Source organism: Salvia miltiorrhiza, chromosome 6 (assembly GCF_028751815.1).
Source record: "Salvia miltiorrhiza cultivar Shanhuang (shh) chromosome 6, IMPLAD_Smil_shh, whole genome shotgun sequence".
Classification (NCBI taxonomy): domain Eukaryota; kingdom Viridiplantae; phylum Streptophyta; class Magnoliopsida; order Lamiales; family Lamiaceae; genus Salvia; species Salvia miltiorrhiza.
The window spans coordinates 18,079,363-18,151,451 of NC_080392.1; the positions used below are offsets into that span (position 1 = coordinate 18,079,363).

Genomic DNA, 72,089 nt, shown 5'->3' on the forward strand with positions numbered 1-72,089 from the left:
TATATCAATGTCGTGACTGCAAGTATTTGATTAATGTTCTTTAATTGAATTAAACAGTATATTCGCACCAATTTGTAGTAGAAATATAATTTTTCTTTACTTTGTGATTAGCATAATAAATTTTGAATATATAAATAATAATTTGTTATTTTGGGGCTATCACAAGTATTTGCAAACGTAAGTTCATTCAAAAACTTTAACATGTTCGTTAACAAATAAAATTTTTAAAGTAAAGATATAATGTTCAAATCAAGTTCAAAATAAATAATGTTCATAACAATTTTGTTCAGAACAAAGTCATGTTCATGTATATGTTCGTTAAAATTATGTTCATAACAGAATCATGTTCATAACAATTTTGTTCAGAACAGAGTCATGTTCATGTATATGTTTGTTAAAGTTAAGTTCATAACAGAATCATGGTCATAACAATTTTGTTCAGAAAAGAGTCATGTTCATGTATATGTTCGTTAAAATTATGTCCATAACAGAGTCATGTTCATAACTGAATGAGAATTGAGTGATATACGAAATTGAATGATTTACGGGGATTTACATATTTACCATTTTTGGATTAAATTAATAATAAATAAAATGATATTCTAGTGAAAACTGGTTCGTTGATTAGGGTGAGATGAATGGCCTTGATTTGATCTGTATTCTTTATCTAAGGGAGTTGTCTCCATTAAATGCGAGCGACCATGTTTGATTATATATAAACTAGATAGAATAAGATAAGATATCATATTTTATATAATTCATATTAGGTAGTTGTTAGTAGATATAAGTTATATAGCAAGCATGAAATGCAAAAATATAAGATGTTGAAAAAAACATCAAGATTGCATAACATATAAAATAAGTTGGTAACAATAAAATGTTCAATTTTGTTAACTAAAAAATAATAAAATATCCAACAATAGTTTGAATTCATAGAAGCAAAGCATCTAAAAAATATAGAAAAGTGAAATGCTGAGACTTTATAATATTTTTATATCTAAATAAGTATTTGGATTTCGGGCTAGCCCATCAGGTTAGTCGGGCCGGCCCTATCGAGTGCTGGGCTATTCGGTTACGGGCTAATCGGGTTGTAACTTTTATCGGGTTGAAAATATTCTGTCACAGCCCGCCCTAACTATGGATAGTTAGGCCGAGTGATCCACGACTAGGGATGGGGTTAAAGAAGAAGGGGAAGAAAAGGGGCGTCATTTATAGCCGTAAAACTTACTCATCTTAATAAAACTCGTCATTTTTATTCATTAATACTCAATTGAAAACAGTCTATGAAAGACAGCATAAAAGTTAATTAATATCATTAATCAAGTTATACATCATATGAAACCATTCTCTTAAGACTCAAAGTATGACATAACATACTATAACATCAACAACATCTTGCAGCGGAAAGTAGCTAGACATATGTATGAAGACATATTCTAGACAGGTTAACTATTTATTAACAACCCTTGAGACTCCGCTCATTGCAGCACCATCATCACATCAGCTCAACCTGCACATTTAGAAAACATATGCAGGGCTGAGTACAAAAGCACTCAGTGGGCACGTATGCCTAGGTATAAAAATACATGCTTCAAAACTGTAAATTGTCATGCCATCATAAACAGTACAGCAAGGGAGTTTTTCGCTAAAAAGGCCCAAGCTTACTAAGTTCATTTGTGATTCTTAAAGTTCGTCTGATCAGACTAAGTTCTTTTGTAATCTATCATATCTGAAACTGTGTGCCGGAGAGGTGGCCACCTCTCACGGTCACTTGACCGGCCAACCCGCTAGATGACTCACGGTCACTGGTGTACACTAGCCCTGGCAGGATAGCTATCAACTGCTCAGGACCCGAATTCGATTGCATCATTGGCAAAGCCAAAGCAGATAGATATCATACTAAAATTGAAACATTTTATGGCAAGACAATAGTTGAAATAACTTTAACTCAAAGATTTTGTCATGAAATAACTTGCTTGAACGTAACATTTAAACTCATTTGATATATATGAAACTGAAATTAACAGTTAGATCATCTCATGCATTCATTCGTATAAGAGGCCTACGACACGCAGGGGATCTCTATATACGTATAGTAAAAGTAATGCCCACCTCGTTGTGTCTCTGTATCAATGAGTAACGTCACTCTCTCCCTCAAGTCGTTACTTCCCAAAAGGACCTTCATCGTTATGAAGAATTGGTGAGAAGTTATAAAAGAAACCTCGATTAATAATCTAATATCTTTTATGAAACATTAGTATCTCTAATGTTCATCTCTCTTGATTGTTAATCAATATAACAATTATTATCTCTCGTCATTACTCATTAATTATAACATCCTTATGTTATAATTAGCAGCGCTTCAATTAAAAGAAATATTTAACACATCGAAAAGTCCACTTTCTTAGCAGATATATTCGCTCTCATCTCGTCTAATTAACCAATTAGAAAGTTAAACTTTCCATTAGGCATGTATTTGAGTCACGGGTCAACAAGAATTTACTATGCTCAAATTCTAATTTCACTAAAAATTTCGGCATGACCTATTCATATATAATGTCAGCCACGAGATTTCAACGCGTGAATCTCACTACGTGAACTCGTCTCTCGACTCAAAACTTAACATCTTGACATCTTTTCAACGCAAACCAAACAATTCAAAATCATCAAAACTCTTTATCAGTAAACTATCATTTATACTCGACACCAATTGTTCGAGTGTCAGATACCAACATTTATGTGCGTTAATCATAACTCTCACAACTCACACCATTTAGTCATATCGTATCATCCATCAAAACAAATATAATCAAGTTGTTTTCTAGAAAGTTTTGCTGTTTTTGTGTCATCTTTAAAAATTCATAACAACCAACTCAATCATCATAAACTCTCATACCAATTGATCTCAAAAACTCCATGAAGTGTAGTTCACTCTAAAAATGGTAGTTAACCAAAAAGGTTAAAGGTTTTTGGAGATATTGCTCTTTTAGTGCAGGCTGTCAAAGATTGACAGTTTCTGCCAATTTTGTTTAGGCCATTAGAAACCAAGGCAAACCTTAATAAAATTCCATCAAATTTAATCAGCCAAAACTAAAGGTATCCTTGAAGATTTGGTTAAAATTTCACAAGAGAAAACGTTCATATGATCTGCCAAATAAACAATGAAACTCATACACTTTTACTGTTGGAAAAATATGACAGCAGAACAGGGCATTTTTGAAATAATAAACTGCTCTGTTTCAGAGGTCATAAAAATCGAAATATTATGTTTTTAGAAAAGTATTGAAGTCTAGTTTCGTTTAAAAAAAACGGTGATGCAAAATCCTTCATGGATTAATAGATATAAACGTTTTTGTGAAGTCTACCAACAGTTGATAGATTCTGTCAAGGATTTTTTCAAAATATCTTTAAAATACCAAACATCATCCAAAAGACATGAAATTTTGCAGCGACGAAATACACATATCATAGATAAACATACTAAAATTTCAGAGCCATCAAGCAATGAAAACTCATCGAAACATAAGCTTGAAACTGCTGTAAAATTTTTACAGAATTCCAGTTTTAATTTCGTTCAACAATTATCATCCATAAATTGTAAATCAATTAGCATGCTCATGTGATATCGTAGAACACATATACGCAATAATATTCATTATGCAACGTCCCAAACTTCACGAATTTAAATAATCATACTCTAAAAACTTATACAATTTTCGTGCTTGGAAAAATACGAATTTAATATATATCGATTCTAGCATACCCTTAAGCACAAATATCAAGTCAAAACGATCAAACAAAAATCGAAAGACAAGCTAATATGTGAAAAACGGGGCTGCCCTCATGGGTTTCATAGCTACGGTTCGTTCCGTTCTTACTCCCTTCATTAAACATGCTCAACATCTACCCAAGAACAACATACTAAAATTTCACGACGATCCGACGTCGTTTCAAAATAAAGTCGAGAATCGACGTTTTTCGACGTCGACGAAAATCGAAAAGAAAACCATCAAAACGTAGGTAGAGATCTTACCTACTTAGATACGTGTTCGAAAAGATGATCGGGGCTCGTCTTCTCGCTCAAAACGGAGCTCAAAAGCTCCAACTCCTCAACAATGGAGATATGCGTGAGTTGTGTGTGTGTTTAGTGTGTGTGAGATAATTAAAAATTAAAAGTGAGGGGTGTTGGCTGCTAACAGCCATAAGTAAGTGAGGGGAAAGGGGTTTGGGCGGTTGGGGGGTGGTTAGGGGTAGGGTAGGTTAGATATTTAGTCGTTAAATATCTCGTTTCGTCTCGTCTCGTCTCGTCTTAACGACTAACTACCCATACTCTTCGTTACTCGCCCTCTCAACTCCTACTCACTTTCATTACACTCGTAATTCTATATAAATATAGAAAACGCATGCCCGTTCTCGAAATTCTGATAAACGAGCTCGGTTCGTTTATCGAGAAATCCCGATTTACTATTCACTCGTCGTCCAAAAATAAAAACTTTCATTATTGGACTCGTATCGAAAAACTAAGAATATTTCTCGACGACGTGCACGTAAGATTTTGAAAGTCGACAAACAGACGAAATAGCAGTATTTTTACTATTCATCGTCAAAAAGTCAAAAATTTCAAAAACGTCTTAACGGACTCAGATTTCACTTCCGAGTTCACCGTTCTCATTCAAATAATTATCTCGAATTATTCAAATACTCAAACTCAATTACGGATATAAAATCCCACATCATCCAAACATCATCAAAAGAACATCTCAACATCTTTTAAAAAAAAACAAGAAAACTTCATATAACTCCTCATCTCTGTACAAGTAATCAAACAAAGGATACCCTAATTACTCAAACTCAAGCAACTAAACACGTCATCAAAAGCCCGGGTATTACATACCCTCCCCCTTAAAATAAATTTCGTCCCGAAATTTGTACCTCCTGTAAATGTTTCCAGTAGTTCTCTCACATCTTATCCTCAAGCTCTCTTTCCACTTCTTTCTAACTGTCATATCTCCATTGGACCTTATCCAATGCAATCGACTTATTACTCAATTGCCGAATTTTATGATTTAGCATCATCTGAGGTCTCTCTTCATAACTCAAGTCTGGTTCTAAGATCATTTCTTCTTAGTAAACCACATGGTTTGGGTCGAAAATATATATCCTCTCAATTGTGACACGTGAAACGCGTTATGCACATTTCCAAAGCTAGGTGGCAAAGCCAACCTATACGCTATTGGACCTATCTTTTGCAATGTCTCGTAAGGACTTATAACTCTGGGTCTAAGCTGTCTTTTAACTCCAAATCTATTCATCCCCTTTGAGGGTGAAACCTTCAAGAAAACTTTGTCTCCTATCTCGAAACTTTGTCTCACATCTTATAGGCAAACTCAATTAGTGGCAACACATTCTCCCGATTTACTCCTCTATCAAGGATAGTAGTTCTTATCATATCTTCTATCGCCTGCTATGCTAAAATTCATCCTTGTACCCAACTCTTTCTGTAACTCATCCAAAAATGTGATGAAATTTATTTATTTTCTCTTTCTGAGGTGATCTACACCGGTACTCAATGCAATCTTATAATGTCACGAACATACAATTGTGCTAACTTATCTGGTCCATACGCGATTAGGATCGGTATGAAATGTGCAGATTTTGTTAGTCGATCTACAATCACCCAAATTGCTGTATTTGCTCTTTGACTTTTCGGTAAAGCTATCACAAAATCCATCGCTATGTGATCCCATTTCCACTCGGGAATCTCCAACGGTTTTAACTTCCCATAGGGTCGTTGGTGTAATGCTTTCACTTGCTGACAAGCTAAGCATCGCTCTACAAACGAAGCTATGTCTCATTTCATTCCGTCCCACAAAATTCTATTTTTCACAACCTGATACATCTTTGTGCCTCCTGGGTGGGCGGTGTAAGGCGTGTCATGAGTCCCACTCATGATCGTATTCTTAAGTTCATCATCGCGGGGAATGCATATTCTCCCCTCAAATAAGATAGCATTGTCTGATGCTTTTTGGTAACTCTTGAGATCTCATGCTCTTATCCTTTCTGGTAACTTGTTCATTGTCTCATCTTTCCTTGTGCTTCAATCACCATTTTCCTCAAACTAGGCATCGTCGCAACAATACTCGCTATCGTCCCTGGTGGTTTTATCATCTCTATCCTCATCTTGTCAAAGTCCTTTATAAGCTCATTCTCTCTCGTGAGAAGACATCCTAACTTTGACGAGACCTTCCAGCTCAATGTATCGACTACTACATTGGCCTTACCAGGGTGATAATTAATGTTGCAGTCAACATAATTTACTAATTCGAGCCATCTCCTTTGTCTCATGTTAATATCCTTCTGCTCGAAAAAGTATTTCAAACTTTTGTGGTCCGTGAAAATCTCACATCTAACTCCGTAGAGATGATGTCTCCAAATTTTCAGGGCATGCACAACGGCTGCAAGCTCTAAATCATGCGTTGGATAATTTATCTCGTGGGGTCTAAGTTATCGTTATGCATAGACTGTAACTCTTCCTTCTTGCATCAAAACACATCCTAGCCCATTCTCTAACGCATCTGTGTAGATGGTATACTCTTTATCTATTTCCGGGACTAGCGGCACTGGTGCTGTAGTCAATTTCCTTTAAGCTCTTAAAAACTCTCTTCACACTCCTTTTTCCAATTGTTCTTAGCTTCTTTTCTCGGTCTTGCTATCATGGAAAATCCTTCAATAAACCTCTGATAGTATCCTGCTAAGCCTAAAAAGTTGCGAATCTCGTTAGGCGTAGTTGGTGATCTCCACTCATGTACAGCTTGTACCTTGACGGGGTCAACTTTAATTCATTCGGATGATACAATATGTCCTAGAAAAGTTACTTCGTTCAACCAAAACTCGCACTTGGTGAATTTGGCAAAAAGCTTCTCAACTCTTAGCGTTTCCAACATCGTTCTCAAATGTTTTGGCGCTCCTGCTCATTCTTCGAATAGATGAGAATATCATCTATGAAAACTAGGATAAATTTATCCAGTTATTGATGGAACACTCGATTCATGTGATCCATGAAAACTACTGGTGCCTTCGTCAAACCGAATGGCATAACTATGAACTCATAGTGCTCATACCTCATTTGAAAAGCTGTCTTAGGTGTATCCTCCTGTCAAAATTTGAACTAGTGGTATTATGATCTCAAGTCAACTTTCAAGAAAAACTCGCTCCTCGTAATTGATCAAACAAGTCATCTATCCTCGGCAAAGGATATTTGTTCTTGAGTGTCAATTTATTCAGCTCTCGATAATCTATGCACATTCTCAACGTGTCATCCTTCTTTTGACAAAAAGACTGGTGCTCCCCACGGGGATACACTACGTCTAATAAAACCTAACTCGAGCAATTCTTGTAGCTGAATCTTCAGCTCTTGTAGCTCCTTAGGCGCCATTCTATAGGGTGCCTTCGACACTAGTGCTGATCCAGGTTCTAGGTCGATAGTGAACTCTAACTGTCTTGTTGGTGGCAATCCTGGTAAGACCTCGGGAAATACATCTCTATATTCCCTTACCACTGCTACATCCTCAAAGTTTTTTACTTGATTCTCCTTCATCATTCAAGTAAACTAGGTAAGCTTGTGCTCCTTTCTTCTTTACCAATTTCGACGCCTGAAGTGCCGAAATGATTGAAATTCTCTTCTTTCTATCAATGTCGTGAAAACATGTCTGTTCCTTCCCAGGTGGTTGGAAAGTTATCTGTCTCTTCTTACAATCAATCGGGGCAAAGTTCTCTGCTAACCAGTCCATCCTTAGAATAATGTCTACGTTCCACATAGGCATTAAGTGCAAGGTTCTTGTTTTCATCTTTAGTGATCCTAACTCAAACTCTAATTTAGAAATCATGTGAGAAACTGTAGTAGCTCTTCCTACAGGAGTGATTACTCTCAACTTGGGACTAGCTCGTTTTGGTTCGAGTTTGAAGGTAACATGCTTCAAACACTTAAAGAATGCGAGGCTCCTGTATTAAACAGGATTCTAACTGATGCATCCAATAACTTGCCCAATACTACCTTAAAGTCCTGCCTTAAACCGGCACATAAAACTCAGACATCTCATCATCAGTATCCATCTTCTGATGAGCAAATCGTGATAGCTCACAGAATTCTCGGTTATACTCTACAACCGATTTCTTTCCTTGCATCAAACTTCGATAGTCAGCCTCTTGCTGCTTACTGTACTCCTTGGTACATATTTCTCAAGAGTAGCCTTGAATTGTTCTCAGGTGTAGTTTACCAGTTGCTCGGGTGTTAAAGTCTTCTGACGTGCCTCTCACTAGTCTTATACATCAAAAGAATCTACTAGGATAACTCAAAAGTTGTAAGGGTTCAACACTAGAACGACATCAAAACAAATTGTTCAAGAGACTCAAATGAATGACCAGAGGGTAGAATGAAGTAACTACCAGGTCGAACAAAATGACCTACAGTAAGAACCCATCTGGCTTTTCAACCGAAAGTTGAAACACATGGGTTTATAAACCCAAAACACGTCTACTGAGATTTAGATCATGCGGACTGGCCAGGTCCAACATAATCACTCCCCAGTCACACGGGATATACTATCCCGAACTTGGAAATTCTGTGTCTTCTAAACCCTCAACATACTATACATAACAAAATTTAAGTTCACACCAGCAAGCTAAAAGCTTAAACTCAGGGTCCTATGTTCTAGACTCTTGTTTCGAAAGTTCAATATTTTTCGACTCTCCTCTCATGTTGCGGTGGTGGTGGCGGAGTATTATCCCGCCTATCCTTCACATCATACTCTTGATGACATCTTTGAGGCATTTTTTTGAAATCACAAAAGGAAACTCAACTCGACCAACGCTCTAAGCATCCTCGAAACTCAAGTTCAATTTACTAACTCAACTTTAAGGAAACCCTCACGGTCACCTTAACATTCATCTATAAGGCAATAAGCACTCACGAAATGCTAACAAAAAGACCACTCTGGTCAACCTAATATATCCATCAGTAGAATGCCTCTTTTTAGAGGACTTACATAAAGGGGTTATTTAAACCCTACAAAAACCATAGTATTTATCGTAATGTCCCTTCTAAATCGACACCATTAATAGTACTATGTCTCGGTCTGGACCTCCTACGGTAATTGCTACCAGTTAACTCATCTAGTTGCTACTTTAGCACACTAGGAACATCCATCTATTTAACATCAGTAGGGTACTAAATTCGCATGCTTATCTATCATCATGTCAAAATCTCAAGTACCAGTATCTCCTAAGTAAGTTATATACATCGCAATGTAATTGCAACTAATCAAAAACGAGGGTGTACCGCGCATACTCTCAAGATCATCCTTAGCTCTAGCCTACATCGACTTCTCTTCTCATCCTCATCAACTCTAGCCCTCCTCGGCTACTTCTCATCCTCATTATCGTTTATCATTTTATCATCTTTGGTAATTGATACTTAAGGATCGACTCGATATCTACTACACTCTTCTAGAGTCCCTGGTAGAAAACAAGCATCCGGTCAGTAGATCCGCATAGAAAATCTGGGTATCTGTAACAAATCCCATCTCCTGTGGGTCCAATGCTCAAGACGACATGTCCCATCATATTGAGTGGCTTTCTTCCTTGCTCAATCCTACCACTCGATTGGTAGCACGGGGACTAGGTGCACGATGCCATCCAGTCTAGTAACAACCATAAGGCTTTCATCCTTTCATAGTCTATGAACATGTGTTTGAAAATCTACTAGGGTATCTCTGTACCACATACTGTACGCCTCGTCCTCGTATCCGATCTTCCCTGAGTTCGATCTCACAACAGTCCACTTTCGTGCAGTGCCAACAGTCCTGGCCAATCTATAAGGAGAACTTAAAGGTGACTCTAGGAACTAACTCTACTTGGCTCCAGCAACAGAAATAAACAAAACATAACTTAGCAAAACTCCTACTAAGTAGTACTGTTCTCTTAAAACTCAAGCTCAAAACATCTAAATTCTCATCTCGTCCCATCTTTACATAGTAGGTAACCTCTCTAAACAATGATATTAGATCCCTTAATCTAAATCATCGTGACTCAGTAAGACAACTCAACAATTCTCTCTCAAAGCCATCTCCAAAGACTATGGCTCATGATACCTCTTCAAGTACCATTAAGGTTGCGTGAGCAAAACTCGCGTCACAAAACAACTCAACATATCGTACAATATCTCATTGCAGCATGCTAATAACTCATCATTAATCATGCTATTATACTCAAGCTCATACTCAAACTCATAACTCAAACCAACAAGTACTTAAAGCAATTGCTAATTCTCTCAAACTTTAGCTCTAAGTTCTCATTTCATCCTTCTACTTAGTAAAAAAAAAATATCTCTTAACAATGACATTAGATTCCTTCATCTAAATCATCGTGACTTATCACAACTGCTCAAACAATTCTCATCACAAAACATCTCAAATACATCACATCATAACTCATAATTATGCATCCTCAATCATATAACATCATATGATATAAACGCTCTCATGATTCATCATGTAACATCAACATATGCTCTTACAACATAATAACTCATTATTAATCATGTTGTCATCCTCAAACTCAAACTATGCACCTTCAAAGTGTAACATCATAACTCATCATATAACCTCAACATCATGCTCTTCAAAATTTAACGTCAAATAAACTTTGAAATTTTACATACCTCGTTGAGCCTGGTGTGATGGTGCGCTGAGCTCACGGTTGTTAATAACTATTAGTCTAGTGACTCATTCTAGACTAAACTCAAGACTTCTAATTCAGAGCTTTCCTTCGCTCTGATACCACTCTGTCACAGCCCGCCCTAACTATGGATAGTTAGGCCGAGTGATCCACGACTAGGGATGGGGTTAAAGAAGAAGGGGAAGAAAAGGGGAGTCATTTATAGCCGTAAAACTTACTCATCTTAATAAAACTCGTTATTTTTATTCATTAATACTCAATTGAAAACAGTCTATGAAAGACAGCATAAAAGTTAATTAATATCATTAATCAAGTTATACATCATATGAAACCATTCTCTTAAGACTCAAAGTATGACATAACATACTATAACATCAACAACATCTTGCAGCGGAAAGTAGCTAGACATATGTATGAAGACATATTCTAGACAGGTTAACTATTTATTAACAACCCTGGAGACTCCGCTCATTGCAGCACCATCATCACATCAGCTCAACCTGCACATTTAGAAAACATATGCAGGGCTGAGTACAAAAGCACTCAGTGGGCACGTATGCCTAGGTATAAAAATACATGCTTCAAAACTGTAAATTGTCATGCCATCATAAACAGTACAGCAAGGGAGTTTTTCGCTAAAAAGGCCCAAGCTTACTAAGTTCATTTGTGATTCTTAAAGTTCGTCTGATCAGACTAAGTTCTTTTGTAATCTATCATATCTGAAACTGTGTGCCGGAGAGGTGGCCACCTCTCACGGTCACTTGACCGGCCAACCCGCTAGATGACTCACGGTCACTGGTGTACACTAGCCCTGGCAGGATAGCTATCAACTGCTCAGGACCCGAATTCGATTGCATCATTGGCAAAGCCAAAGCAGATAGATATCATACTAAAATTGAAACATTTTATGGCAAGACAATAGTTGAAATAACTTTAACTCAAAGATTTTGTCATGAAATAACTTGCTTGAACGTAACATTTAAACTCATTTGATATATATGAAACTGAAATTAACAGTTAGATCATCTCATGCATTCATTCGTATAAGAGGCCTACGACACGCAGGGGATCTCTATATACGTATAGTAAAAGTAATGCCCACCTCGTTGTGTCTCTGTATCAATGAGTAACGTCACTCTCTCCCTCAAGTCGTTACTTCCCAAAAGGACCTTCATCGTTATGAAGAATTGGTGAGAAGTTATAAAAGAAACCTCGATTAATAATCTAATATCTTTTATGAAACATTAGTATCTCTAATGTTCATCTCTCTTGATTGTTAATCAATATAACAATTATTATCTCTCGTCATTACTCATTAATTATAACATCCTTATGTTATAATTAGCAGCGCTTCAATTAAAAGAAATATTTAACACATCGAAAAGTCCACTTTCTTAGCAGATATATTCGCTCTCATCTCGTCTAATTAACCAATTAGAAAGTTAAACTTTCCATTAGGCATGTATTTGAGTCACGGGTCAACAAGAATTTACTATGCTCAAATTCTAATTTCACTAAAAATTTCGGCATGACCTATTCATATATAATGTCAGCCACGAGATTTCAACGCGTGAATCTCACTACGTGAACTCGTCTCTCGACTCAAAACTTAACATCTTGACATCTTTTCAACGCAAACCAAACAATTCAAAATCATCAAAACTCTTTATCAGTAAACTATCATTTATACTCGACACCAATTGTTCGAGTGTCAGATACCAACATTTATGTGCGTTAATCATAACTCTCACAACTCACACCATTTAGTCATATCGTATCATCCATCAAAACAAATATAATCAAGTTGTTTTCTAGAAAGTTTTGCTGTTTTTGTGTCATCTTTAAAAATTCATAACAACCAACTCAATCATCATAAACTCTCATACCAATTGATCTCAAAAACTCCATGAAGTGTAGTTCACTCTAAAAATGGTAGTTAACCAAAAAGGTTAAAGGTTTTTGGAGATATTGCTCTTTTAGTGCAGGCTGTCAAAGATTGACAGTTTCTGCCAATTTTGTTTAGGCCATTAGAAACCAAGGCAAACCTTAATAAAATTCCATCAAATTTAATCAGCCAAAACTAAAGGTATCCTTGAAGATTTGGTTAAAATTTCACAAGAGAAAACGTTCATATGATCTGCCAAATAAACAATGAAACTCATACACTTTTACTGTTGGAAAAATATGACAGCAGAACAGGGCATTTTTGAAATAATAAACTGCTCTGTTTCAGAGGTCATAAAAATCGAAATATTATGTTTTTAGAAAAGTATTGAAGTCTAGTTTCGTTTAAAAAAAACGGTGATGCAAAATCCTTCATGGATTAATAGATATAAACGTTTTTGTGAAGTCTACCAACAGTTGATAGATTCTGTCAAGGATTTTTTCAAAATATCTTTAAAATACCAAACATCATCCAAAAGACATGAAATTTTGCAGCGACGAAATACACATATCATAGATAAACATACTAAAATTTCAGAGCCATCAAGCAATGAAAACTCATCGAAACATAAGCTTGAAACTGCTGTAAAATTTTTACAGAATTCCAGTTTTAATTTCGTTCAACAATTATCATCCATAAATTGTAAATCAATTAGCATGCTCATGTGATATCGTAGAACACATATACGCAATAATATTCATTATGCAACGTCCCAAACTTCACGAATTTAAATAATCATACTCTAAAAACTTATACAATTTTCGTGCTTGGAAAAATACGAATTTAATATATATCGATTCTAGCATACCCTTAAGCACAAATATCAAGTCAAAACGATCAAACAAAAATCGAAAGACAAGCTAATATGTGAAAAACGGGGCTGCCCTCATGGGTTTCATAGCTACGGTTCGTTCCGTTCTTACTCCCTTCATTAAACATGCTCAACATCTACCCAAGAACAACATACTAAAATTTTACGACGATCCGACGTCGTTTCAAAATAAAGTCGAGAATCGACGTTTTTCGACGTCGACGAAAATCGAAAAGAAAACCATCAAAACGTAGGTAGAGATCTTACCTACTTAGATACGTGTTCGAAAAGATGATCGGGGCTCGTCTTCTCGCTCAAAACGGAGCTCAAAAGCTCCAACTCCTCAACAATGGAGATATGCGTGAGTTGTGTGTGTGTTTAGTGTGTGTGAGATAATTAAAAATTAAAAGTGAGGGGTGTTGGCTGCTAACAGCCGTAAGTAAGTGAGGGGAAAGGGGTTTGGGCGGTTGGGGGGTGGTTAGGGGTAGGGTAGGTTAGATATTTAGTCGTTAAATATCTCGTTTCGTCTCGTCTCGTCTCGTCTTAACGACTAACTACCCATACTCTTCGTTACTCGCCCTCTCAACTCCTACTCACTTTCATTACACTCGTAATTCTATATAAATATAGAAAACGCATGCCCGTTCTCGAAATTCTGATAAACGAGCTCGGTTCGTTTATCGAGAAATCCCGATTTACTATTCACTCGTTGTCCAAAAATAAAAAACTTTCATTATTGGACTCGTATCGAAAAACTAAGAATATTTCTCGACGACGTGCACGTAAGATTTTGAAAGTCGACAAACAGATGAAATAGCAGTATTTTTACTATTCATCGTCAAAAAGTCAAAAATTTCAAAAACGTCTTAACGGACTCAGATTTCACTTCCGAGTTCACCGTTCTCATTCAAATAATTATCTCGAATTATTCAAATACTCAAACTCAATTACGGATATAAAATCCCACATCATCCAAACATCATCAAAAGAACATCTCAACATCTTTAAAAAAAAAACAAGAAAACTTCATATACTCATCTCTGTACAAGTAATCAAACAAAGGATACCCTAATTACTCAAACTCAAGCAACTAAACACGTCATCAAAAGCCCGGGTATTACATATTCAACCCTAACCCTCTTGGGTGGCGGGTTAATCAGGCCAGCCCACGGGTTTCGGGCTAGATTGACATCCCTACTTGTTAGTATTGTTGATTATTATATTTAATATTTTATATTATGGTTGACGCAATTAACTAACCAATATTATATAAAAAAAATCTTTTTATAGATAGATATGGCTTAATTTATTTTGTATGTGCATACAATATAGCGAAATAATACCTTCTGACGTACATATTTATGAACATGATACTTTATACAAACATATATATGAAAATAAGTTTTAGTGCGAACTATATATATGAACCATTTTTGTTCTGTGAACATTGTAATGAACATGATAAGTTTTCAAAATATTACGTGTAAAATTTTATATTATGTGTGACTCAATAAAATAAGTAATATTTAAAGTGAATTTTTTTTTGTAGTGAAACCACATATCTTAATTTATTTTGTATGGGCACTAAATGTACCGAAATGATACCTTCACACATACCTATTTGTGAACGTTATCCTTGAAACGAACATAAATATGAACATATGTTTTAAAACTAAAAAATACATAAATTCTGCAAATGAACATTAAATAAAAAAATTGAAGCAGCGCATCTTTTATGGGACCAACCTTACCTAAAACCAATATAAACTAATACCGAACTAAATTCATTATTATTAATATCATATTATTGCATTAGACAATAATTATATTAACCAGAACAACATCAGAATGAGCAAGAATATCAAAATCAATTTGAGGTTTCTGTTTTGTTTCTTCAAATACTTGATTTCTGCAGATGATACTTCATTCTCTCGAACACGATCATCGATTCTATTTTTAAAATTTCCGTTTTCTGCCTCCAATCCATCTCGCTCATTTCGTATCCGTTGGTAAAAACGGTCTGGATCTAGCCATTCAAAAAACTTGCAATTATCATCCTATCAAAACAACGAAATAATAGTTATAACTGGGCTGAGTTGATTTGCTAATGAATGAGTAAAAAGATTAGTACATACCGTTCTTGATCTACAACAGTAATATCTTCGATATGGATTGTCTAATGACTTAGAAGTCTTGATGTCAGCTCTACATTCATGGTAACAAAACGTATGATGAAGGCCTCTAGTCATATTTATTTTTTTGGGGATAGAGTATTTTGAGGACATAAATCTGAGAACAATATAAGTATTTTGTGCATTGCGTTGTATATCAACATTTTGCATTTATTTCGTCGTAATCGTATTAGTTTTAGCATGTTACTTAATGATAATTTGTATGAACTTACGAACTTATGTTTTAAACTGCAATATTTGTTCAAAATCATTTATTTGTTCAAATCATTTAAGTATTATATAAGTTCATTGAATAATTTCATTGTAATTTTTTTGAACATAACATGTCCATTGAATGTAATAAAAGAACATGTACATAATATATATTACAAAAAACATTTATTGCCAATATAGATCTAATCAGTTAATATATAAAGTTTGAATGTGTTATTAAATATGTTCATTGAGAATAATATGAACATTATTTGTTCATCCAACATGTTTTGTTCGATGAACTTACGTCTCGAACATGTATGTAATGTACAATTAAATCGATAGACCTCCATATTGTTCCAAAATATTAAATGAACATGTTTTATTCGATGACCTTAGTTTTCGAACTTAGTTTGAATGTGTTTATCAAATATGTTCATTGAAAATAATATGAACATTATATGTTCAACGAACATATTTTATTTGGTGAACTTACGGCTTGACCATGTATGTAATTCACAATTTTATATTTGACTAATTATAAAATATTTAGATGCATATCAAATTTTAGATCACGATAAAAAGCTTTGATTTAAAATATTTCAAGTAAATATTTGATTTAAAATGTAAAATTTATATTTATTTAAAGATTAAAATTTTAGTAAATGTTTTGAACTATATTATCTATGAAAATGTTGTTGTTGTTATTATTATTATTATTATTATTATTATTATTATTATTATTATTATTATTATTATTATTATTATTATTATTATTATTATTATTATTATTATTATTATTATTATTATTATTATTATTATTATTATTATATTTGTATTTTAGTAAAAAATGTCTAAAATGCATTGAATGCCCCCAAAAAATTTTTTAGTAAATGTTTTGAACTATATTATCTATGAAAATGTTGTTGTTGTTGTTATTATTATTATTATTATTATTATTATTATTATTATTATTATTATTATTATTATTATTATTATTATTATTATTATATTTGTATTTTAGTAAAAAATGTGAAACTCTCATTTATGTTTTACTACTATGAAGAATGGAGAGCGTTTTCCCCCTAACCCTAAAAAAACCCTAGTTTGACTTTTTTTGCGGCTTTGTTGATGGAGGCCGGCCGGCGTGATAGCGTTCAGCCTCAGCGTAGAGACGGTCTCAACCTCCCCCAGGTCTCGTCTAATTTTGCTTCGCACTCTAAGACTTCGATGGTTTCGTCTGGCTCTACTCTTTCTGTGAGGGACAATACTATGGTTTTACGCGATTCTTCACAACTTGGGCATGAAGGAGTGGAGATTTTAAACGAGGGTTTCGTAGATAAGGTGGATGTGTTGAACCCTAGGAACCCGCTGCATGGAAAAGGCATTGATTCTGGCAAGGGTTCCTTTGCGGATGTAACTGTTAATTGGGCTCCTCGTCGTCCGGATTTGCCTGCACATAAGTTTCATGCTTTTAAGCCTACGAAAGAAGGAGATCAATTCTCCTTTAAAATCCCTAAAGAGGAATATGCTAAAGCTATTCAGGAGTTTTCTCATGCAGTCATCGGTAGACTACTTCTGAGGAAAGGAGACAAGCCGAGACCGGCGCTTGTTGTGAAGTAGGAACTCCAGAAAGTTTGGAATCTGCGTGAGGATTGGCAGCTTATTCCCTTGGGCAAGGGATATTATACTATGGTTTTTAAGAATGCAGAAGACAAATCTCACGTCAAAGAAAAAGCTTTATGGGATATTTTTGGTGGGCACATTCGTCTTAGGGATTGGGTGAAGAATTTCGACCCGTTTAAAGAACACTCTTCCTTGGCCAACGTATGGGTGAGAATTCATTATCTTCCGATCGAATACTGGAGGCCGGAACTTTTAACTGGAATAGGGCGGTATGTCGGACACCCCCTGAAGATTGATGGGGCTTCAGTTACTCGTGATTTCGGGCAATATGCTAGGCTTTTGATTGAGATAGATATGGCTCAGGCTCTTCCACATTCTCTTCTTATTGATGGGGAGGACACTTCTTTTTATGTTGAATTCTCTTATGAGAATCTTCCGTTTTACTGTTCTAAGTGTAAAGTTACGGGGCATTCTTTGGATAAATGCTGTAAGAGAAAGGATAATGGGAAAGGCGAGCGTAATTCTGGTGAAATTGACAAACAGCCGCAGGTCCCTTCTTCACAATGGTATCCCGTGCAGAACAAAACTCAACATGTTGGAGATAAGGCAGCCTCGACAGGAGTGGATTTTGATGGATTTACACAGGTCAATTCTAAGAGTGGAAAATAGAAACTTTCCACTCCGGCACTGTCGCATGATAAGACTGCTGGTTTACAAGGGAAAAGCCCCAGGTACAAGTTCTTTCAGGAGGTCGGTTTGATGTTTTACAGCAGGAGAGCGAAGAGCAAGAGTTGCGGAGTACGGACTTGATACAATCTACCCTTAAGCCGGTAAACAAGTCGGTTCTCGATGAGTCTGTTCATGTTTTTGATTGTGAAGATAGTGATGACCAAGATGATTTCGAGGAAAGGCTGGATGTTGATGTTGGAGTTGACAGTGAGACCATCGAGGTGCCGAGTAACAATGTGGATGTTATCCAGAGGGACAACATAGAAAGGGTGGATACGGATGATTTGGCGTTGGAAAATGCGGTGAAAGCACAACGGCTGGAACAAATCTTAGCCATTGCTAAGGCTCCGATGCAGGTTCCCACTACCAAACGCCGGGGGAGGCCAACTAAACAAGAACAAGCGGCCAAGGCGGCAGGGCAAATAACTAAACACGCTGAGGACAGTATCAAGGCGAGGTTAAGGAAATCTGGTGAAACGAGGGTCAAATCCCGGGATTTTGTCATTGACAACAGCAACAGGGAGAGTATTCAAGCTATGGATAACGTCGCCAAGGAAAGTTGGGCTGATGAGGTGGAAAGAAGCAGAATTTCTTCCGCAACTTTGCAATGATTTTAATGAATATTGTTGCTTGGAATATCCGTGGTCTGACGGATGAATCCAAAAATTTGTTAAAAGAACACTGTCGTTCTTTCTCTCCTATTTTGGTGGGGTTAATTGAACCCAAGACGGCTTTTCGCAGAGTTCGCCCTGGGTTTTGGCACTCTTTGAATATGGTTCCGATTCATCATAATAATCGAGGTGCTAGGTGTTCTAATATCTGGGTGTTGGCTAATCCTACCTTGGTTGCTAATGTTGTTTTCACTTCGGATATGTGGGATTCTCTTGTTACCTCGGTGCTCCCCCGTCTCACTTCGGATCATTCTCCGTTGGTGTTGCAGTGTCGACAGAATGTCCCTACGAGTCGTAGTCAATTTCATTTTCTGAATATGTGGACTCTTCACCCACATTTTATGGACATGGTTTTGGCTTCTTGGATTCAGTCTGTTGATACTTTGTGCCCTATTCTACGGGTTATGCTTAAACTTAAGAGACTGAGAGCGGATATTAGAGTGTGGAATAAGGAGATTTTTGGGAATGTTGACTCTTCTATTGCTCGGGATCAAATGGATTTGATGGCTATTCAAAGTCGTATTTCTGAAGAGGGCTACTCGGACGAGCTTTTTGACTCTGAGGTTAGTTGCCAAGCTAAGCTCAATGTAGCGCTTACAAGGAAGAATAGTTTGCTGCAGCAAAAAAGTCGTGCTGCCTGGTTAAAAGATGGTGATAGGAACACGGCTTTCTTTCACAGAATTGCTAAATTCAAGAAAAGGAAAACGATGATTACCAGATTATCCATTGCTGGTGTTGATGTTTATGACTCTGATATTATTGAAAGGCATATTATTGATCATTTCTCTTCTCTCTTCAAAGATGATGGAAGCCCGCTGGAGGACCAACTGATTATCGATGCTTATGTTGACTCGACTATCTCGAAGGCGCAAAATAATATGTTAGTTCGCATTCTTGATGAAAGCGAAATTGTTGCGGCTGTGTTTAGCATGGATGCTAATAGTGCTCCAGGTCCAGATGGTTTTTCGGGTATGTTTTTTCAGAAGTGTTGGAGCGTTGTCAAAGAGGATGTGATTAGAGCCGTGCAGACTTTTTTCCGCCGATCTTATTTGTCGGCTGGATGTAATGCTAGCAATATGGTCCCCATTCCTAAGAAGGAGATGGTGACGACTGTGGCAGATCTGAGACCTATTGTGCTTTCTAACTTTTTCTTTAAGATTATTTCGAAGATTTTGGCTCTCCGTCTTAATGTGGTTGCTGCTACTCATGTTTCAGCTAATCAGTTTGGGTTTATCAGTGGACGTAGTATTCATGACTGTATTATGCTTAGCTCTGAGGGTTTTAATTGTATGCAGCGTACGGAACGGGGTATGAACATGGCCTGTAAAGTTGACATTCGGAAAGCGTTTGATACTATCCGTTGGGGTTTTATCATGCAGGTGCTTCGCGCTAATGGGTACCATGAAAGTTTTATTCGTTGGATTCAGATTATTTTCGAGTCGGCTAGGCTTTCCATTATTTATAATGGCCATCTCAGTGGTTACTTTGCGTGCTCTAGAAGTGTGAGACAAGGAGATCCGCTTTCTCCTATTTTGTTTGGGATTGCAGAGGACGTGTTAAGTCACATTTTCAATAGCTGCGTAAATTCCCATCATTTGGTTCCTATGGGATTCAGTCGCGCCTCCAATTTTCCTACTCATCTTTTCTATGCGGATGACATCATTATGTTCTGCAAAGCTACGGTTCGGAATGCCCGAAAAGTGCAGGAAATTCTGAGCTATTATGGTTCGATTTCGGGCCAATACTGCAGTCAAGAGAAGTTGAACTTTTTCTTTGTTACGCGTGTTCCAACGGATAGAAGGAGAGCTATCCGTCGTGAGCTGGGGTTTTCCCTTGGAAGTTTACCGATGAATTATTTGGGGGTTCCTATCTTTGTTGGGCGCCCACGGTCCTCGTACTTTATGCCGATCTTTGATAAGATTGTGAACAAGTTTGCTAGATGGAAAGGGCTCCAACTTTCTATGGCAGGAAGACTTTGTCTTGTGCAGTCGGTTATTCAAAGTTCGATTGTTCATTCTATGATGGTGTACAAATAGCCGAAGACTCTGCTTCATTCGCTTGACAGGAAATGCAGGAATTTTGTATGGACTGGGAGCACTGATTTAAAACCCAATTGTTCTGTCAGCTGGGGTCGAGTGTGTTCACCGAAGGAGGAAGGGGGTCTCGGTGTTCGTTCTTTCACTCTGATGAATCAGTCCTATCTTATGAAGTTAGCTTGGCGTATGATTATTGGTCAGGATTGGGCTCACAAGATTCTTCGGTCTAGGTATCTTAATAACTTCGGTTATGCTAAGCATTTTATTGCGAACTCTGCTATTTGGATTGGTGTTAAGAAGGAAGTGAACAGATTGGTGGATAATACCTATTCTTGCATTGATAGGGGCGAGAATACCTATTTTTGGAAGGATGACTAGCTTGGGTATAAGTTGGTTGATAAGCTTAAGATTCCGCATTACATGCATGATTTTCTTAATTTTTCAATTCAAGATTATTTCTATGACGAGGTGTGGCATTTCTCAGCTTCTTTTGTCAATCGCTTCCTGGAGGTTGTTGCAGATATTCTTTTGCTTCCTATGACGGGAGATACTGACCGTAGATTTTGGAAGCACTCGGTTAGGGGGGAGGTGTCTGCGGCTCTGGCTTTTTCGAGTATTTGTCATCGTTTTCCTCAGGTTACCTGGGGTAAATGGATTTGGGAGCCTTATATCCCGGTTTGGCGTTCTATTCTGTGTTGGAGAGTCATTCATGGACGTCTTCCCACTTTGGACACTTTGATTTGGCGTGGCATGATTGTTCCTAATGGATGCCCTATTTGTCTTATGGATGAAGAATCGATTGCTCATATTATGTGGAATTGTGAGAAGGTGAAATTTATCTGGAAAGAGTTTCTTTCCTGGTTCGACATGGGATCTCTTGGGGAGTGCATGGATATTCACGCTTTTCTTGTTGCGGCTTGGAACTCTTCTTTTAGCTCGCAACTTCAGGCTTTCTGGAAAGCTGGTATTATCACAATTATGTGGAAAATTTGGGATTGTCGGAATTCGGCGGTGTTTGACAGTTCTCGGTTTGAGCCTCGTGCGATTCTTGCCTTTGTGAAATCGTTCTTTAGAGAGATTGATGGCAATTTCAGTGCTCTGGGAAATAGCAGAAATACTTGGTCTGACTATGTTATCACTAGAAATATTGGAGTCTCTACGCGTCCGGCTCCTTCTCCTCGTATGGTTGAAGTTCACTGGTGGCCCCCAGTGAATCACTGGATTAAAGTCAACACCGACGGCTCTGCTCGGGGTGCTCCTGGCGCCATTGCGGCCGGTGGCGTTTTCAGGGATAAATGGTCTGTTGTGAGGGGTTGCTTTCACATTAAAGGTGGCGTTGGCTTTGCTTTTGAAGCTGAGCTTTTGGCGGTGATTACTGCTATTAATCTCGCGTATGATCGTAATTGGTTGCACTTGTGGATTGAGGCTGATTCAATGTATGTGGTGCATCTTTTGCAGTCGAAATCTTTAGATGTCCTGTGGCGTTTTATGACTTTATGGAAAGGTGTTATCGGTCGGCTTCAAGATTTCAATTTAATGGTCAGTCACATTTATAGAGAGGGCAACAGACCGGCGGATATTATGGCCAATGGTGATAGGAATGAGGGTTGGTGGCCCTTTGCGATTTCTGAGATTGAACATGCTGTGGCTACTGACATGCACACGCATAGCCACGTTCGAATGGTTTGATTGCCACTGGTGGGTTTACTTAAAAGGTTTTAACGAGGCTCGGCCCGTAGTGTATGCAGCGTACGGAACGGGGTATGAACATGGCCTGTAGAGTTGACATTCGGAAAGCGTTTGATACTATCCGTTGGGGTTTTATCATGCAGGTGCTTCGCGCTAATGGGTACCATGAAAGTTTTATTCGTTGGATTCAGATTATTTTCGAGTCGGCTAGGCTTTCCATTATTTATAATGGCCATCTCAGTGGTTACTTTGCGTGCTCTAGAAGTGTGAGACAAGGAGATCCGCTTTCTCCTATTTTGTTTGGGATTGCAGAGGACGTGTTAAGTCACATTTTCAATAGCTGCGTAAATTCCCATCATTTGGTTCCTATGGGATTCAGTCGCGCCTCCAATTTTCCTACTCATCTTTTCTATGCGGATGACATCATTATGTTCTGCAAAGCTACGGTTCGGAATGCCCGAAAAGTGCAGGAAATTCTGAGCTATTATGGTTCGATTTCGGGCCAATACTGCAGTCAAGAGAAGTTGAACTTTTTCTTTGTTACGCGTGTTCCAACGGATAGAAGAAGAGCTATCCGTCGTGAGCTGGGGTTTTCCCTTGGAAGTTTACCGATGAATTATTTGGGGGTTCCTATCTTTGTTGGGCGCCCACGGTCCTCGTACTTTATGCCGATCTTTGATAAGATTGTGAACAAGTTTGCTAGATGGAAAGGGCTCCAACTTTCTATGGCAGGAAGACTTTGTCTTGTGCAGTCGGTTATTCAAAGTTCGATTGTTCATTCTATGATGGTGTACAAATAGCCGAAGACTCTGCTTCATTCGCTTGACAGGAAATGCAGGAATTTTGTATGGACTGGGAGCACTGATTTAAAACCCAATTGTTCTGTCAGCTGGGGTCGAGTGTGTTCACCGAAGGAGGAAGGGGGTCTCGGTGTTCGTTCTTTCACTCTGATGAATCAGTCCTATCTTATGAAGTTAGCTTGGCGTATGATTATTGGTCAGGATTGGGCTCACAAGATTCTTCGGTCTAGGTATCTTAATAACTTCGGTTATGCTAAGCATTTTATTGCGAACTCTGCTATTTGGATTGGTGTTAAGAAGGAAGTGAACAGATTGGTGGATAATACCTATTCTTGCATTGATAGGGGCGAGAATACCTATTTTTGGAAGGATGACTAGCTTGGGTATAAGTTGGTTGATAAGCTTAAGATTCCGCATTACATGCATGATTTTCTTAATTTTTCAATTCAAGATTATTTCTATGACGAGGTGTGGCATTTCTCAGCTTCTTTTGTCAATCGCTTCCTGGAGGTTGTTGCAGATATTCTTTTGCTTCCTATGACGGGAGATACTGACCGTAGATTTTGGAAGCACTCGGTTAGGGGGGAGGTGTCTGCGGCTCTGGCTTTTTCGAGTATTTGTCATCGTTTTCCTCAGGTTACCTGGGGTAAATGGATTTGGGAGCCTTATATCCCGGTTTGGCGTTCTATTCTGTGTTGGAGAGTCATTCATGGACGTCTTCCCACTTTGGACACTTTGATTTGGCGTGGCATGATTGTTCCTAATGGATGCCCTATTTGTCTTATGGATGAAGAATTGTTCCTTTTAAGGTTTTTCCCTCGCGGGTTTACTTAAAAGGTTTTAACGAGGCTCGGCCCGTAGTTTGCTCTCTTGTGCTCTCACGGGTTTCTTTGTTTCCTTTTTTCCCTTTCTTTTAATAATAGTTGCATTTAATAATTTTAGTAAAAAATGTCTAAAATGTATTGAATGCCCCCAAAAAACATTTTAGTAAATGTTTTGAACTATATTATCTATGAAAATGTTGTTATTATTATTATTATTATATTTGTATTTTAGTAAAAAATGTCTAAAATGTATTGAATGCCCCAAAAAAAAAAACTGGGGGCTACCGCCCCCGAACCCCCGTAACAGTTCAGCCCCCTCCCAAAAAAAATCCTAGCTCCGCCACTGACTATATATATATATATATATATATATATATATATATATATATATATATATATATATATATTGAGAGAGAGAGAGAGAGAGAAAGGTTCAATAGAGATTGACAAATAAATGTAGATTTAAGATAAAATCTTGGCTATTCGATCAACTACATCCGACGCACCCATTTTACCTTCATTTTTAGCCCGTAGGGTACAATAACCCTTTTTTATAAACCGTCCAATCTATTTATTATCTAAAGCCAGGATAGTTTTGGCAAAAAAACGCAGTGAATCAGTGCAAAAACGCAACGCACATTCCCACCTTTTTGCTTCAGCCTTCATTTTTTTTTCGTTTTGCGTGCGATGTGTTCCATGTGCACTAATTAATGTTCATTTAATTCTTCCCCTTTTCAAGCAAAAAAGGCATCTGACACCATTTATTACAGCTCATTTTACTATTTCTCTCTCTTTACGTCTCCTCATTTCTCCTGATTCTTTCATTTTTATTTTTTCTCTACAATGCTCAGATTTCTTTCTTCTAATTTTATCTGCTGCTCTTGGTGAAAATCGTAATGGAGAAGGAGCTCATTCTCAAGGTGGAGTCGTCGCTAAGATCCAGGACAAGGAAGGTATCCCGCCGGACCAGCAGCGACTCATCTTCGCTGGGAACTGGAAAGCAGCTCGAAGACTGCCGCACCCTCGCCGGCTACAATCGCCAGCAATCTCTCTATCTTTCTCCTGCCAAATAGATATCGTCGTTCGCCAGCGACAGCTGCACCAACACCACCTTCTCCCTCCTCTTGCTCTTCGTTCTCTCACGTCAAACCGAGGTCTGCGTTGTTGGGCTCAAGATCTAAAATTTCTCTCAATCTTCGTTCTCTCATGTCAGTCAGAAGTTCCCTCCGTTTTACATTTGGATTTGAACTGTCAATTTCTGTTTTCCATTTTGAAAGATTGTTGCTTAGTGTCTATTGTAGTTGATTTTCTGAATTTATACTAATCTTGGTATAATTTTTTTATCAGTGACCAATTCTTTGAGGAATTTTTAAACCTCTACTAAGCAAGTAGATCTATACAACAAGCTTTCAATCCTGAGCATACAATGGTTGTTGATCTTTGTTTGATATGCTGCACAGTTAGGTTGTTTTCACTGTTACTTTTTTCATCCTGTGACTTTCCTTAGCTTTATGGCATTGAGGGTATTTGATTCAATTTTTTGCGTTGTTTGTGTGGATGCAGAATGAAAAAAATGGGTTCGTTTGGTCTTCCTGCTTTTTTATGTATAGCTCAGTACAGAAAAAGAATCTACAAGATAAGAATCAGATCAATATGTACACTATATTTTGGTACCAATTTTCTTCACTCATTTTCATTTAATTTGTTTTTATTACTTTTTCTCATATATTTTTTCAGTTTTCATAGAATCTGGGATGAACTCGGAGAAGAACTGAAGAGATCTCCGAAAATCTGTTGAAAGGTAAAAAAAAATTATTTTTGTCTTTTTAAAAATGTTATTTGCTCTTATTTTCTGTATATGCCTTTTTGATCCAATACTCTTGAAGTGCTTATATGTGTGCAGTAGCTCTCTTTCTTTTTCAGCAGTTTCTTGCTTATATGTGTGCAGCAGCTCACTTTCTTTTTTGCTCCTCTTTCTTTTCTTTGGCAACTTCTTGATTCAGTATCTGCACGTTCTATTTTTTGTCAGCAGATTCAAGAAGCTGAAATGAAAATTTTATTGAAAAAACCTTGAGAGCACCAGAGAAGCCAACGCCCGCTCTCCAGAGCCAGAGCAGTCCAACATCAGCGTGGAAGCTCCAGAGCAGAGCAGCGGAGAAACATCACCTCCCGAGCAGAGCTGTCCACCAGAGCAGAGCAGACTTCCCGGGCCGAGAAGGCCTCGAGAGCAAAGGAGGTCTGTCATATCCCAATTTTTAATCACTGATTAAAGACTTAATAATTAGGGTTCGACATCCATTAATAATAAAACTGATTTGATTTATCTGATGTGATTTAATTGTTATATATGTGTTTTGATGTGCTAAATTCTTATTATTATTTGAATCCGTTTGAGATTTAAAGGATTATTGAGTAGTCAATAATTATTATTTCGGATTATAACTGACTTAGCAAAGTCATGTTATTTAATTTATATACGATAGAAATAATATTTCTATTATTTACTTGAAGTCGTAATTAATTTTCGACTTATAAAACGAGTTATAAAATATGTAATTTATAGAGAGTTATAACGAAGCTTCGTTATATGGGAACCCGAAATTAGTATTATAAATACAGAATAAGGATTTTATTCATCACATTCATCTAGCACCTACACATACTTTTCATTTCCACATCCATCTTACTCTTAAATAAATTGATGGTGTTGGAAACACTCATCATATGCCAACCATTCCACTAAATAAAGAGATTCTTTACACTTTCTCCAGATCAGCCCATTCCTTTTGCCAGCCATCTTCTACACCTTTAACATCTCAACATGCAACTTACTTTTATTTAACCAAAATCAGCAGCCAACATTCCTCCCATTCCTCCTTAGTTCTTCAATAGCCAAAGAAGAGATTGACTTCATTCAAAGCTCTTACAGTAAACCTCAAGAGGTAAAACTTACTTTAATACTCCATTAATTTTCAGTTTCTAACATTCTAATCCAAGCTATACGTTCTTATGCTTGAATTATAATTCACAGATTCCAGCTAGACACCAAATACCAGCTACATCGAGGTTACTCCAAATTTCTCTTTATATTTTTTTTCTAGTTATTTCTAAATCAAGCATCAAAGCAGCAACAAATACACACATACGCATAATCACTATATTTTCCTAACTATTACGGTTACAAGGTTCCAAAGAATTGATTTTGTTAAGAAAAGAAGAACAGAATAATACACACGCACACATTTTACTATATTCTCTAATCTATTACATGTACAATTAGTTTTAATAAAAAGAAATGAATGAGAAAGAACAGATTTTAAAAACCCTAAGTGCTCTATGTGTGTTTTCTGGACTGAAAATTTTGGGACTTCTTGTGTGTTGTCCGAAAATGGGGAGAGAGGTGAGAACAGCTGGCGGCTGCTCACGGCCGGAGACGGCGCGGCGGCAAGCCACCGCCTTTTTCCTTTTCTGTCTGAAACAACCGAGAGAGAGAGAGAGATTAAGTTTTTTAAAAAAAAAGGGGAAGAAAGAGAGAGAGAGAAGGGAGGACTCATCTTCTCCGGTGACGACGATGCGGCGGCATCGGCAGCGGCGACACGGCGGCGGGAGCAACGGGCTGTTCCTGACCGGCCGGAAAAGAGGAAAAGAGGGGGGGAAATTTCAGATCTGGGTTTAAAAATAGAAAAGAGAGGAAAAGGGGGAAGATTTGGAACCTACCTTTCCGGCGAGGCAAGGCACGGCCATCCACCACGATTCCGGCCATGGCGGAGACGGCAGATGACAGATGAAGCAGCGCGGCGACGCTCGGCTTTCACAACGGCCGGAGAAGGCACATGCAGCGGCGGAATGGTCTCTGCCGACCTACCTTAAGGCCGAGGACGGCCGAGAAACGATGGCAACCGGCGAGAGCCGTGTTCTGCCATGGTGGAGGCGGAGGCGTACAGCAGTTCCGGAGAGAGAGATCACAGATAGAGAGTGAGACCGAGGGAGTGAGAAGGGAGGGGAGGAAGCGTCCGACGAGGCGGCGCGCCGGAAGAGGCGCCGCACTCGACCGAGCAGAGAGAAGAGAGAGGCGAGAGAGGCGTGAGAGTGAGAGAGAGTGGCTGATGCTTGTGAGTGTGTGTCTTGTGTTTATGTGTGTTAGATTAGGGCTAGATTAGTTTTGGGCTTAAGCCTCTTAGGGCTGGACCGAAAATTTTTAAAGGAAAAAGAAGGAATGGGCCGATTTTTAATTACTAAAATGTTATTGGCCCATTTTATTTTAAAATCTGGTGGGTTTTATTTAATTTGTTTGGGCCGAATTTTGCATTAAAATCAGTGGGCCAAATTTTAAATGCTGGACAATTTATTTTAGTTTCTGTTGGGCCATTTTAATTAATTTTGGGCTGTTAATTGATTAATAAAGCCTACGAATTTTGGCCTTATTTCTTTTAAAAATGTTTGAGTTTTCACTAAATTATTTTTGTGAAGTTAAATCTCTTGATTTAAATTTTAATATTTAAAGTTGGGATTATTTATTCTAAATGAAGTCCATTCTATTATTTAAATTATTAATGGACTTTAAAGCAAATATTTTGGGATTAAGCCCCATTTATTATATGATAAATTATTTTCAAAGCTTACGAGTATGGATTTTTTTTTAAATGGTTAAATGTTTTATTTCATCTCAATGGATTTTAAAATGTTTTATTATTTATAAATGAATAATGGAATTTCTTATTTATTTACATAAAAGAAATGAAATGTATAGAATATTATAAATATGGTTTCTTTTAAAAGAAAAAGGATTAAATTATTTTATGAGTAATTCCATTATAATGGAATTAAAATGTCCTATTAGAATGGCTTCATGTTTTAAAAAAAAAAATATTGAGACTATTTATGTGGAATTGTGTTATAGAATGATTAAGTATATGATTTACTTTATCAAATGAGCTTGGGATTTAATTGAGATATTAAATTGCTAAGCATATGTTTATAAATAATTTATTTATTTAAGTGATGAAAATGTGCGAAGTATGAGAAAGCATGATTTATAATGATTAAATTTTTAGGGTAATAATATATAGCTTGTTCTTAATTGATGGAGTACTTGACTAAATGACGGGTGTAGAAGGAAGTTATGGATTATGTACATGTTGATGTTCGAACAATTGGGTTCGAACCTATATGATAGTTACATGATAAGTGATTACATTTTATTGATTGAATGAAACGAGATTAATATGGATGCTGCTAGAACCCTAAAACTTTAAAAGATACCCTAGGCACGTAGAATTAGACTTTGTCTTATGACAATTTCTTCACGAACTTATCGACTCTTCATCAATGAAGGTCCGGGCGACAGAAAGTGAAGCAGAAGAAGAAACGACTCCACGCCAGCTTTAAGAACAATTGAGGTGGGCATTATTTTATTATTACTTATATAGAGATCCCCTGCGTGACGTAGGCCTCATATGCGAATATATATGCATGATATGTTTTGACTATTTATTCAGTTCTTATAAAATGCTTATATGTTCAATGCCCTTTATGAAAATGAAAATGCTATGAAAATGAAATGTTTATGAAATGATTTACTGCCAAAATGTTTATGTTTTTATATGTATCCTATCTGTGTTGGTTCGCCAACTTTAAAGGAAATCCAATTGGGATCCTATGCTAGACAAAGGTCGCTAGCTAGGGTTAACGTGTACACTCATGGAGACCGCGAGTCGCTTGCGACCGGTCTTGGCGTCCGTGGTAAGGAGGCCTCCTTCCCGGCGCGTGATAGAAAGGGCAGATATGGATCATATAGACTGAAAATGGGATGCATCCACCTTTATGAAAATGAACGAAATGTTTTAGTAAGCGCAGGTCATTTATGAAAACCCCTGTGTGTTACTGTTATGGCAGTTCAATTTATATATGTATGCATGTTGTATTTTCGGCTTATGTCACTGAGTATTTTTATACTCAGCCCTGCATGTATTTCTAAATGTGCAGGTTGAGCAGGCGATGGAATGGATCGGTGTTGAGCGGATTTCCCTTTTGATGTTTATGTAATGAAACCTTGAGTATGCATCTCCATATGCATAACTCACACGTTTTTCCGCTGCAAACACTCTGAATTTGTTATCGTATTGTGGAACTTATTACTCCTTCATTTTGTTTAACTTTCATTTGGGGTTTAGTCGTTATGGCTGGCTCATTTGTTAATTACCCAAGTGGTTATATATATATATATACCACTAGTTTGTTGTTATTAATGTTGGTTAATTAGTAAATCCCTTTTAAATTTCCATTTCTTATTGTTCACCCAAGTCATAACCCCGGTTAACCCGTCATTGGGATAGTGGGCTGTGACAGAGTGGTATCAGAGCAGTTCGTTTGCTCTGGCCCTAGAAACCATTTTCTAAAAAGTCATGTCTAGATTGATTCACTTGACATATGTGGGATCATACGACACCGCTCAACACTCCATTGCATCGTGCTCAATCAAGGAAAAAGGTAACTGCAGTTACAATGTTTTAAAGATGTTATTATTCTAAACTGTTTCATGAAAATGTTTATGTAAAGAGCATGCTATGATGAAATGTTGAATGTTTTGCCTTTCATGGCATATCATTGCAGTTATGATGTTATGATAAGAGAAGAATGATAGAGAATTGACACATGCTTTCCCCAGAAAACATAGATTGCTATAAGTTGCATGATCACTATTCTAAAAGAACATAGACTGCTGGATTAGTAGGATATCTCTACAATCTAGATTCTTAAGGTGATGATGTAGAAGAATGAAAAAGAACTTAGAGCATTTCAGGTCCCACAAGAAAACAATGGTTCTTTTGAACTACAAAGAGGAATGAAAAGACATGTACGCGTTGAAGGAAAAACACGGGATGATGATACAAGACGAATTCAAGGCAAACGCTGCATCAAGGATTTGAGCATAGTCTCTACGTTCAAATGTTCACACGCGATGGAACACCGAATCGACTTTTAGTACACGATAGATTTTAAGAACAGTATGCTTTGCCTATATATATGTATATATTTGTGTACATGTTATAGCGGGGGTTTGGGTTCAATAGGACATAGAACTTTAAATTAAGCTTTTGGTTTGCCAGTACGAACTTGAGTTTTATTATTATGAATAGTTGTCCACGGCTCTCTAAGTTCGGGATGATGTCTCCCGTGTGACTGGAAGGTGATGATGTTGGACCTAGCCAGTCCACATGATCCAAATATCAGTAGACGTATTTTGGGTTGAAAACCCATGTGTTTCAACTTTCGGTTGAAAAGCCAGATGAGTTTTTACTCTAGATCATTTTGTTCGACCTAGTAGTTACTCCTTTCTACCATCTGGTTATTCGTTTGAGTTTCTCAACAAATTTTTCTGCACCACTTTGTTTTGATATCGTTCAAGAATTGAGCCTTACAATTGTTGAGTTGTCCTAGTACCCTCTTGTGATCAATAAGGATTTAGATGTTTTGTTATGATGCTTTCATGATTAAATCAAGAGGAATATGTTATGAATTGAGGTAAGGAATATACTGAGGATCTTTTATCTTTGAAGCACAGAATGCCTCCCAGAAGAGCCCCAAGAAACAATGTGGGAACCGCAAACGAACCCCCACGAAGGGTTGAGGAACTTTTTCTTAAACAGAGCCCGCCAACATTCAACGGGACCGGCAACCCGACTGATGCCGAAATCTGGATTAGAGCAATGGAAAGGATTTTCGACTTTCTTTACTATTCTGACCAAGAGAGACTCTCTTGTGTTGCATTCCAACTAACTGGGTCGGCAGATTTTTGGTGGGAAACCAAGAAGAGGGCAATGACCCTCGAACAATTGGAAAACCTGACTTGGGAAGACTTCAAGACGGAGATCTACGATAAATACATTCCCAAGAGCTGCAGAAAGAAGAAAGAGACGGAGTTTTTCAATCTGAAACAAAACAAGATGTCCGTGACGGAATACGATCGCGCTTTCTGCGACATGTCTCGCTATGCCCCTCATCTGATCGACACTGATGAAAAGATGGCCGAGAAGTTTCGTTCAGGCCTTAGGCATGAGATCAAGATGGCGCTTGCTGGTCATGGTAATCTCACCCACTCTGAGGCACTTAGCAGAGCCCTGGATGTTGAAGCAGCCATGCCTGAAGACCGCCCAACCCAGACTCAAGCTTCGGGAAACAACGATCGTGGGAAGAGAAAATGGGATGGCAACAACAACAATAATAGGGGTTACTACAACAACCAAGATAACAAGAGGCCATGGCAAGGAAACATGATGCCACAAGGGCAATGGCAAGGACGACCAGTCAATCCAGGATCAGCTGGAAACAATCAGGGCCAGCTCAGGGCACATTTGTGTCCCAAATGCTCCAAGTCACATCATGGCCTATGCTTGGCTGGCAGCAATACCTGCTTTAAGTGTGGCCAGAAGGGCCATTTTGCCAGAGACTGCCAAGGAAAACCTCAAGGAGGAATGAGAGGGCCAAATCAGCCGAGCCAAGTACAACCACTCAGGGCTATTCAAGGCCAACAACTACTCTACCCACCACCACAGCAACAACATCGACCTGCGATACGTCCACCGCAAATTCCACAGGCAAGAGCCTATGCATTGCACAAGAATAAGCAAGGAAACAACCAAGGGAATTTGGCAGGTATGGGCACATTACTTGACACACCTGTTATACTTCTGTTCGACACGGGTGCCTCGCATTCTTTTATTGCAAGTGCATGCATAAAAACTTTAAAGCTCCAACCTGAAAAGACTAATCAGGACTTGAGAATTTCTTCACCAATAGGAGGGACGACAGTAGTAACACATGCTTGCTTGAACCTAGAACTGACCATAGGATCGTTTAAGGTCATAGCGAACAACTTGCACGTCATATCGATGGAGGACGTTGATATAATCCTGGGGATGGACTGGCTAGCGGAGAACTATGCCACGATATTGTGCCAAGTGTAATGACCCGACTTTTAATTGAGGATTTAAAATCTTCTAATGACATATTAAGAATTTATTATGACAATTAGGGTTCAGCATCCATTAATAAAATATGAACTTATATGAATTTGATGATTTATATACGTGATGATTTATTTTCATTTTTATTTTCAATGGATGATGCACTCAAAATATATTTTGAGTCCATTAATTTATTGTGGAGGATTTAACACTGAAGTGTTAAATATGAATCTTTTATCGATTGTTTTACTTGAGCCCATGAGTTATTTAATTTATGTTAGAAGCAAGCTCAAATGGATTTTATGCTTCAATAAGAATTAGGCTTATATGTCTTAATGTATTTAAATGAGTTTGGAACCATATAATTAATATATTAATCTCTTAGATATTTTAACGATTAAATTTGAATAATCCTAAGCATGCTGAATCCTAAGCATGCTGAAGAATTTACTACGCATGCTGAAGAAATTCTTCAGTCATACAAAGCTAGCTGAAGTGTTCATACTTGTCAGCTGAAAATTACACGATCCTCATCCATCTAAACCACCCCATTTTTCTTTAAAACCACAGCCACTTTCACCATTCTCACACCACCATTTTCAACTACTGCAGCCCAATTTCACAGCCAACTTTAAGGTAATGCAACAAAGAAATTTCTGCATCTTTCCATTCTCTTCCCAAATTGATTTCTAATTTATGTGATATACAATATCTGCAGAGACTATTATCCACCTACTCAAGGTATCATCACCCTCAGGGAACCACCAATTCATACCAATTCATACGGCTGTTCTGATATTTCACAACATGTTTACATATGCACATATGAACTGAAATTTACAGACTAGTTCAGTTTCAAGAAAAGAATTTCAGATTTCATTAAGCAATTACAGTATGAGAATGATATGTGCTAAGAAAAATCCTATGCTATTTTGTGAACTGAATTGTGGCTTGAACCCTACTGTGTGTGTGAGTCAAGGTCAGGGGACGGCAGCCGCGGTGGCTGCCGGCGGTCGACGGTCGGCGACGGAGCCGAGGTGGTCTCCAATCTGCCAAAGAGGGAAAAAGAGATGAGTATTTCAGATTTTTAATTTAGAAAATGGAAAAAGGGGGAAAATAGAAAAGGAAGAAATTAGGGCTTACCTTAGGCTGCCGGTCGATGGAAGCAGTGGCGGCGGTGGCTCCGGCCTTCGGCTGGAGAAGATAAACCAGGCGCGGCGGCGGCTTACGCCGTGTCTGCCGGCGTGTGTGTCAGTAAGGTTAGAGAGAGATCGAGACGATGTTGAGAGTTAGGGATAGAAAGAGAGGGAGAGAGTCAGGGCGTGTAGAGAGAGAAATAGAAGAGATGGAGATGGAGATAGAGATGGCGGCCGTGTCGCCGGAGAGGAGAACCAGGCGGCGGCGCATCGTGGAAGGTGGCTGTCTGCCGCCTTGTTCCGGCTGTCTTGAGATAGAGAGATGAGCGATAGAGGCGAGAGGGATAGAGGAGAAGAGAGGGGGAGAGTTCAGGGAGAGATGAGAGGAGCCGACGCCGGCCTCCGTCCGGCGGGCACCGCCGTTGAACGGCAGCAGCGGCGGCAGAACACGTCCGAGAGAGAAAGGGAGGGATGATAGGCGCAGCTTTGATGTGTGTGTGTTTGAGTGTGTCTAGTGTGTGTTAACTAGGTTTAAGAGAATATTATGGGCTTTGGGCCATAGTTAATTGTTGGGCTTGCTATTGGGCCGAGACTTGGGCCGATTTTAATAAGTGTTTGGGCCCTTATTTAATTAACTATGGGCCTGAGATATTAAAAATATGATGGGCCTCTGTCTATTGGACTCGGCCCTTTTAAATAAAAGCTGATGGATTTTCATTTAAAAGTTTTGGGCCTTTGTTAATTTAATTGTTTGGACCTTATTCAAAGAAAAACATGATAGACTTAATTTATCTAATTAATTTGGGCTTATATCTATTTAAATTATTTGAGCTCTTAATTATTAATTTAAATTGAGCTTGATTAATTTAATTATATATTGACCTTTAAATTAATTATTTAAATGGAGTTCTTTATTTCAAGTATTTATAAATGGATTATAAAATAAAATATTTTGAGTTAAACTCTCATTTAAATTAATTCTTTTCAAATGACTTATTAATATGGATTATTTGAAAATGATTAAATGATTTTAAAAATAAGAAAGCATGATCTATGATGATATAATTTATCTATGTGATATTATAGGATTTGTTTTTAAATGACGGAATATTTGACTTGATGACATAAATAGAACGAGTTATGATTAATGCGCATGTTGATGTTCGAATAAATAGTTTCGAACCTAAATGATAGTTATGTGATAATGTTTTGAGTTTAAGGTTTTGACGAGATAAGATTAATATGGATGTTAGAACCCTAAAATCATTAAAGGAGATAGTTTAGTTTAGAGACCTATCTTCCTTTCTTACACGACTTTCTTCTCGAACTTATCGACTCTTCGTCAATAAAGGTCCAGACGGGAAGTGAAAGCTAAAGAAGGAGGTAACTCTACGCCCCTAGTGGGAACGGAATGAGGTGGGCTTTCTTAAAACACGTATATAGAGATCCCCTGGATACAGGCCTCTTATACGAAATGAAATGAATGACATGATATAACTGTGATATTTCAAATGATGAATGATTCTTATGAAATGAAATGTTTATGGAAATGATTAATTGATGAATGGTTCTTATGAAAGGAAAGGTAAATGTTTATGAAATGATTGTCTGCCAAAAATGTTTATGTTTTATGTATGTATCCTATCTGTGTTGGTTCGCCAACTATAAAGGAAATCGAATTCGGACCCTACGCTAGACGAAGGTTTGCTAGTAAGGGTTAACGTGTACACTCATGGAGACTGTGTGTCGCTTGCGACCGGTCTTGGCGTCCGTGGAAGGAGGCCTCCTTCCCGGCGCGTGAAAGGAACAGATATGGATCATATAGACAGAAAATGGGATGCGCATCCAACTTTATGAAATGAAAGAAAATGTTTAGTAAGCACAGGTCCTTCAAGTAAAACCCTGTGTGTTACTGTTGGCAGTACAATAAATGATATAAAATGTTATATTTCCGGCATATGTTCACTGAGTATTTTTACTCAGCCCTGCATGTTGTTTTCCCTAATGTGCAGGTTGAGTGGGTGATGGAATGGAGTGGAGTTGAGCGGATGTACCCTTGAGACGTAGAACAGTAATGTAACCTTGAGTATACATCTTCATATGTATAACTCACACGTATTTCCGCTGCAAGATACTCTGATTATGCTAATGTTTTATTTTAAGTATGATACTCTTTTGTTGGGTAATCCACTTCGACGGGCCTTCCCGAACAAACGTCTTGTATTTGCCCAAGTGATCAGTTATGATCCTAGTGTTATATAATAAATGTCTCTTTTCGTAAAATGTTTGATTGTTAAGTAAATGCCCCTTTCTTTCCCCGCTTCTTAATCCCCTTCCCGAGTCATAACCCCGGTTAAACCATCCTTAGGGATTGCGGGCTGTGACACCAAGAGCGGAGAATCGCTTTCAACTTTCCAGGAAGGGACGCTTTGAGTTTCCACGGAATATGCAGGAGGAACAGAGTGCCGACTATTTCAGCTTTACAGGCAAGAAAGATGATGAACAAGAAAGACTGCCAAGCCTTCCTCGTATACCTGAACGGGGGAATTGAGACCGAAAAGACAATGGAAGATGTAGAGATCGTGCGGGATTTTCAAGATGTTTTCCCAGAAAATTTGCCAGGATTACCACCTGACAGACAAGTAGAATTCACCATCGATCTAGAGCCAGGAGCGGCGCCGGTATCAAAAGCACCGTACAGAATGGGCCCGAAGGAATTGGAAGAGTTGAAAATCCAGTTACAAGAGTTGCTGGACCTAGGCTTCATCAGGCCTAGTGTGTCCCCATGGGGAGCGCCGGTGCTGTTTGTCAAGAAGAAAGATGGAACCTTGAGATTGTGCATCGATTATCGAGAGCTGAACAAGCTAACGCTTAAGAACAAGTATCCATTGCCCAGAATTGATGATTTATTCGACCAACTCAAGGGCGCGAGTGTTTTCTCCAAAATCGATTTGAAGTCTGGGTATCATCAGTTAAAGGTTAGACATGAAGATATACCCAAAACGGCTTTCCGAACAAGATATGGTCACTACGAGTTCGTAGTTGTACCGTTCGGACTAACAAATGCACCAGCTGTGTTCATGGACCTCATGAACAGAGTATTTCATCCTTATTTGGATAAATTCGTCTTGGTGTTTATTGATGATATCCTCATTTACTCCAAGAATGAAGAAGAACACAGGGAACATCTGAGAACTGTTTTGCAAACTCTTAGGGATGAACGCCTTTATGCCAAATTCAACAAATGTGAGTTTTGGCTCAAAGAAGTTACATTTCTGGGACATATTGTATCTTCAGAAGGTATTAAGGTGGACCCCGCCAAAGTGGAAGCAGTACAAGGATGGAAGTCGCCAACTACCCCAAACGAGATCAGAAGTTTCTTGGGATTGGCTGGCTACTATCGAAGATTCATTGAGGGATTTTCCAAGATAGCAAGGCCGATGACGCAATTGCTCCGAAAGGGAATTAAATATACATGGACTAACGAGTGTGAAGAAAGTTTTCAGCTGCTCAAGGAAAAGCTAACTACAGCGCCAGTGCTAACAATTCCGGAACCAGACAAGGAGTATGTGGTCTACACGGATGCATCAAAGAACGGACTAGGATGCGTTTTGATGCAGGAAGGCAAAGTGATTGCATATGCATCGCGGCAACTTAGGCCACACGAATTGAATTATCCGACCCATGATCTAGAGCTAGCGGCGGTAGTGCACGCACTAAAAATCTGGAGACATCATCTATATGGTGTCAGGTGTGAGATTTACACCGATCACAAAAGTCTAAAATACTTTTTCGAGCAAAAGGATCTCAACATGAGACAGCGAAGGTGGCTCGAATTAGTAAAAGATTATGACTGTGGTATAAATTATCACCCGGGAAAGGCCAATGTAGTAGCCGACGCATTGAGCCGCAAGGTCCCATTGAAACTGGGATACATCCTTACAAAGGAAGAAGAGCTCATACGAGATTTTGATAGGATGAAATTAGAGGTGATAAACCCACCTGCTACAATAGCGGGGGTGGTCGCGATTATACCAAATTTGAGGAAATTGGTGGTAGAAGCTCAAAGGAAGGATGATAAATTGGAGAAATTACGAGCTAAGATAAGAGAAGGAAATCTTAAGAACTACCACGAAGAAGCCGATCATGCTATTTTCTTTGAGAGGAGAATATGCATCCCTCATGACGAGGAACTCAAGAACAAGATCATGAGCGAAGCCCATGACACTCCTTATGTCGCCCACCCGGGAAGCACTAAGATGTATCAAGATCTAAAAGAGAATTTCTGGTGGGAAGGAATGAAACGAGACGTGGCTTTATTCGTCGAAAAGTGTCTAGTTTGCCAACAAGTAAAGGCTTTACACCAACGACCTTACGGCGAGCTACAGCCTTTGGAGATTCCAGAATGGAAATGGGACGATATTGCAATGGACTTTGTTACAGGATTGCCAAAAACAAGACGAGGTAACACGGCAATATGGGTCATTATTGACAGACTCACGAAGAGTGCACACTTTCTGCCTATCCCTATCACGTATAGATCAGATAAGTTAGCCCAACTCTACATCAAGGAGATCGTGCGTTTACATGGGGTGCCGAAGACAATCACGTCCGACAGAGACTCTAAGTTTATCTCCAGATTCTGGATAAGCTTGCAGAAGGAATTGGGAACAAGGTTGAATTTCAGCACAGCTTTCCACCCGCAGACCGACGGTCAGTCCGAAAGGACAATTCAAACGCTAGAAGATATGTTAAGGACTGTTGTGCTAGATAGAGGAGAAGATTGGGAGCGTGTGTTGCCACTAATCGAATTTGCTTACAACAACAGCTATCAAGCAACTATCGCCATGGCACCTTATGAGGCGTTATACGGGAAGAAATGTAGATCGCCGCTTTACTGGGACGAAGTGGGCGAAAGAAGAATCTTGGGGCCAGATACAGTAGGCGAGATGATCGAAATCGTCCGTCAGATTCGACAACGTATTAAAGAGGCCCAGGATAGACAAAAGTCTTATGCCGACAAACGTCGAACCGACTTGCAGTTTGAGTGTGGGGATAAAGTCTTTTTGAAGATTTCTCCCTCTAAAGGGATTACAAGATTTGGCGTAAAGGGTAAGCTTAAACCCCCGTTTTATAGGACCCTATGAGATCCTAGAAAGGGTGGGCCCGGTAGCTTACAGGCTGGCGTTGCCGCCAAGCCTTGGGAATGTGCATAATGTGTTTCATGTGTCGCAGTTGAGAAAATATGTATATGATCCAAAACACGTGATCCAAAGGGACGACGTTATCCTCAGCCCAGATATGAGCTATGAAGAGAGGCCCGAATCTATTATAGATCGGAAAGTCCAAGTACTAAGGAATAAATCGATACCCTTAGTAAAAGTCCTTTGGAAGCACCATGATCAAGAAGAGGCGACATGGGAACTCGAGTCTAGCATGAAGGAGAAGTACCCAGAATTATTCTCTGAGGTACAAATTTCGGGACGAAATTTCTTTTAAGGGGGATAGTATGTCATATCCCAATTTTTAATCACTGATTAAAGACTTAATAATTAGGGTTCTGCATCCATTAATAATAAAACTGATTTGATTTATCTGATGTGATTTAATTGTTATATATGTGTTTTGATGTGCTAAATTCTTATTATTATTTGAATCCGTTTGAGATTTAAAGGATTATTGAGTAGTCAATAATTATTATTTCGGATTATAACTGACTTAGCAAAGTCATGTTATTTAATTTATATACGATAGAAATAGTATTTCTATTATTTACTTGAAGTCGTAATTAATTTTCGACTTATAAAACGAGTTATAAAATATGTAATTTATAGAGACTTATAACGAAGCTTCGTTATATGGGAACCCGAAATTAGTATTACAAATACAGAATAAGGATTTTATTCATCACATTCATCTAGCACCTACACATACTTTTCATTTCCACATCCATCTTACTCTTAAATAAATTGATGGTGTTGGAAACACTCATCATATGCCAACCATTCCACTAAATAAAGAGATTCTTTACACTTTCTCCAGATCAGCCCATTCCTTTTGCCAGCCATCTTCTACACCTTTGACATCTCAACATGCAACTTACTTTTATTTAACCAAAATCAGCAGCCAACATTCCTCCCATTCCTCCTTAGTTCTTCAATAGCCAAAGAAGAGATTGACTTCATTCAAAGCTCTTACAGTAAACCTCAAGAGGTAAAACTTGCTTTAATACTCCATTAATTTTCAGTTTCTAACATTCTGATCCAAGCTATACGTTCTTATGCTTGAATTATAATTCACAGATTCCAGCTAGACACCAAATACCAGCTACATCGAGGTTACTCCAAATTTCTCTTTATATTTTTTTTCTAGTTATTTCTAAATCAAGCATCAAAGCAGCAACAAATACACACATACGCATAATCACTATATTTTCCTAACTATTACGGTTACAAGGTTCCAAAGAATTGATTTTGTTAAGAAAAGAAGAACAGAATAATACACACGCACACATTTTACTATATTCTCTAATCTATTACATGTACAATTAGTTTTAATAAAAAGAAATGAATGAGAAAGAACAGATTTTGAAAACCCTAAGTGCTCTATGTGTGTTTTCTGGACTGAAAATTTTGGGACTTCTTGTGTGTTGTCCGAAAATGGGGAGAGAGGTGAGAACAGCTGGCGGCTGCTGACGGCCGGAGACGGCGCGGCGGCAAGCCACCGCCTTTTTCCTTTTCTGTCTGAAACAACCGAGAGAGAGAGAGAGATTAAGTTTTAAAAAAAAAAGGGGAAGAGAGAGAGAGAGAAGGGAGGACTCATCTTCTCCGGTGACGACGATGCGGCGGCATCGGCAGCGGCGACACGACGGCGGGAGCAACGGGCTATTCCTGACCGGCCGGAAAAGAGGAAAAGAGGGGGGGAAATTTCAGATCTGGGTTTAAAAATAGAAAAGAGAGGAAAAGGGGGAAGATTTGGAACCTACCTTTCCGGCGAGGCAAGGCACGGCCATCCACCACGATTCCGGCCATGGCGGAGACGGCAGATGACAGATGAAGCAGCGCGGCGACGCTCGGCTTTCACAACGGCCGGAGAAGGCACATGCAGCGGCGGAATGGTCTCTGCCGACCTACCTTAAGGCCGAGGACGGCCGAGAAACGATGGCAACCGGCGAGAGCCATGTTCTGCCATGGTGGAGGCGGAGGCGTACAGCAGTTCCGGAGAGAGAGATCACAGATAGAGAGTGAGACCGAGGGAGTGAGAAGGGAGGGGAGGAAGCGTCCGACGAGGCGGCGCGCCGGAAGAGGCGCCGCACTCGACCGAGCAGAGAGAAGAGAGAGGCGAGAGAGGCGTGAGAGTGAGAGAGAGTGGCTGATGCTTGTGAGTGTGTGTCTTGTGTTTATGTGTGTTAGATTAGGGCTAGATTAGTTTTGGGCTTAAGCCTCTTAGGGCTGGACCGAAAAGTTTTAAAGGAAAAAGAAGGAATGGGCCGATTTTTAATTACTAAAATGTTATTGGCCCATTTTATTTTAAAATCTGGTGGGTTTTATTTAATTTGTTTGGGCCGAATTTTGCATTAAAATCAGTGGGCCAAATTTTAAATGCTGGACAATTTATTTTAGTTTCTGTTGGGCCATTTTAATTAATTTTGGCCTGTTAATTGATTAATAAAGCCTACGAATTTTGGCCTTATTTCTTTTAAAAATGTTTGAGTTTTCACTAAATTATTTTTGTGAAGTTAAATCTCTTGATTTAAATTTTAATATTTAAAGTTGGGATTATTTACTCTAAATGAAGTCCATTCTATTATTTAAATTATTAATGGACTTTAAAGCAAATATTTTGGGATTAAGCCCCATTTATTATATGATAAAATTATTTTCAAAGCTTACGAGTATGGATTTTTTTTTTTTAAATGGTTAAATGTTTTATTTCATCTCAATGGATTTTAAAATGTTTTATTATTTATAAATGAATAATGGAATTTCTTATTTATTTACATAAAAAAAATGAAATGTATAGAATATTATAAATATGGTTTCTTTTAAAAGAAAAAGGATTAAATTATTTTATGAGTAATTCCATTATAATGGAATTAAAATGTCCTATTAGAATGGCTGCATGTTTTAAAAAAAAAATATTGAGACTATTTATGTGGAATTGTGTTATAGAATGATTAAGTATATGATTTACTTTATCAAATGAGCTTGGGATTTAATTGAGATATTAAATTGCTAAGCATATGTTTATAAATAATTTATTTATTTAAGTGATGAAAATGTGCGAAGTATGAGAAAGCATGATTTATAATGATTAAATTTTTAGGGTAATAATATATAGCTTGTTCTTAATTGATGGAGTACTTGACTAAATGACGGGTGTAGAAGAAAGTTATGGATTATGTACATGTTGATGTTCGAACAATTGGGTTCGAACCTATATGATAGTTACATGATAAGTGATTACATTTTATTGATTGAATGAAACGAGATTAATATGGATGCTGCTAGAACCCTAAAACTTTAAAAGATACCCTAGGCACGTAGAATTAGACTTTGTCTTATGACAATTTCTTCACGAACTTATCGACTCTTCATCAATGAAGGTCCGGGCGACAGAAAGTGAAGCAGAAGAAGAAACGACTCCACGCCAGCTTTAAGAACAATTGAGGTGGGCATTATTTTATTATTACGTATATAGAGATCCCCTGCGTGACGTAGGCCTCATATGCGAATATATATGCATGATATGTTTTGACTATTTATTCAGTTCTTATAAAATGCTTATATGTTCAATGCCCTTTATGAAAATGAAAATGCTATGAAAATGAAATGTTTATGAAATGATTGACTGCCAAAATGTTTATGTTTTTATATGTATCCTATCTGTGTTGGTTCGCCAACTTTAAAGGAAATCCAATTGGGATCCTATGCTAGACAAAGGTCGCTAGCTAGGGTTAACGTGTACACTCATGGAGACCGCGAGTCGCTTGCGACCGGTCTTGGCGTCCGTGGTAAGGAGGCCTCCTTCCCGGCGCGTGATAGAAAGGGCAGATATGGATCATATAGACTGAAAATGGGATGCATCCACCTTTATGAAAATGAACGAAATGTTTTAGTAAGCGCAGGTCATTTATGAAAACCCCTGTGTGTTACTGTTATGGCAGTTCAATTTATATATGCATGCATGTTGTATTTTCGGCTTATGTCACTGAGTATTTTTATACTCAGCCCTGCATGTATTTCTAAATGTGCAGGTTGAGCAGGCGATGGAATGGATCGGTGTTGAGCGGATTTCCCTTTTGATGTTTATGTAATGAAACCTTGAGTATGCATCTCCATATGCATAACTCACACGTTTTTCCGCTGCAAACACTCTGAATTTGTTATCGTATTGTGGAACTTATTACTCCTTCATTTTGTTTAACTTTCATTTGGGGTTTAGTCGTTATGGCTGGCTCATTTGTTAATTACCCAAGTGGTTATATATATATATATACCACTAGTTTGTTGTTATTAATGTTGGTTAATTAGTAAATCCCTTTTAAATTTCCATTTCTTATTGTTCACCCAAGTCATAACCCCGGTTAACCCGTCATTGGGATAGTGGGCTGTGACAAGGTCTCCAGAGCAAAGGAGTTTTCCAGAGCAGAGCAGGGCTCCAGAGGACCTCCAGAGCAGCGTAGAGGCGACATCCAGAGCAACGCGAACCAGCAAAACCAAACAACAACGAGAGAGAAAAGTAGAACAAAAGGGGCAACACCTCAAGAAGCTTATTTTCTATCTTTAATGTTGGCAAATTCTTGCTTTAATGTCTACAATTTCTTTTCTCTAAGCTTCTAGCTTTCGTTTTTTCATTTTAATTCAAAGCTCAAGCACAATTGAACATTCAAAATCAGCAATTCAATTTCAGAAATTGAAAATCTCACCAAATAAAATGGTTTATATCTTACAAACAAATCTTGCAAATTAAAAAACCTCACCAAATTAAGAATCATTACTCCTAAGAACGTGAGGCTTAGAGACGGAACTGAACGTCTCCACCTTGGAATGCCTTTTTTTTTAACCAGCTATACTGAATTTTTGAAAAAAAAAATAAAGTTAATGAATGTTTCTACATAGAGAATAGAGAAAAAAAATATAACCCTAATATTTAAGTGTGAATGTGACTGTGTTAGCACGTTTTAAGGAGTATTCATAATTTCGTAATTAGATATGCTATATAGATAATTAATATATACTTTTTTGTATGTATTAGATATTCTATTTTATTACTGCTCATTTTACTATTTCTCTATCTCTTTACGTCTCCTCATTTCTCCTGATTCTTTCATTTTTATTTTTTCTCTATTCTCTATGTAGAAACCTTGAGAGCACAGGCTCAATATATATACTATATTTTGGTACCAATTTTCTTCACTCATTTTCATGAGAATTGGGCCAACTATCCACACGTTTTTTACGATTTTGATACCATAAATAAGTCAAGTGGCAGAGCAGAGAAGTCAAGTCTACCAGAGCAGAGAAGCCGAGTCTTCTCGAGCAGAGGAGAGGAAGAAGTGGCAGAGCAAAGAAGTGAAGTCTGCCAGAGCAGAGAAGCCGAGTCTTCTCGAGCAGAGGAGAGGAAGAAGTGGCAGAGTAGAGAAGTCAAGTCTGCCAGAGCAGAGAAGCCGAGTCTTCTCGAGCAGAGGAGAGGAAGAAGTGGCAGAGCAGAGAAGTCAAGTATGGCAGAGAAGAGAAGCCGAGTCTTCTCGAGCAGAGGAGAGGAAGAAGTGGCAGAGCAGAGAAGTCAAGTCTGCCAGAGCAGAGAAGCCGGGTCTTCTCGAGCAGAGGAGAGGAAGAAGTGGCAGAGCAGAGAAGTCAAGTGACAGAGAAGAAGAAGACGAAGATTTAAGTACTTGAGTACGTGTGGGGAAGACAGGAGGTTCGGGAACCAAGCGGTGAACCCTGGCTCGGCGAAGATACCCAACAAAACGAAAAAATAATATGCTAAAGAACCTAAAGATACTATCAAAACAATAAAAATGAAAATGTAAAAAATCAAAAACTAATAAGCGAAAAAAAAATAAAGATCTCAGTATAAAAAAATTATTCTTTATGAACCCATTAGTGTAGATATTATTAGATCTGTGAAAATGAAAAAAATAAAGATCTCAGTATAAAAAAAATATTCTTTATTAGATACTATCTGGGCTTTTGATTTCTCTGCTCTGGCCTCTTGATTTCTCTGCTCTGGCATTTTGATTTCTCTGGCGAGTGCATGACTTCGCTGCTCTGGGCTTTTGATTTCTCTGCTCTGGCCTTTTGATTTCTCTGCTCTGGCCTTTTGATTTCTCTGGCGAGTGCATGACTTCGCTGCTCTGGGATTTTGATTTCTCTGCTCTGGCTTCTTGATTTCTCTGCTCTGGCCTTTTGATTTCTCTGGCGAGTGCATGACTTCGCTGCTCTGGACTTTTCATTTCTCTGCTCTGGCCTCTTGAATTCTCTGCTCTGGGCTTTTTATTTCTCTGGCGAGTGCATGACTTCGTTGCTCTGGCGGAACGACTTCAGCTCTGGCATCCTTGGCTCTGGTCTGGCGCGGGATTCAGCTCTGATCTGGCGCGACCTTAGCTCTGGTCTGGCACGGGATTCAGCTCTGCTCTGGCGCGAGCTTGGCTCTGTTCGGGCTGCATCAGTTTCACCAGCTCAGTTATTGTATTTTTTATTTTCTAATATGCAATGAGAATGATATCTGTTGCATATTCATTATATTGCCTTATTTATTATTTATGTGCATCTAAAATGTGAGAATTAAATTAATTTAAAACATTTGTTTTTCAATGCAGACATATTTGTATTTTTTAGAAAATATATTAAAACAATCATTCACATAAAAGAGTAAATGTGATTTAAATCAAAGTTGTGAAACAACTGTAAAAAATGAAAGAGAGATGAAAAAAGAGGGATTCCATATCTTTTTTGCTGTGTATTTTTTTTCGTAGATATAAATAGATATAGATAAATTAAGTTGCTAAGTTTTCTACACTTTGTATTAAGCAATTAATTTTTTTTTTAAATGTATGTTTTATTTCTGAAACCTATAGCAAAATAATGCGTACTTTAGATATTTTAGCTTCGTACAAATATTAATGTGACATAAATATAATATATATGGGCTCGAGTTTTGGATTTAGCATTTAGAATGCAGCTAAAATATTAAACAGAAAGTTATCTGTGTGAAGTGAGAATGAAATGCAATGAAAATATAAAAAAATTAATGGAAGTTAAATGTGCGGTTTTTTAAGATACAACCCAACATGTGAAAGAGATTGGCCTTGACTTTTGTTTATTGTCATTGCATATGACACCATCAATGGGAACTGCCGACGCATAAACTTAAATGGTAATCTACTATCAGACGGTATAAGTGACAATCGAGGTATGACAACTGCATGCCCTGCATTATAACCAACCGACACCGTTGCTTCAACAACATGAGTACCTAATCTCGTGATAACTAATCTTGTGCCATTACACAAGCCATTACCAGGATCGATATTTCTCAATAACATAAGCGGACTACCAACCTTCAGTACTATTTCGTGATTGGGTGTGCATTTAATGGCTGAGTAGCATAGAGGATAAGACGCGGGCTAGAATTTGAGGTAAAACGACGTCGTTTTACGCCCAACTAAACGATGTCGTTTTGGCTCCCGTCCGGCGGCGCCATGTCATATTTCAGGTCACTAAAAAGTGCCATGTCAGCACTCAATTTGGGGATTTTTGAAAACCATGCAAAATTGATCAGTTGGTTAAGTTCAGAAAAAATTTGATAAAAAAAAAAGTTCATGGCAAACTTCAAAATCGACCCAAAGTTCATGATTTTTTATGTAATTAACCCAAAAATATATTAAGTATTTTATCTAACAAAAAATTTCTGATTCATAACCCGTGCATAGCACGGGTGCGGCACTAGTACCTATAATAACGCAATCATAAACCTTGATTTTTAAGTAATTGTTTCTTTAACCAATTGTAACATATTGTTTTTACACGCCGTTTTAATTTCATATCTTTTTCTCCACAACTTCAATTACGTCGTTGCCTAGACTAATACTTATTTTCGAATTTAGATTATTGTTGAACTTTTCGTTCAACGTAAGTAAGCATATGTTTAATACAAAAAATAAAAATCCGCGCACAATGGTTGATGAACAATACAGTACATGGGGTGAACATTCTTCTAGTATTGATGAACATCCGTATATTGAATTCACAATACGTTGGAAAAAAATGTCGCAATACAATATTCCAATTTCGAAACTGAATTTTTTGTGATTAAGATATTTAGACTGTTCACCATAAAAATTGAATTGTTCAAAACATATGGTCAACCCAACACATGGTCTAATTTTTTCCCCCTGAAGAAAGGATGGTTATTGAATAAAGCGTCTTTTGGTCAATTAATTTTTTTTAGGTTGTGTTTGGAGTGTTAGCTGTTTTTGAGGTTTTTTCAAGTGTTTTGCTTCACTGACTGTACTTATATATGGTTATTTTCCAATATAAGATAAAGTTGGACAATTCATTTAATACACTTAAATATATGTTCATCATAACTATAGTATTGAGTTATGATTGTGAACGTTGCCGAAAAAAGAAAAGAAAATCAATTATTACCAAGAACAATGTTTGGTGAACATGAGGTTATTTGAGATGAACATCAGAACATGGTTCCAATTTCGGTGAACTTTCGTATATATTGAATTTACCATATAATATTGAAGATAAGAGATCATATTGGAAGGATTAAAGAATCGGAACAGCAGAGACTCCATTTCGATGGAAAGCGCAAATTTTCGGGGATCTGATTTTGCTGGGGGGTTACAGCTAAGATTTCTTGGACAAAATAGCCCTTTTACGTATTAAAAAATGATTTGGTTCATTAAAAACGAATAAATAAAATATATTGATGAATTAATCTAGGCCGTCGGACGTTATTGATTGTATGGATGTGATTTCATCTTAAATCTTACTCTAAGGAGATATCTCAATAGATATCAACCCTATATATATATATATACATATAGATCCACCACCTTGTAATATTATATAGATCCTAACTAAGGACCACATCATGTGTGCATGTGGCGCGTTAGGAGAATGATACATGGTGAATGCCTTCCAAGGGATTCCAAGACAAAATACACATAGGGATAAAATAGAAATAAAAAATTTGAAAATAAAAAAAATTTAAAAAAAAATATTTTTTTACCGAAAATTTATTTTTTTCGGCGGCTGTCGTCAAAATTATGCATATAATTGAGCATCAATATGCATAAAGCTAAATACAAATATGCATGACACTAGTGTTTCGAGCCTTAAAATTTCGACCACGACATCGTCATGGCAGCCGGTGATTTTGAGCTCGCATTTGCAGTTGATGAAGATTACCTCGTGGGCAATGGGGTTGAGAAATTCGATGTTGCCGATGGAGCAGCCATAATTTCATATGCTAGTGGTTATTAGAATTTTGAATTGGGGCAATATAATTTATATATGTATAAATGTGTTTCTTTATTATATTATGATGGAGGATTATAAATATTTTTAGATTATGTCATATTTACTTAAATAAAATTATTAATTTTATAAATTTAATTTAATTTAAAGGTTGTAAAATAAAGAATAAAAATAATAAATTTTTAATTATTATTTTAGATAAGAGCTATAAAGAGTAAAATTGGGGCATAAATAAAATCAGCCAACTTCAAATCATTAATCAAAATATTCCTCTCCTTGAGCCCGTTAAAGCCCAGCCCGTTGTAATGGGAGTTGTACAAAAAATCTGAAAACCGTCCTATTTCTACAAAAATGTCATGCCGTGAAATATTGAGTTTTTATATATGGAAATCCGTTAATATGATATTTACCTAATTAAATGTAAATATCGTATTAAATCTTAAATTATATCCATTTGATAAAAAAAATTCTGAATTATAAGAAATATTTTTAAAAAATTTAAATAATTAAATTTGTATAAAAAATATTCTACGTTCATTTTCCGATCTTCGAAATAATGACGTGTCTCTTCGGATGTCACCGTATAATTTGTATTTTATTTTTTAAAATAATATGGTATAAATTTCTTAAAAATATTTGTTATAGTTCGAGATATTTTTGTTAAGGTTTAATATGATATTTATGTTTAATTAAGTAACATGCATGGTGCCATTTTTATTCAAATATATTCCGCGTAAATCAAAATTTAATGTAAGCTAGCTTATACAAAAAAACACTTCATATCAAAATCAAATCAGAAATAATTTTCTTCCATTTCGTTTCCACACGAATCCAATTAGAGGCTTTAAAAAAATTTATTCTATGAAAAGCAAAATGAACAAAAGGAGAAGAAAAAAATCGACAACAGAAAATTGCAGATTAAAATTTTTAGAACTTAAACAAAAATATGGCTAGAAAACATTGCATCATTACTTCAGCCACTGATGCACTCATCGCCTCCTCTTTTATTGAAGTATTAGTTAGCTCAGTTAGCTAACGGTAGTTAAGTAGCTGAAAAACTGTTAGAAGAAGTTTTATATTATATGTGTAAGTGCATGCATGCAAATATGGTGCACATGCAGTCGTTGTAAAACTCTTATATATATATCAATGAAATGGATCTATGGAAGCTTAACTTCCTTTAACAGACTGCGCTGTCGATGAAAATAGACTCGTTAGTTTGGTCGCCTCAGTTGTTATTTTTATTTGATATTTGCTGCTGCTGTCGACGAAAATTTTCCGAATCTCTTGAAATATTAAGAAATCAAAGTTATACGATAAAAGAAAAAAGAAAACCTATGGATAATATCATTAGGCTAACAGATTCAATCATTAATATTTCCCAATTAAATGCTAGTAAGCAAGATTACTAGCTTCACATAAAAATTTATATTTAAACATTAATTCTAAACTAGTGTACCTCCCGCACGATGTGCGGTGATGTGATTTTAGATTTGTGTAAAATATGCGTACATTATATAATTATTAATTTAAATTAAAATTATTAAAATTTGATGCCAAGTTTTTCTCTACAAATTGATCCAATTTTCTAATATAGTCAATGTAATTTATACAAAATCATATTCCTCCAGTCTCATAAAAATATGAACCTTTTTACGTTTCTACATTACCTCACCACGATCATTTTACTTGTTATCTTTACTTTTCATCAAGTAGGACCCCTTTTCACTCACAGTACATTTTTATCTAATAAATCTTAAAACTCGTACAACTTATAAATGTTCATATTTTTATGAGACAAAGGGAGTACTACCTCCGTCCACCAAGAGTATACAACATTTATTCGATTTAGCGTCAACAAAGAGTATATTACTTTCTTTTTAGGACATGTCCACCCTTTTTTTTTTTTAACCATAACTACTCATTTTTACATGACTCACACTCAATTTAACTACAACCGCTCGTTTTTATATGGTAAGACCCTTTTATTCACTAAAACACATCTACCAACTATTTTATTAAATAATTAATCACTATTATTTATTTTTAAAATTTAATTTGAAATTAAAATATTATAATCACAGGAAAAAATGGGAGTAAAAAGGATTTTTTTTTAGTTTTTAAAAAAGGATTAGTTGTAAAATAAATTATGAATCGAGTCAGCTTTATTTTCAACTCATGTATTTATATACTCCCTCAATTTTAAATATTTCCTCATAAATACCAAATTTTTATAATATATACAATTGGGGCTTCCCAACACAAAATTGAAATAAGAGTGATGAGGAGTAATATGTGCAGAGCAGAGAAATGATATAAGCCAGAGGAGCGGGCATCATCAGGGAAATGGGCTTCCGCAGAGAAGTCAGAGGAATAAGCTTTATCAGAGAAACGGACCGCACCAGAGAAGCCATTTTTGCCAGAGAGATGGTCTTCGCCAGAGAAATCATCGAAAGAGCGGGAAAATCTCCCGCTTGAGGACAGAATTACCATTACGCCCCCGACCATGCAAGACGCGTGCTCCAGCGATGAAATTACCTTTTTACCCTTAACGTGTAATCTATAAATAGCCATGAGCTTGTACTTTGTAGATTTACGCTATCTTTGCTTACAATACAGCATCAATCGTATTTTTGTGCTTTCAACCTTACTTTTCTCTCTCGTTACCCAAGCAACACTAGGTATAATTCAAAATCCAATGATAATATATCGATTAAATCTATACTCGTTCAATCATACTTCACCATCTGGCGCCGTCTGTGGGAAAATCTGGGCTAGGACGTGAGTTTTGATCACCGGCGCATGCAGATCCGTAATTACGATCGGATTTGCGTGCGCAGGCACCGATTGAGCCAATGATCCGATTACCCAAACGAATCTGGACCAATATTCATGTTGTTTCTGCTAATCTAGTTATGAGCCTTTGAAATCTGTGACTTTTTACGTTTTTCCCTGCCTGTGCATGTTGGAAAGGTGATCGGCGTGGAGAATCGGGTGTTAATCTGTGTTTATTTTTACGTAATCCTGATAATTGTGTGTGGTTGTAATGTTTTCTCGCATAACTTACGTTTTTCTCACGAATCTAACGTATTTCACTAACGATCTGTTGATTGGTGCTCTGATTTTGTGTTTTTTAGGTTTTCACGGTTATTTTGCCGGATAAAACGCTCTCTCTCACGAATTTGACTCCGAATCTATGGGAAATATCCAATTTTCTCTCTGCTCACGTTTTAAACCGTGTCCTGGGTTTATTTCCTAGCACACGGAGGTGTTTCTCTTGGGATCTCTTAATGGTTTCCGTGCCACTGTGCGGGATGTTCTACATTTCGTAATTCTCTGATAACGGACGGTCCGATCTATTCTTTACTCGAAATATTTTCTCATATTTTCCTTGTGTAGGTACTATGGACTCTTCCAATGCTCGCCGTACTCTTGAGAAGGAGTTTGACAACGCAGGGCTCAGCTCTGTTGCCCACACCACTGAGGTTCCCGCTTCACTGATTAACGGTTTGCCGACCAGCACCGTCTTCACCGCACCACCGGGATTTCACACCATCTCTGCCACCCCGTTGACGGGTCTGAACGTTAACACTCAGAGATCTGCTCTGGTGACCCCGGGCTCCGATATGCCAAGCTTGGTCCCCGCATCTGGTGGTGTACCGCTGAATTTTATGTTGTCAGAGCAGATGATGGCTATGCTCAACTACGCCGCTCTGCGATAGGCGATGGGAACTCCCATGTTGTCTACCGTCCCCGCCACGACTCCCGCTGCTCTGGAGGAGAACAATCAACTCGCTGCTAAACAAGCCCCGCTGCCTAAGGAGACACAGAGATTCCCTGCTGAGAGGGAACTGGAAAGATGCCCAGAAGGGAGCCGCGCCCGTCTAGGGAGCATTGTTAGAAGGGAAGGTGTCGATGAATCCGATAGTCACTCTGTCACTCCTATGTTTGAGGAGGAAAGACCAAGGGAGACCGCTAAACTGGAGAATCAAGTATCACAGCTGAAACATCAACTCAGAGATCTGGAGGACAGCCTGAGGGAGAAATATCAGAGGGACTAGAGGGTACAGAGATCAGAGAAATTCCATAGGTCAGAGAGGTCATACCGGGCAGAGAAATCGCATCGGTCAGAGAAGTCGCATCAGGTTCGAGGGTCAAAGGGACGAGACCAGGAGTACTCCTCTGGGAGGCAGGAACACAGGGCCCACAAGCGTCACCATGACACGCCGAAAGAAAGGAGGGAACATGGGAGAGACAAGGAAGATAAGAGGGCCATAACGTCAAGGGTCCCCACTACTGCCAGCCGGAGCCCCTTTTCCGCGAACATTCTAGCGGATACTCTGCTACGAAGCTACAAACCTATCTCTCTGGACTATGATGGTACCACCGACCCGGAGGTACACCTCAACCGTTTTGAGGGATTAGTCACACTCCACATGTACACTGAGGGCATCAAGTGCCGGATATTCTCTACCACGCTAACTGGACCTGCCCAGTTGTGGTTTGGGACGCTTGCCTCAAACTCTATTCATTCATTTGAAGATTTACAAACACGTTTTCTAAGACAGTTCGCAAGCTCGCGAAGGGTGGGGAAGTCAGCTCTTTCCCTGATGGATATTAACCAAGATCAGAATGAAACACTGCGGGAGTATACTGCTAGGTTTAACCTCGCCGCCCTAGAGGTGCCGGAGGCGAAATCCCAGATCAAGAATTGTGCCTACGTCAGAGGGCTCAAGCCGGGGCTCTTCTTCGATGAGCTGCAAATCAGGCCGGCCAGGGACTTCGATGATATCATGGCTAGGGTGCCGGGGTATTTATAATTGGAAGATGCCAGGATGGCAAGGAAGGCAGAAAACGACAAACACAAGGCTAAGAAGGCCGAGGATACAACAGAGCGGTACCACAGAAACCAGGATCGGACCCCTTTCAGAGGATTGCCCCCGAGGGTACCCCCTACCCAAGCAGAGGAACCACCGCGCCAACAGCGCACTGTGAATGAGGTCAATCGTTTTGATGAGTACACCCCTTTGAACAAATCTCTGAAGGAGATATTTCATTTAATTAAAAATCAGCCGTTTTTTCGGGCACCCGGCACTTATCGGGATGGGCAGCCACAACAGGGCCCTAATAATAAATTGTGTGAATACCATAACGCTTATGGGCATTACACCAAGCACTGCGGACGTCTCAAACATCAATTGAAGTTTCTGGTGCGCCAGGGTAACTTAGATCAGCTCATAGCCAAAAGAAACGAGGATCAGGTTCAGAGACCAGAACAGAGAAATGAGCCCCGACAGGACTAGGGGAACAACCGAGACCGAAGACCAGAGGAAAATCAGGATAATCACCGAGGATGAGCAGAGGGTCGGGTACCTCTCTTCCCGTACCGAAGAGAGGTGCACATGATCTTTGGGGAAAATGGGACACCTACATCCAACAAGGCCAAGAAACAAGTTGTACGTGCAGTAAAATCCGGGTATTATCCTAAGCAAGTGATGGAGATTATGGGCGCGGCAGAAGAGCCGGTCATCAGCTTCGGGGCAGAGGACCTGCGAACGCTTATGTATCCACATGACGATGCGCTGGTTATCACCGCAGACATAGCCGGTTGCATTGTTCATCGCGTCTTCGTAGACTCGGGCAGTGCAGTAAATATCTTATATCTGGAGTGCCTCCAGAACATGGGAGTCGAAGCCCACATTGAGCCAACAAATGCCATGTTATTCGGGTTTGGGGGAGAAATGGTCATGCCAATAGGTTTTGTGGAGTTGTCGTTAAGTCTCGGCAATGCGGATGCCAGCAAGACCAGGGCAATACGATTCCTGGTAGTGGATATACCAAAACCATCCTACAATGTGATACTCGGCCGTCCCGCCTTGACGACGTTCAGGGCAATTATTTCCATGTTCCACCTGAAGATGAAATTCCCCATCGGAGGGGGAAGAGTGGGAGAAGTATGGGGTGACCAAAAAATGTCGAAAGCATGCCATGTACAGATGCTTACACACTCCTCGGGGCAGAAGAGGGAAAGAATAACAGAGGGACCGGACACCCGGAAAAAAGGAAAGGTGGGCGAAATCACTGCTCCAGTAGAGGAACGCCAGGAGTTGGCGGAATTGTTAAATGACCGGGATAGTACAGAGAAATCCGCGTTGGTCTCCACCAGCGATGTATGTAATATGATTGAATTATTTCCTGGGCGAGAGGGTTTCCAGACCAAGATTGGATCTTCTATGAACAACCAAGCCAGAGAGGAGCTAATTAGCTGCCTACGGAGAAATGCGGATGTATTCGCCTTCAGCACGGCTGATCTGAAGGGAATAGACAGAAGGTTGGCGGAACATTGCCTTAATGTGGATCCGAAGGTTAAGCCAGTGAAACAGCGAACAAGGCATTTCGGTGCCGAGAAAGATGCTGCGATCAGGGAGCAGGTTCAGGGGTTGTTGGATGCGGGCCATATCGAAGAAGTCCAATATCCAGAGTGGATATCAAATGCGGTGATGGTGGCAAAAAAGATGAATACCTGGCGTATGTGCGTGGATTACAGGGATCTCAATGCCGCCTACCCCAAAGACCACTATCCTCTGCCGAGGATTGATCAATTAGTAGATTCCACATCGGGTTGCGCGCTACTGTCCATGATGGATGCATATCAGGGATACCATCAAGTGAAAATGAACAGAGGGGATATTGCCAAAACGGCTTTCGCCGTCTGTTGTGGGGTTTATGGCTGGAAAAGCATGCCATTTGGCTTAAAGAATGCAGGGGCCACGTACCAGAGAATGATGGAAAAAATCTTCAAAGAACAACTCTCCAAAAATATATCGGTTTATGTGGATGATATGCTTGTACGCAGCGTCAGAGCGGAGGACCGTGTCTCTGACCTGGAGGAGGTTTTCACGGTGATCAAAAAACACCGGCTCATGCTCAATCCAGCAAAGTACACCTTTGGAGTCACCACGGGAAAGTTCTTGGGATACAAAGTTACTCCTTCAGGAATAGAAGTCAATACAGATAAGGTTAAACCCATCATGGATATGACCCCACCCAGAGGAATCAAGGAAGTGCAGACTCTGAACGGGTGAATCACTGCTCTGAGTAGGTTCATCTCGCGATCAGCGGAACACAGCATGCCATTCTTTAAAATTCTGAGAAAAGGAACCAAATTTCAGTGGACAGCGGAATGTCGGATGGCATTTGAGGATCTCAAAGTTTACCTAGTGGAACTCCCGACTCTGACTAAGCCAGTCCCGAGGGAGGTATTATACTTGTACATAGCAGTGGGTGAAGAGTCAGTCAGCTCCGTACTTATCAGAGAAGAGGGAAATCATCAGAAGCCGATCCATTTTGTCAGCAGGATTATCCAGGGCCCCGAATTAAATTACACGAAAATCGAAAAGGCTGCTCTGGCGGTCATGGTCACGGCACGAAAATTGAGGCCTTATTTTTTGTCACATTGGGTAGTGGTGCGAACTGCTTTACCTTTCAGGCAAGTGCTGGGGCGGCCGGATTTGTCAAGAAGAATGGTCAAGTGGGCTGTGGAATTGGGGGAATATGACGTAGAGTACGAGCCAAGAACGACTATCAAGGCACAAGCTCTGGCAGACTTTATCCAGGAAATTACTCGCCGCCCCGTGCAGGAGTTCTGGATCGCTTTTGTGGATGAATCAGTCACCAAAGAAGGGTGCGGAATTGGGGTGTACATTATCTCCCCAAACTACGGGGTATATCAATTTGCCATCAAATTCACTTGCCGGATGTCCAACAACGAGGCCGAGTACGAGGCCGTGGTCAGAGGGGCACATATCTTGTCAGAATTGCGGGCTGAATGTGTTATCATCAGGACCGATTCCCAATTAGTGGCTCAATAATTGTCGGGGGCATATCATGTCAAAGACCATCGGATGAAAGCATACCACTGCAAAATCAAGGAAATGAAACAAAAATTCATGGAATTCAAGATCGAGCAAATTTCCCGGGAAGAAAACACAAAGGCAGACTTGTTGGTGCGAATGGCCAGCGCAGTGGAGCAGACGTGGAGTGATGAGATCATATTGCTCTGCGATACCAGAGGAATGGGAACTTCACAGGTCTTTTCAGTGGAAATCAGGGATGACTGGCGGGCCCCAATTATACACTTTCTCAAGACAGGGGAACGGTTGAGCAAAGAATCTAATCAGAGGGCTCGATACGAGAATTATTGCTTGATCAATGATCAACTCTACAAGCGATTCTTTACTCAGCCTTTATTAAAATGCTTATCGCCTGAAGAAGCTAATTTTACTTTAAAAGAAATTCATGCAGGTTGGTGTGGTGGGCATACGGGATTCAGGGATCTCGTACGAAAATTAATTCGTGCAGGGTTCTATTGGCCTAATGTCAACAAGGACGCCAGGGAATTCGTCCGCAAATGCGAGGCTTGCCAGAGACATGCGGGGAGAATCAATGTCCCAGGGGAAACCATGGGAGTCATGTATGCTGCATGCCCATTTGACAAGTGGGGCATAGACATCGTCGGGAAACTACCTACAGCACCAGGGGGAAAATGCTTTCTCATTGTGGCAGTGGACTACTTCTCCAAGTGGGTGGAAGCCGAGGCCGTGGGAAAGATTGATGAGGTAACAATGGAACGCTTCATTTGGCGAAACATATGTTGCAGATTTGGCGTCCCAAGAATCATTGTGTCAGACAATGGAACCCATTTCACAGGGCAGAGGATTGCAGACTTCTGTGACCGAATGGACATCACTCAGCGGTTCGTGTCCGTGGCTCATCCTCAAGCAAATGGGCAAGTGGAGCTGGCAAATAGATCAATCTGTGAGGGGATCAAAAAGCGGTTGAATCAGAGCAGAGGGAAATGGGTCGAGGAGTTGGACACTATCCTTTGGGCCTATCGAACTAGCCCAAAGACAGCAACCGGTGAGGCGTCTTTCACCCTGGTATACGGATCTAACGCAGTGATACCGGCGGAGGCCATATTGGAGTCATATCGCATTACTACCTACGACACAGAGCAAAATTCCGAACTCCGAAGAACAGAGCTCGATCTTGTTGAAGCATAGAGGGACGAAGCTCAAGTCAGAGCAGTGACTCAACTCAAACACTAGTGAATTGACTCGCAATCGTACGAGGTCAATTGCAGTGAGCAAGCTAACCCAAGTCGTCTCTCAAGGAAGATTCAACAGGGCACCTAATCGTGTCACACACAAAAAGCAATAAATCCTAAACACTCTAATCGGTTTCACGCTGGCACACTCTTAAACTAAAACAGAAATTAAATAAGCTCTGTAAATTTACCTAGGCATGAAAAAAATAAAGCATGTAAAATTATCTAATGCAGAATTTATAGAAGGCATGTAAATTATCTAGGCACAGATTAAACGGCGTAAGATTATCTAAGGTTTTAAACTAAGAGCATTAATTCAAACATAAACCATTTCAGTAAACATTAATTATCTAGGCAATGAATTAAATGATTAAGCACAATAAATTTATCTAGAGCGTGAATGAAAATAATGAATACTGTGAAATCAATAAGCGAGAAATTATCTAGGCAAGAATAAAATCACTTACAGTAAAGCCGATCCTCAAAATAAATCTCTAGCTACGAATTATCTAGGCGTAAGGATAAATTCTCAACGCAAAATAACCCTAACTAAGAAAACAGGAAACCCTAACTATGAACTGCGTCTAGAAATGGAACTGCCGATTTTTGGAGAGCGGAAGAATGAATGATTGATTGATAACCCTAGAATTGAGAAGTCTCGCCCTTTTATATCCAAAAATAAAACATGCCGATAGCTTCTTTAACACTGCATCCGGGACACGTGGCAATCTCTAACTGGAGCAAAAGAGACTAAAATAGGGTGAAGCTTGGGTTACACACGGGCGAGAGCCTTGGCACGCGGCGAGGGCTCGCTTGGGCGAGGGAATGAGGTGCCTCGGCGAGGCAGGGCCAAGCCTGGGCGCTGGCCAGGCGAGGGCCAAGGGAGGCCTCGGCGAGGAGGACTGCAGCTCGGCGATGGGAGGCTGGATCGGCGATGGGGGTGCTGAACTCGAGGAGATGAAGGCCTCGCCGAGCTCAGTACAGGTCCTCGCTGCTCGCTTGGGCGAGGGAATGAGGTGCCTCGGCGAGGCAGGGCCAAGCCTCGGCGCTGAGGGGCTGGATCGGCGAGGGGAGGCTGCAGCTCGGCGATGGGAGGCTGCAGCTCGGCGTGGAGTGAAGATGGCGAGGAGATGAAGGCCTCGGCGAGGAGGAGATGACGCTCGAGCGCACGGCTCGGCGATGGAATGGAGTGCTCGCCGATGGGGGTGCTGAAGCTCGGCGATGGGAGGCTGGATCGGCGAGGGGGCTGCAGCTCGGTGCGGAGTGAAGAGCGGGAGCGTGCGGCGAAGGGGGCTGCTCCTCGGCGAGCAGTTGGGCGAGGCCAGGGGGCTGCCTCGGCGATGTGGGGCAAGGGCCTCGGCGAGGCCTTGCCGAGGGGGTGTTAGGCGTTTGGGCGCATGGCCTTGGCGATGGGGGAGCAGGCGCCCGGCGATGGGCGCGCGGCCCATGCGCACTCGGGCGAGAGTCTTGGGCAGCCCGACGACGGGTGTGAGCACGCCTCGACACCTTTTTGCTCCAGATTCGTCTGAGTTTAACATTTTTTTCCTTTTTAGAACCTCCCTGCAAAACATTACATCACCATCACAAACTACTAATAAAATCAATAAAATATGATTCCATTATATAACTATAAATCCCCGAAAATCATAACAATAAGGCATAAATCACCCCCTCACACTTAGCCTTTTGCTTGTCCTCAAGCAAAATCAGTATAAAACTAATGAAAAGATGGTATCACGATGCTCAATTCCAACTAGACTTTCACAGATAATTCAAGGTTTTTCACAACAACACACGATTCTAGATGATGCAAAAACTCAGAGTAGAAGAAGCAACACAAATGTAAACAAAAGATTCGATCAGACCCAGTTCTCCGATAGAAGTGAATTCCCTAATGTGATCGCCTTTATAATCCATATCTCAATTAAGCGCATTTCACTTTTTACAACTTTTGTGTTTTCAACCGAAGTTATTCCTTTAAATTCAACAGTTAAGCCAGTATTCGTGAAATAAACCCTTTGGGTGCACTTCCAAGTTGTTTCACGTGGTTTCCCATGCTCATAGATTTTCTAGAGGAGCAGAGACTCAGAGCTGTCAAATATTTTCAGAATTAAAACAAACTTCACACAAATAGATACGATCGTAGGCAACCACAATGACAACACTCCTTCTATCATCTACCGGACAAATCACGCCTCAAAAGTTTGCAAAAGTGTTACAACAGAAAACTCATAAATCATTTGCATCACACAGAACATGTCAACCGGAAAAACCAAAATTCCACCAATCAGTCACAAACCCGAAAATCACATTAGAAACCATCACTTCACAATTTTTAAACTGACCAGCTCAATTTCAAACAATTAACTTTATGCAAGGGGACCATTTGCCCCAAAATTAAGCTCATAAGTAAAACTTCCCGCAGTTACCAGAAACTCTTCCCCCCACACTTAAAATAAAGCGCATAAGTGTAGAAACACTTCCCTGGAAGAATAGGGGAGGAGAAACTTCTGACTTCTGCAGGAGATCCACTTCTTCTCATCCGCACAAAATCACTCTCAAAAGAACAATTCCTGCATCAGACCACAGAACCCAAAACAAAACATTAAACAGAAAGAAAACCAAAAGCAAACAGAAAGCAATAAAACATGGGTTGCCTCCCATGCAGCGCTAGTTTTACAGTCGCCAGCCCGACTTGGAAAAACCCGTTAACCAAAATCACATTTACGAGCCAGCTGCCTTAATCCTTGAGAACACAATCCTTCCTTGATTGCAGCTGCGGGTTCTCCTAATGAGTTTACCGAACTTATCACATTTCTCCTCTTCAAGATTCTTATTGGGGAGCCAAATCGCGTGCTCCCCACTTCTTTCTTTTCCAAAGGCAATAAGCACTGCAATCCTTGCACAACTCCATCGTTGCAGTGCTGTCTATCCAATTCCTCTTCTTCACGGGCCTCCTCAACTTGCAAGATATTGGGAGGCTCCTGCAGCTTTTCCTCATCCTTCTGCATTAAACATTCTTGCTCCTGCAGATTATCAAAACTTTCCTGCACAGAATCTGTTTTTTCTGCAGAATCACAAATCTCAACGAAGGAACAGTTATGCAAATAAGGAGAAGAAATAGCAGTCTTTTTATCATAGACAGAAAATGTTACCGATCCACCTGCCCCGGCCATACTCAAAGTTCCAGAACCCACATTAATGCGAGTTTTCGTAGTAGCCATAAAAGGCCGGCCAAGCAGAACAAGACGACCATTTTCTCCTTTTATTCCTTTTCCTGCATCCAGCACCACAAAATCTGTGAGAACTTTAAGTCCTCTCACCGTGACTTCTACATCCTCCAAGAGTCCACGAGGACTGCTAATCGAGCCATCGGCCAGCTGAATCTTCATGTTGGTGCACTTCAGCTCACTTTCTCTTCTTCCCAGCTTCTCGAAGAAATCAAACGGCATCAAGTTGACTGCCGCACCCAAATCAAGCATGCCTGAGACCTCCCCAGCTCGTCCCAAGCCTATGTCAAAAATGAAGCTACCGGGATCTCCTTGCTTCGGTAAAGGTTGGGTGGACTGATCCTGCGGCAGAGGTGGACTGGGCTGTTGATTGATCTTCATAGCTTCCACCTTTTTACTCCTCCACTTCCCCGCGGTTCTTTGGGCATCTTCCTCGACAAGCTCAATAGCATGAGCTTGATGCAGCTGTGGGTTTTCAGTTTGCTGCGATTGCTGCAACTGATTCAAAGCTCCTGTGAGTTGCCCGACTGTAATCTCAAGGCGCTTTATGGTAGCATTCTGAGCCTCCATTGCTTGCTTGCTAGCTTGCATAAATGACTGCATCGTGTCCTCCAATGAAGGTCCCATGGGTTGAGGCGGCTGCTGCAATGGCATAGAAAAATTTTGTTGAGGTGGAAAATACTGCGGCTGATTCTGATATCCCATCTGCTGTGGTGGTCTGCGAAACTGATTTCCTTGGCTTGACCCTGACCCGCTAGGAGCTTGATTCCGCCAACCAGAATTGTAGTGTCCTTGGACTGCATAAGTCTCAGCTTGTCCTTCTGGTGGAAATTCTCCCATTCTGTGACAATTATTGGCTCCATGGCCAAAATCACCACAGATTCCACAGCCTTCTGCATTCTGCACTCGGACGGGTGGATTTTCCACCTTGCTCATCTTGAGCTGTTGTAACTCTCTCATCATAGTGGCCATCTGCTTTTGCAGCTCGCAATTTGGTCCTACTGCATTTGCCTCCACCCGTCGTCCCCGGGTGGTCTTCTGCTGTGAACTCTCCGCCAGTGTCTGAAAAATCTGATTAAGTTCAGCTGCGGTTTTTCTGGCGATGTTCCCTCCTGCAGTGCTGTCCACCATAAATTGGGAGGTGTGGATCAACCCATCATAGAAAAATTGGCTCAGCATTGCAGGAGCCAGCTGATGCTGCGGACACTGCCGGAGTAATTCTTGGAATCTTTCCCATGCCTCATGAAAAGGCTCGTCAGCTCCTTGGATGAAAGTCATGATCTGTGTACGGATTTCCTGCGTCTTATGGTTGGGGTAGAATTTTATCATAAACTTCTCACATGCTTCCCCCCAAGTGTTGATGGAATTTGGAGGCAAGGACAACAGCCATGTCCTTGCCCTATCCTTAAGGGCATAGGGGAAGCACTTGAGCTTCAGCTGATCTTCAGTTATTTCCAGCAGTGGGAAAGTCTGTACTTGAGTACAGAAATCCCGAATGAATTGTAATGCGTCTTCATTTGGCAACCCGTAGAAATTAGGAAGCAGATTTGCATCATGGGGCTTCAAACTATAGTTCCTCACTGCAGTAGGAAGAACTATAGCCGATCGCGTAGCCCCAATAACAGGCTGGGCGAAATCTCCAAGGACTTGGGGATTGTCTGCCATTTCTTCTTCACGCTCACTTTCAGACTCTTCAGAATGAAAAGAGTGAGTCTCCGTGTCCTCCAGACTGATAAATGAATTTTTTGCTTGTTCGCGATCTTCTTCCACAGAACTTCTAGAACCGGACTCTAATTTATCCCAACGATCTCCAAACAGCTCTTCACTGCAACTCCTGAACACGTTACTGGTTCGATCAATGTTGTCGTTATAGGGCTCCAACTTCCTTTTCAGACTTCGGCGACCCTGCATACACAACACTAACAAACGGATCAAACGCACCGGAGGGAGAAATGCAGAGTCAAAAAATAAAAACGCAATTAAAAGGAAAAGAAACACAGAAAACAAAGTGACACAATTAAAAACGCCTAAAATCTTCCCCGGCAACGGCGCCAAAATTTGACTCAACTCAAACACTAGTGAATTGACTCGCAATCGTACGAGGTCAATTGCAGTGAGCAAGCTAACCCAAGTCGTCTCTCAAGGAAGATTCAACAGGGCACCTAATCGTGTCACACACAAAAAGCAATAAATCCTAAACACTCTAATCGGTTTCACGCTGGCACACTCTTAAACTAAAACAGAAATTAAATAAGCTCTGTAAATTTACCTAGGCATGAAAAAAATAAAGCATGTAAAATTATCTAATGCAGAATTTATAGAAGGCATGTAAATTATCTAGGCACATATTAAACGGCGTAAGATTATCTAAGGTTTTAAACTAAGAGCATTAATTCAAACATAAACCATTTCAGTAAACATTAATTATCTAGGCAATGAATTAAATGATTAAGCACAATAAATTTATCTAGAGCGTGAATGAAAATAATGAATACTGTGAAATCAATAAGCGAGAAATTATCTAGGCAAGAATAAAATCACTTACAGTAAAGCCGATCCTCAAAATAAATCTCTAGCTACGAATTATCTAGGCGTAAGGATAAATTCTCAATGCAAAATAACCCTAACTAAGAAAACAGGAAACCCTAACTATGAACTGCGTCTAGAAATGGAACTGCCGCTTTTTGGAGAGCGGAAGAATGAATGATTGATTGATAACCCTAGAATTGAGAAGTCTCGCCCTTTTATATCCAAAAATAAAACATGCCGATAGCTTCTTTAACACTGCATCCGGGACACGTGGCAATCTCTAACTGGAGCAAAAGAGACTAAAATAGGGTGAAGCTTGGGTTACACACGGGCGAGAGCCTTGGCACGCGGCGAGGGCTCGCTTGGGCGAGGGAATGAGGTGCCTCGGCGAGGCAGGGCCAAGCCTGGGCGCTGGCCAGGCGAGGGCCAAGGGAGGCCTCGGCGAGGAGGACTGCAGCTCGGCGATGGGAGGCTGGATCGGCGATGGGGGTGCTGAACTCGAGGAGATGAAGGCCTCGCCGAGCTCAGTACAGGTCCTCGCTGCTCGCTTGGGCGAGGGAATGAGGTGCCTCGGCGAGGCAGGGCCAAGCCTCGGCGCTGAGGGGCTGGATCGGCGAGGGGAGGCTGCAGCTCGGCGATGGGAGGCTGCAGCTCGGCGTGGAGTGAAGATGGCGAGGAGATGAAGGCCTCGGCGAGGAGGAGATGACGCTCGAGCGCACGGCTCGGCGATGGAATGGAGTGCTCGCCGATGGGGGTGCTGAAGCTCGGCGATGGGAGGCTGGATCGGCGAGGGGGCTGCAGCTCGGTGCGGAGTGAAGAGCGGGAGCGTGCGGCGAAGGGGGCTGCTCCTCGGCGAGCAGTTGGGCGAGGCCAGGGGGCTGCCTCGGCGATGTGGGGCAAGGGCCTCGGCGAGGCCTTGCCGAGGGGGTGTTAGGCGTTTGGGCGCATGGCCTTGGCGATGGGGGAGCAGGCGCCCGGCGATGGGCGCGCGGCCCATGCGCACTCGGGCGAGAGTCTTGGGCAGCCCGACGACGGGTGTGAGCACGCCTCGACACCTTTTTGCTCCAGATTCGTCTGAGTTTAACATTTTTTTCCTTATTAGAACCTCCCTGCAAAACATTACATCACCATCACAAACTACTAATAAAATCAATAAAATATGATTCCATTATATAACTATAAATCCCCGAAAATCATAACAATAAGGCATAAATCAAGCAGCGAAGTACAAAAGCATCATCAAGGCAGGGTACGACAAGAGGGTCAGAGCAAGGAAACTAGCTAAGGGCGATCTAGTCCTCAAAGAGGGCCGATGCATTGAAGCCAGTGGGCAAATTCGAACCCAATTGGGTGTGTCCCTTCATCATCACCGAGGTCCTGGGCGGTGGAGCATACACTTTGTCGGATCCAGACGGCAGAGCCCTCCCCAGACCATGGAACATCAATACTTTGAAAAAGTTCTATGTGTAATATTGATTCGATGATATGACAAATTGTAGACCGAATACTCTTTTTCCCCACAGGAGTATTAACGAGGTTCGGGGCCATGATATCAATAAAATCGGATATGTGGTTCTAGGGAATTCCCTGGTGTTGACTCATTTATTTTAATTATTGCTTTCCAAATTGCATATCGTACTTAACATGTTCATGCAGAGCATTGCACATGTCACCAGAGGGGGGAGTAGGGTGTATACCCATAATCCACAATTTACAAATTCAAAATTGCTTCCTAGCAAGTCAAGGGAAAAGCAAACATCAAGGGCAGATCAGAAGAATCATTATAACCGTAAGCCACGAAAGTTGGTTGCACCCCCCGGGTCTTCCATGCTCCGTGCAGGGTGTTACTATTGAACCGTAAGCCACGAAAGTTGGTTGCACCCCTGGGTCTTCCATGCTCCGTGCAGGGTGTTACTGTTGAACCGTAAGCCACGAAAGTTGGTTGCACCCCCGGGTCTTCCATGCTCTGTGCAGGGTGTTACTGTTGAACCGTAAGCCACGAAAGTTGGTTGCACCCCCCGGGTCTTCCATGCTCCGTGCTGGGTGTTACTGTTGAATTGTAAGCCGCGAAAGTTGGTTGCACCCTCCGGGTCTTCCATGCTCCGCGCAGAGGGTTACTGTTCAATCGTAAGCCGCGAAAGTCGGATGCATCCCCCGGATCATCCAAACTCCGCTCAGAGGGTTACTGTTCAATCGTAAGCAGCGAAAGTCAGATGCATTCCCCGGATCATTCAAACTCCGCGCAGAGGGTTACTGTTCAATCGTAAGCCGTAAAAGTTGGTTGCACCCCCCGGGTCTTCCATGCTCCGCGCAGAGTGTTCCAGTTAACAAGAAGGGAAGCAGCAAAAGGAGCAGCGAAGGGATGGCCCAGAAGCAGGAGTCAGAGAAATCCTCGAAGCAGGAATCAGAGCAATCATCGAAGCAGGAGTCAGAAGAATCCTTGACGCAGGAATCAGAGCAATCCTCGAAGCAGGAGTCAGAGAAATCCTCGAAGCAGGAGTCAGAGAAATCCCCGAAAGAGGAGTCAGAGCAACCCCAGATGGAGGAATCAGAGAAATACCCAGATAGGGGAGACAGAGCAACCACAAAGGGGCGAACCAGAGACATTCCCGAAAGGGGAAATTAGAAGAATTACTTAAAAGGATCATCCACAAGCATCAAACAGAAAGTATAGCCAGGAAAGCCGCTCAGGGGAAAACCGACAGGAGGAATCACAAACACTTCAACAAAAAATAAGAATCCTATTCTATACAACAAAAACATACGTCATATCTCGAGATCCTGGGATGCAAGTTCACATCGACCACAACAAACAACAAAATAACATAAAGGACGAATGAAGGCAGAGCCAGCACAGAAATTAAAAGAAGAAGACGAGTCATGAGGAAATTTCATTCATAATGCCAAAACGGCAGGATTATACATTAAGAGCAAAATAGATACTAAAGTATTTACAAGTCTGAGATTACAAAAAATATTGATTAGGTCAGAGGAATGGACAGCAGGGCAGTCGAGAGGGAGGAGCAGGGACTGCAGAATCCAGAGCAGGGACAGCGGAATCCGGAGCCGTGACAGCAGAATCCGGAGCAGGGACAGAGGAAACCGGAGCAGCAGGGGCAGAGAAAACCGGAGCGGGAACAATAGCTGTAGAAGCCCCGCTAGAGGAAGCTCCCTCTGCGAGTACCGGCAACGCCCCGAAGTCCTTCACCATGGGGAGACGCGCTTCCACGTCTAGCAACTGCAATGCCTCTTGCACATATTTTGTTTCATCTTGGTACAGGGCAAGGAGTTGATCCACCGCGGCGGAGGAAGAAGCAGGGTCCTCAAAGGCTGAGGCCTGGAAGTCGGAAGGCAGGGGAGGCTCCATGTTAAATTGTAAAAACCCTAGGGAACTGCCACCAGTCGGACCCCGCAGCTGGTTCACGAACTTCACCAAGGAGGCACAGAAGGGAGGCCGGTATACAGGAGCAGTAGGCACAGATCCAGAGCCGACCCCAAAAGCAAAATAGGGAAGGGCCTTCTCCAGAACTGGATACCACCACTCGGGCTTCGCCGGGGACTCTGCTGTAATTCCCAGCAACCTATTCAGATCCTCGTCTTTGATGTTGTCCATCAAAGCATCCATGTCCAGGGCGGCGATCTGCTCCGCGGACGCGCCCACCATCTCCTCCGCCTTCGTCGCGGTCTGCTTTATTACATAGGCGAAGATGGAGCCAAAGCCCTCCAGATAATCCGGAGTCCGCTGGAAGGCCGCCAAAGTACCCTCCAGCATCATACCCAAGAACTGTTGGCCTTGGGGAGATAGGAAGAACTCCAGGCGCTGGTCCCGGACCCCCAGAGCGTAACTACGGTTCTGAGCACCGGTACAGGCCCTCCTCCAGCCACGCTTGGCCTCCTTGTATTCCTCATCATACCTCACCCGAAATTTGGCAAGGTTATCATAGCCTTCCTTCTTGGCCCTCTCCAATTCGGAGGCCAAGGAGGCCTTCTCCACCTCCGCCTGAGCAAGTTTAGCCTACAGCTCGGCTATGTCCGCCTCGGCTTTGCTGTACCGCTCCACGGTACCAGCAACCTCCTCATCACGCTGCGCCGTCCGTTGCTTCTCCATTTCCAATTCGTTCTCCAGTGCACCATAGTCATCGATGCACTGGACCACCTCCCCGACCTGGGACTCCAACTGCAGTGAAAGGAAGGGAAAATGTCAGAGTAGAGAAATGGAGAGGTTAGTAATAAAATCATTCAAACATGATAAATAATGCAGGGCACCTGAAGCACCAAGCGGCTGAGTGAGTTAGCCAACGCAACCTTTTTTATCTTCTGCGTGGCCTCCCTATCCTTGGGATGGATGTGGGAGAGCAGGGTGTGGACAAAATCACGCCCCTTTAGGGACGAGATCGGCCTGGAGCCTGAGGCCTCCGACTCCCCTGCGGGCAAGGCTAGTGCCTTGCCCCCTTCAGCATCCACGAAGATCGCCTCTGCTTCACCTGCCGACCCAGCCTCGGGGTCCACAAACTTGCTACCCTTCTGCAGGCTTTCCTTGCGCTGCTTCTCTGCAAGGGCCAGCGTGGCAGCTTTTCTTTTCCTTTGGACTAAACGGGAATCGGGAGTGGGGATGTTGTGGAGTACTTGGGAGAGGGGCACATCGTCCTCAACATCCACCACTGGAATGGCGGATTTTCCTCTGGTCTGGCCAGAGCCAGAGCCAGAGCCCCCTGCCCTCTGGCTATCCGGGTTAAACATGGTCAGCACCTCCATGTTCTTCTCCTTGCCTGGGGGGAAGTGCTGCACAGGAGTAGTCTCCCCGGGGGCAACAGGTATCAGCTGGGAAACATCCACCCCGGGGTCCACAGGCTGCCCAGAGCCCTGTCCCTCCTCGCCAGAGGGACGGGCAGACGCGAGATCGGCTCTGCACTTGTTTCTCCACGACATCCCTGCAAACAAATAAGAATTTATCCACCAAGGCAAGGTAATAAATAATTTGTGCATATTTACTAACACCTAATTTTACCTATAGAGCGGCGGGGAAATAGGGGAAACAAGCCGGTGGCAGCTAAGGCCGAATTACTCTCAGCCAGCTCTTACAGGGAAAAGGATCATCTCTATTTAGGGTGTTGAGGAAGCCTATTACACCTAAGTCAAAATCGGTGGGCTTCCCAGGGCAGGAGGCTTATAGCTAGTCCGAGACTCATGCCATAGCAGCTCCTGAGCATCGAATTGACGCCAGGAACCCCGGTTGGTTTTCACAAAGCAATAAAAGGCTATGAAGCCTTTGTCGTGGGAGTTGAGGGAATTAAGGAAGGTGGTGGGATAGGTTTTGCGGGCGGCAAAACTGTACAGAGGGTGGCCCTGCCACCTCAGGGTTTGGGTTTGAAGAAATAGGGTGGCGGTGTCCTGAACACCATGGGTTGTGCATGTTGGATTTGTATACTGAAAGCAAGAACGTTTTATGCTTGTATACAATGTTTCCTAAGTTCACTATCTAATCTCCTATCTGATTGTGTTCATGATTGCATATGTATGTTCTTTATCTCTATATAAGTAGATTATATGGTGTGTTGTAGATCACAGAAGACCATATAATTGGAATAACCTTAAGAGATATAATATGATCACAGCCGAAATAACTCTAGGACAAGTTATTGGTTTAGGCTGCAGTATAGATGGAAGTAGTTTGTCTTGGCTACTTGTCTATACTGGTACGTCATTACGTATTGATAGGACCACAGTTTGAGATGTATTCTTCTATCTGACTTAAGTGAAGAATCAAGATCTCGGTGACTTATAAATCTTAATACTAATAAGTATTCAGATATATATGTTAACTCGTATATCACTTTGACTTACTATGGGTGAAGGTTATATACTAACTCGAGTACTCTGTATCTTGGGTGATAGCGGTTAATATCTGATATTTGATTATCTGTATTAGTACCCGTATCCGGTATAGGATAATGACATCCCCTTAAGGAGCTAAATAAGGTTTATTACGCTAAACCCTGCAGGTTGATTAAGTTCAGGTGTAATAATAAAGTTTGAGTGGTACTGCTTAAGGAATTATTAAGAGATTAATTAATTTAAGCTGTCAGAGCTCTAATTAATTAATGGATGTCGGATATTTTAAATACGGAGATTTATTAAGTCTAAATACAAGCCCCGACTCATCACCGGCAATAAAGGGGTAAGTCAGTATCGGTTCTCTAGTGGAATGAACTGATATTTATAAATTAATTATGATCTGGGCTGACCATAGATAAATTAATTTATTTGAGGCCCATCTTTATTCCTTGTATCTGGTCCCTGGACTGGCCCAATGTCTCCTAGCCCTAGAAGGAGAGAAAAACGCCTCCTACACTAATTCTGTGCCCACACGTATTTAATTTTAATTAAATACAGCTGTCAGCTCTCAGGAAAACACACTGATAAAATATTAGGGTTTTGAGAGCTGTGGGGCGCAGGGAAGAAAAACGTGTGGGACTTATTTCTCTCTTGGGACTTTCATAGATCGTTGTCCATCCAACGGTGAAAGCTGAGCGGGATACAGTCGAGAAGATCAGAGCTGGAGTCAGATTTTCGCAGGAAACCATGTTCTGGCAGTCTCCGTAAAACGGCCATAACTTCCTCCACAGAACTCCGATTCAGACGAATCAGGCGGCCACGGAAAGCTCTCTCAAAGACGAAGAAGTCGTATTTCTGGGCGAAATACGATTGGAGGTCGTTTGAGGGGTCAAACGGAGCGTTGAAGTTGGCTGACCTGTTCAGCGACAGATTGACGAATTCTTAGGAATTCTTCAGGTATTTTCTAACTCCAACGTGCAGTTGTTAAATTCATAGGAGCATGTTAGGATTAATCGTTGTATGATAAATTAATAATAATCCAAGAAACGATCATCGGGCAAACGGAGCATTAATTCAGTTTAATATTCCTTCAATTGGTATCAGAGCCCAGGATTAATTTCTTGGCTCTATTATTAATTTATGTACGATTAATAATGTGCGTTGTTTTTTACTGCTGCTGTTCTTCGTGGTCTGTTGATTCGTGGGATACGTCGTTTTGACGTTGTAATCGTTTTTCACCACGAGAAAAATCCGTGGTTAGATTAGGATTTCAATTTGTTTTGTTTTTCCTTTGTAATCTGTAATTGTTGGAAATCGAGACGAGAACGACGACGAATCAACATCGAAGAACGGAGGTTGGCTGCGTACGGGACCGGGCAGCTGCTCCTCACTGGGGCTGTGCGCCTGCTGTGACCGGCCGCCGAGGCTGGTCAAGCCAGGTAGGGCGATGGAGGACAATCAGCGAGGAGGGGTTGTGCGCACCGAGGGCTGCGCGTGCGCGCTTTGCGCGCTGCGCGCCCAGCAGGTGTCGCACGGCCGCTGCTGCCGAGTCTGCTGCCTTCGTGCCGGATCTGCCGAGGCTGCCGAGACTAGGAGCCAAGGCTGCCCAGCCTTGCTGCTGTGCCGCTGCTGCTGCTCGTGCTGGAGAGCTGCTGCCGAGCCAGGCGGGTGCCGCGCCGGGCTGCTGCTCGTGCCGGGATGCGCGCCGGGGTGCTGCGATGCACGCCGGGAGCTGCTGCGGCGGCGCTGTCCAGCGGCTGTCGAGGAAGGGAGGCGGCGGCGCCTAGGGTTCCAAACCCTAGGTGGCCGATTTTCAAACCCTAGGGGGCCCAAACCCTATTTTCAAAGACGGGCCTGATGAAGCTGTTCGGGCCGAGTTTTTACGTTTTTGAGCCTTTTCTTTTCTGTTTTAAATGTAATAGATTAGAATTGGGATTCCACGAATGGTCACGAAGAACTTTATTGTTTTAATTCTGTTCTTTGCATGTCGTGGTGTTAATCCTTTATGCTCTTTGCATGCTGTTTTTGTCTTTGCTTGTTAATATGTGTTTATTAACTGCGCTTAGACAAGCATGCTAGGTTTATCGTTTTCTTAAGCATGTTTTAGAATTCTGCGAGCATGTTTTACATGTTGCGTTCTAGATGAGCATGTTTAGGATTATGTGTTGAGCATGATCAAACCTTTTGAAAGAAAAAGACTAAGCTGTATTAATAATTTTATAGATGATTAAAAATTATTTAGATTTCCACAAACGGTCTCAAGACAAAGTGATTGAGAATATAAGTAAACGTCCACACAGCGTGGCTTACTTCATATTTGATTTCACAAGTTTGTTAAGTTGAGACTTCTATTAAAAATATTTAAATTCATTTAAGTAGTGGGAGTTATGCGGTAAACGTCCACACAACGTGGCTTACTCGTATGATTTTCATAAGTACTTTAGAGGATGGATTTTAAATAAGATAACTAAGAAAGTTAAATTGAATGCGGCATGGTCCTAGTGAGTATGTCAAAATTCGAGAATTTAATTTCAGAGTTA

At 40.3% G+C, this 72,089-nt stretch overlaps 4 long non-coding RNA genes across 4 annotated transcripts; 2 read left to right on the plus strand and 2 right to left on the minus strand.

The window, feature by feature from the left end:
• Positions 1 to 1,262: 1,262 nt before the first annotated feature.
• On the minus strand, positions 1,263 to 4,186 carry LOC130990288 (uncharacterized). Its single transcript, XR_009090907.1, has 3 exons — positions 4,034 to 4,186; positions 2,113 to 2,179; positions 1,263 to 1,510 (listed from the first exon to the last, which is right to left on the minus strand). It is a non-coding gene; the product is annotated as an uncharacterized LOC130990288 (long non-coding RNA).
• Positions 4,187 to 11,020: 6,834 nt separating this feature from the next.
• Positions 11,021 to 14,023, minus strand: LOC130990289 (uncharacterized). Its single transcript, XR_009090908.1, has 3 exons — positions 13,758 to 14,023; positions 11,837 to 11,903; positions 11,021 to 11,234 (listed from the first exon to the last, which is right to left on the minus strand). It is a non-coding gene; the product is annotated as an uncharacterized LOC130990289 (long non-coding RNA).
• Positions 14,024 to 26,903: 12,880 nt separating this feature from the next.
• Positions 26,904 to 30,493, plus strand: LOC130990290 (uncharacterized). Its single transcript, XR_009090909.1, has 4 exons — positions 26,904 to 27,191; positions 27,281 to 27,315; positions 29,584 to 29,648; positions 30,235 to 30,493. It is a non-coding gene; the product is annotated as an uncharacterized LOC130990290 (long non-coding RNA).
• A 9,951-nt stretch (positions 30,494 to 40,444) lies between these two features.
• Positions 40,445 to 43,870, plus strand: LOC130990291 (uncharacterized). The gene is made up of 3 exons (XR_009090910.1): positions 40,445 to 40,688; positions 42,957 to 43,021; positions 43,608 to 43,870. It is a non-coding gene; the product is annotated as an uncharacterized LOC130990291 (long non-coding RNA).
• The last annotated feature ends 28,219 nt before the right edge of the window (positions 43,871 to 72,089 follow it).